Here is a 72,089-nt window from a genome sequence, read left to right as displayed (position 1 = left end):
CACATGAACTCATGGGTTTAAAAGATGAATTCATCAATATTTTTAGTACAAAACTGAGGACCCAATTCAGAACTAATAGAGCTCTAACTGGGCAAAACTTCCTGATCCCCTTTATTAAACGTGACACCAATTATTGAACTATTAAAAATGCAAAGAAAACAGGTTTGTGAAAAGCCAAATTAAGGCAACATGAGCTCTAATAGGAGGAGAAAATACTGCGGATGCTGGAAAGCTGAAAGATAAGCTACAATGAGCTCTAATAGAACTTGATTTTTTAGCCAAAATCAAATAAATGCTGTAAATAAATCAGAATCATATTAATATTACATGAGATGTGGTCACCCCTTTGCTCAATACACCGAGCATTAAAAAACTATCAATTTACTGGTGTAAACTTAGAAGCCTGGAAATTGCAGTTGTAATGACAGCGAAACTGTCAGTGCTCGCCGTCATTACAACTGTGAAACTGATGGCAACTTCTGGCATCCGCACGTGCGCAGTTAAATGTGGAAATCCAGGAGTTGCCGTCAGTCATTCCCAGCTCCGCCACTGCCGGCAATCAGTTGAAATTACTGAACTGATGAAAACTTCAACTTTTACGCTCTAATATCGCTGTTAAAAACCCCTGAAAATGTTAAGCCTTGCTCAATGAGGTGTAACTGGGTTTTTAATGGTGTACTGAGTCATAACTACTTCTGGAGAACCATTCTGGCCCTGAAAAACTAATTTTATATTTTTGGAATGTCAAATTTTGCCATTATGATAAAAATTCCATTGTTTTTAATATAATTGTTTTTAAAGTTTGTTTATGATATTTCAGCTTTTACCTTAATCCCATGTGTATGTCCCAATCTTTATTTTGCTCTCTGTAAAATTTATTAAAAGTGAAGAATAATCAATGCATTGTACTTCCTGGTTTGCTGTCTCTGAGAATTCTTCAATGTGATTGGCTGCTTAGCCAGCTTGATGACATCACTGTTGCTGGACACTGGAGATCCCCTAGACTTGGTGCCAGATTCAAATTAATGTCAGGAGAGGTGAAATCTACACCACAGAGATTACTAGATATTTGTGGGCAGCTTTCTTCGAGGTCAGCGGTGAGCACCATCACTTCGCCGCTGACCGCAAAATCTGGGCCATAGGCTAGCAAGTGAAGTGATATCAGATTTAGATGTAGGAATCCTTCCTCCATCCTCCATATCTGTAATTCATTCAAAACTTGGCTGTATGCTGTCCCGCTCATCCATTATCTCCATCCTTGCTGACCTAGACTGGCTCTCTGCCACCCCCTGTGTATTGAATTTAACATCCTTGATTTTACTTTCAAATCCCTCCATGGCCTTGGCCTACCCTGTGTCTGCAACCTCCTCCAGCCTTATATCCCCTCCCACACTCTTTGGTCCTTTGTCTCTGGCCTTTTGTGTATGCTCCATATCCCTTTGGTGCACTATTCGTGACAGAGGCTTCACTCCCCAAACCATGCGTCTACTATTAAAAACCTTCTCAAAACCCATCAAGTCAACCAAGCTTTTGGTCAGCTCTTCAAACTATCCCACCATGACTTAGTGTGTCTTTCTTTATTCTTTTTGTCTATTTCCCCCCTTCCCACTCTGCAAAGTACCTCCAGATATTTTTGACATTAAAAGCGCAAGTTGTTATTGTTGACCTGTCAACTGGAAAAGAAGATGGGTTTTGAGAAAGTTTTTAATAGTAGAGGAATGGTTTGAGGAGTGAAGCCTCTGCCATGAATACTGCAGCAAAGGGACAGGGTGAGTACACAAAAGGCCAGAGTGAAAGGACTGACGTGTGGGAGCAGATATATGCGGGCGAGACTGGAACTAGGGGCCATCAATATAAGATAGTTACTAATAAATCCAATCGGGAATTCAAGAGAAACTTTTTACCCGGAGCGTGGTTAGAATGTGGAATTCACTACCACAAGGAATAGTTGAGGCGACTAGCATAGATGCATTTAAGGGGAAGCTTGATAAACACAAGGGCTAAAAGAATAGAAGGATATGTTGATGGGGTTAGATGAAGAAAGGTGGGGGGAGGCTTGCAGAAATCTTTCCCGCAACTCCGTGTTTGAATCCCTCCAATCAGGTTTCCGTCCTTGCCACAGTACCGAAACAGCTCTCGTCAAAGTCACAAACAACATCCTTTGTGACTGTGACAAAGGTAAACTATCCCTCCTTGTCCTTCTTGACTTGTCTGCAGCCTTTGACACGGTTGACCACTCCATCCTCCTCCAACGCCTCTCCACTGTCGTCCAGCTGGGTGGGACTGCATTCACCTGGTTCCATTCTTATCTATCTAATCAAAGCCAGAGAATAACCTGCAATGGCTTCTCTTCCTGCTCTTGCATCGTTACCTCTGGGGTCCCCCAAGGATCTATCCTTGGTCCCCTTCTATTTCTTATCTACATGTTGCCCCTTGGCAACATCATCCGAAAACACAGTGTCAGTTTCCACATGTACGCTGACAACACCCAGCTCTACCTCACCACCACTTCTCTCGACCTCTCCACGGTCTCTAAATTGTCAGACATCCGGTTCTGGATGAGCAAAAATTTTCTCCAATTAAATATTGGGAAGACCGAAGCCATTGTTTTCGGTCCCCGCCACAAACTCCGTTCCCTAGTCACTGACTCCATCCCTCTCCCTAACATCTGTCTGAGACTAAACCACACTGTTCACAACCTTGGTGTCATATTTGACCCTGAAATGAGCTTCCGACCACATATCCGCAGCATAACTAAGACCGCCTATTTCCACCTCCATAACATCGCCCGTCTCCGCCCTTGCCTCAGCTCATCCGCTGCTGAAACCCTCATCCATGCCTTTGTTACCTCGAGACTTGACTATTCCAACGCACTCCTGGCTGGCCTCCCACATTCAACCCTACATAAACTTGAGGTCAGCCAAAGCTCAGCTGCTTGTGTCCTAACTTACACCAAGTCCCGTTCGCCCATCTCCCCCATGACCTACATTGGCTCCCGGTTAAGCAATGCCTCGATTTCAAAATTCTCATCCTTGTTTTCAAATCCATCCATGGCCTTGCCCCTTCCTATCTCTGTAATCTCCTTCAGCCCCACAATCCTCCGAGATATCTGCGCTCCTCTAATTCTGTCCTCTTGAGCATCTCTGATTATAATCGCTCAACCTTTGGTGGCCGTACCTTCTGTTGCCTAGGCCCCAAGCTCTGGAGTTCCCTACCTAAACCTCCCTGCCTCGCTACCTCTCTTTCCTCCTTTAAGACGCTCCTTAAAACCCATCTCTTTGACCAAGCTTTTGGTTAGCTGCCCTAATTTATCCTTATGTAGCTCAGTGTCTTTTTTTGTCTTAAAATACTCCTGTGCAGCACCTTGGGATGTTTTACTACGTTAAAGGCGCTATATAAATACAAGTTGTTGTTGTGTGGAGCATAAACACCGGCATGAATCTGTTGAGTCAAAGGGCTTGTTTCTGTGCTGTAAATACTTTGTAATACTTTGTGATATTTTCCTGTTGGGCAGTGGGAAGGAGTTTTCGGTGAAGAATTTTTTTCTAACCGCTTACCCCACTCTCTCGGGAGAGTGACAGAAAGAACTGCTTCCTAGTAAAGAAGGCAGACACTGAAATGGGACTGCGTAGTAAAAGTCACCCCGAATTCTGTGAGGTTTTCAGTCACAAAGTCAAAATATGAGTCCCTTAGGCGACAATACAATGACAGAATTCATGCAGATGTAATCAGACAGTGATATTTTTTCATATTTCACGTGTGATAATTTAGAATGTTAGTTCATGAGTGTGGTAATCAAGTGACTCAAGGTGCAAGCCCAGTCTCAACATTATTGATGTAAGTGATACTCTTTCAGAGATCGCTTAACACCTGTTGCAGCCAATGCAAGGCATCCCTCTTATTTTCTTTAAACCTGCAAATTGTGCTATGGGACACTAGCATACAAATGTTTAACACTTTCGTCTCAAGGCCTCTGCTATTTTAGTGGAAGCGTTGACCAGTTTAAAATAAATGTATTAACAGCATATTAGAGTAGCAGGCAAAAGAATTTTGGACAAAGGCTTTAAGCTGACGTCTCATGGCATAATGGGGAATAAATTTGTCTTGTGCCGATTTGCTATCACCTTTGCATTACCGCCCATTTATACACCAATTCCTTTTTAAGAAAGAAACAACCTGCATTTATATAGCGCCTTTCGCAACCTCAGGATGTCCCAAAGCACTTTACAGCCTATAAAGTGCTTTTGAAGTGTAATCGCTATTGTAATGTAGGAAACGCGGGAGCCAACTTGCACACAGCAAGCTCCCACAAACAACAAAGAACAAAAGGCTAGATCAACTGTGTTAGGTGTTGTTTGAGAACTAAATGTTGGCCAGGACTCCAGGAGACCTCCCCTGCTATTCTTCTGGGAACTTTTACATCCACCCGAGAGGGCTGACTAGGTTTAACGTCTCATCTGAAAGACGGCACCTTTAGCAGTGCAGCACTTGCTGAGTACTACACTGAGATGTCTGCCCAGGTTACGTGCTCAAGCCTTTGGAGTCAGATTTGAACCCACAGCCTTCTGACTCCGAGGTGAGTGTGCTACCACTGAGCCATGACTGACATTTTAAAACAATCATAACCAATTCAGGAAGGGCATGTGCAGAGGTCTAGAAGCCAATTGTCTTATCACCATCTTACTGGTGACTGTTAAGTGGCCTGGGTGGGGGGCAATAAAAAATAAAATGAGAAATCGCATAGGTCACTTTTAACCATTGTTGCAGTGGCTGCAGTCACAGATGGCAGGCATTTAGTAGAAACATTGGCCCAGAAATTCAGGTCGGAGGCTTCCCGTGGGTGCAAGCCTCTGACCTGCACTTACCTTGCGCACCGGCCATTGAGCTGTGAGCCCCTGTGGAATTGTGATCCTGGGCCTCCTCCAACTGTCGGCGCGCAGTGCTTGCGTATCCCAGGGGCGCAGTTAGTTCGATGCGTCCCCTGGGATCACGTGGGCCATGAAGAGCCAATGGTAGCAGGGAATACTTCATTCATAAGTTTGACAGGAAGGGCTGTCAAACCTATAAATACTATAAGCCCCAAAATATCACTAAAATCTCTCATAAATTTTTTTTTAAATCACATTTTTAAAACAAACTATAAATTACATGAAATAACTATTTTAAACAATAAATTAAATTTTTGAAAAAATTTATTACATTTTCTAACAGGGCTAAAAATAAACTTACCTTTCTTTAAAGTATTTAAAAATAATAAACCTGTGGAAAAAATGTTTTAATTTTAATTAATTCACCACTTACCTTGTTAAAAGCAGGCCTTGTGACTGCTTTTTACATGTCTAACTTCTGGAGACTTACCTTCCCAGAGAAACCTGGAGAAAAAAAACGTAAGTTCGATGCGCACGCGCTGCCTCTCCCACGCACGCGTTCCACCTCTTAACCCCTTCTTTCAGGGGAACGGAAGTGCCGGTTTCCTGTGCATGCGCAGTGCATGCACAAAACCGGCACTTCCATCGGGCTTGCGGGTGAGTACCCCATGCGTACTCACTCGTGGAGACCCGAATTTCTGGGCCATTGTAACTCAGGCTTCCAGCCTTTCTAAAAGTGGGAACAGCTGTGAGAATTGCACTTCTAACTAGGAGGATAGGACAGTCATAGATCCATCCATTAAAAAAATCTAATAACTATTTCTCTTGCAGTTGTAACCCCTTAATGAATTGGTTTGCGCAGTAGGGAAAGGACAGAAATCTAACTTTCTCTCCACTAGAGTTTTTGTTGTATCCTTCTCTCCTGAATAGTGACTTGTTTTGGTGAGGGCAGTTCTCTGTAGGTCTTGCCCAAGCATCCAGGGATGAGGGACTTCAGGTATGGGGAGAGGTTGGAAAAGCTAGGACGGTTCTCCTTGGAGCAGAGAAGGTTAAGAGGTGACCTAATAGAGGTTTTCAAGATGATGAGGAGGTTTTGATAGAGTAGATAGAGAAAAACTATTCCCTCAGGCAAGTGGCTCAATAACCAGAGGTCTTACATTTAAAATCATTGGCAAAAGATCTAGAGGGGAGATGAGGAGCATTTTTTTCACTCAGACGGTTGTCGGGGTCTGGAACACTCTACCTGAAAAGGTGGTGGAAGCTGACTCCATAAATAATTTTAAAAGGGAGTTGGACAGGTTCTTGAGGATGAGGAACTTAGAGTTATGGACAAAAAGCGAGGATGTAGGACTAAGCACAACTTCTCTTTCAAAGAGCCGGCACAGGCCCGACGGGCCGAATGGCCTCCTTCTGTGCTGTAAATTTCTATGATTCTATGATTCCTCACCTTAGTGAGCACTGGCAAGCTATACAACCATAAGGAATCATGACATCTCTATAAATGCTACAAAAATTATACCAGCAATGTAGGATTAAAAGGGAAACGGTTTTCCAAGCCTTTTCTTTTTCTGGGTCAAGAGATGTGAAGAAACAGTGAGCTGGTTACTGTATGGGCCACTACACACTTGGAAACTCAGAACAACTTGAGGTTTATTTGAAAAACAGACATGGACAGAAGAATTACCAAGTTTGTGTATTTATATTGGCAATTAAAATAATACATCAATCATAATAGTAGAATAATGGTCAAAACCACACATCTAAACCTTCTAGAATCTGGTGAGATAAGAATCCCAGGAAGAGTGTTTGAAAAAATGAGCAAGACACAAGATTTACTGAACATCACCAGCTCAAGTACTCAACTGCGAGTTTAAAAGAGCTTGAAAAATAAAGTTTAAATTATAAATGGGCTGATGAGCTAACAGCAATAGTAAGATCAAGTGCTTTGTTATTGCTCAGAAGCCAGCCGCTTATTGCTCCCCGCATCCTAAACTGTTTTGTCCACCTCGGAAGGATGAGAAGCTGTGTGAACCGTGCCAGGATTGAAACCCAGGGTCCTTACCCACCCCCGCAGTCCAATTGATAACCAAATGATCTACCCGGCACTCATACAACGCTACAGCAATATAAAAAGTAGCAATTTAAAATCAGAATTGTAAAAAACATTGTTATTATTTAGATTTTATTCCGGTTTTACATAGTACTTAAAGCACGAGCGATTTATTCGTTAATTACTGATATTCCATAAAATACCACTGAAGGGCTAATGAAAGCTCTGTGGCACTGCAAGTTTTGTTCTAAATACCTAATGTAATGAGCTGCTCAAATAATTGACTTCAGTTTTGTAAATGTAAAATGCAATCATGTTTAATTTACGAATTGACTGATCATGTCTATCAAAGTGAAAAAGACCAAATATTAATATACTAGCTGAAGTGCCCGGCGGTGCCGAGGGATTTTTGAGGGCATGTTGTTGGAAGAGAGAGAGAGAGAGAGCGACTGGGGGGAAGAGACAGAGCGATGGGGGGAAGAGGGGGGAAGGGGGGGAGAGGGGGAAAGGGGGGAGAGGGGGAGGGGGGGGAGGAGGGGGTGGGGGGAGGAGGGGAGGAGGAGGGACATAGGGGGGGAGGGGGTGGGGGAGGAGGAGGGTGGGGGAGGAGGAGGGAGGGGGAGGAGGGGGGAGGAGGAGGGACATGGGGGGAGGGGGGGAGGAGGAAGGGGGGAGGGAGGGGGGAGGAAGGGGAGGAGGGGGGGAGGAGGGGAGGGGGAGAGAAGGGGGATGTGGGGGAAGGAGGGGGGGAGAAAGGGAGGGGGGAGCCAGCAGACCCTCTCCCCTCTGCCGGCAATGGGGGGGAAGGGGGAAGGAGGGGGGGAAGGAGGGGGAGAGGGGGGAAGGAGGGGGAGAGTGGTGGAGTCCCCGAGCCCCGCCCCCTGATCTCCCGATGTCCCGAGCCCCACCCCCCGCCCTCCCGAGGCCCGATCTCATGAGGCCCGATCTCCCGAGCCCCGCCCCCCCGATCTCCCGAGCGCCGATCTCCCGAGGCCCGATCTCCCGAGGCCCGATCTCATGAGCCCCGCCCCTGCCCGCCCCCCTCCCGAGCCCCGATCTGCCGAACCCCGATCTCCGGAGCCCCGCCCCCCACCCGAGCCGGCTTCAAGAGCAGAGAGAGAGACGCCGCCGTGCAACCTACCGCGTGAGGCCCGGCCGGACTCAAGTCGTGCGTGCTGACTCCTGCCCCACCTGCCTTTACTAAGATGGCGGCGGTGGCGATGCTTGGCTCAGGCCCGCCCCCTCCAGCCTTCACAAAGATGGCGGCGATCGCGAGCCGCTTGTTGAGCGCGACGGGTGGTGCCTAGCTCGGGCGTGGCTGGGCAACAGAGGCCCAGGCTTACAGACCTGGAAAAACGGTGAAAGGTAGGAAAATTCTAGATGTTAGAGAAAAGATTTACAAATTAATTAACTTTTTTTAAAAACAATTTGTGTTTTAAAAGCAACCTTTTTTTTGCTGGAAATGTAGATTTGAAAAGAAACACGCAGAAAGTGGGAAGAAGAAATTAAAAGTTTGGAATCAAGATGGCGGCGACTCACCTCGGTTCAGAATGATAAGGCCCGCCCACACACGCACCGATTGGTCAACCATCAGGTCACTGAACTGTAGGATTGGTCAATCATCACGTCACTCAACTGTAGGATGGCCCGCCCGCACACACAATGAACCCGCCCCCACTCGATGCAAATGAGCGGATAATGAGAGGAATTTTGAACGTTTTTTGGATACCGTCGGCACAATTTTTGTCCGAGCAAAAAGTAAATACACCTACAAGAGTCCCCTAATGATGAGCTTTCTTTTGATATAACATATGTGTAGGGACGCTCTATAACTTTTGATTGTATAGCCGGCCAGAGAGACAGACAGAGAGACAGACAGAGAGACAGACAGACAGACATATCCTTTTATATATATAGATAAGCTCCTAGATAAAGACCCTGAAAATCCATGGGCCACTAGTGCCCCCGCTAGTGCTTCCCAGTGTTTACCCCACTGAAGACTGGGAAGACATCTTATTTGTAAGGTGCCAGCAGTGCTTGCATCAACAGAGGCACAACCTGTGTACGGTGAAGGGTACTAACAATCATTTGAAATGTATCCATTTCAGGGGCAAAGGCTGTTTCGCTGGTCTGGAGCCCCCCCACCTTGCCCCGGGACCCATGTCTTATGCTGGGTCCCTTATGGGCCAGGGAAATGGGAACGCCCAGCATAAGGAGTCCCAGCCCCCCAGTCCCTCCCTGCAGACATCATTGACCTTGTATTGACCTTACATTAGACTAAATTGACAGAGCAAGAAGGAAAGAAAGAACTTGTATTTATATAGCGCCTTTCACCACCTCAGGACGTCCCAAAGCGCTTCACAGCCAATGAAGTATTTTTGAAGGGTGATCACTGTTGAAATGTAGGAAATGCAGCAGTCAATTTGCACACAGCAAGGTGCCACGAACAGCAATGTGATAATGAGCAGATAATCTGTTTTAGTGATGTTGGTTGAGGGATAATTGTTGGCCAGGACACCGGGGAGAACTCCCCTGCTCTTCTATTGACACCACTGGAAGCGGGGCGGGAATTGTGGCAGGATTCACGGCAAACAATCTATTTTACATCAAACAAAGTCTATTTACTCAGCAGAGTCAATTTAAACAGCGCACTACAGCTAACAGTCTACAGAGTCTATTTAAAAGGAGACTTTACAAACTACAGTAAACAGAACTCATGACTGAAGCATAGTGATGACGTCTCCCAATAAAAGCACGGTGATTTCTCCAGCAAAATGCAGTGAGTGGAGGATAGTTACATAACACAAATCCTGTGTGTAAAATCAATCCTAGTCACTTACAGCAGTGCAGTCTCCAGGTGTGATTGACTGGGGAATTACCCAATCATCTCCATTCTAGCCGGTCACTATATGCAGAGCCAAGCACATGCAGATCCTAGTCCTTTTCCAAGCAGTTCTGCCAGACTTCCAGCAGATCTGCCAACGTAATTTGCAAACAGCTCGAGCTTTGCCTTCTTCAAACAGTTCTACTTAACACAGCAGTTCTACTTTTTAAAAGTATGCAATTTTCTGTGTCCTGTATTCTCAAAATAAGAATTCGGGCCTATGTCATAAAGAAGTGCACAGTACAGCTTCAAACATTGCTGAGGTCTGGAATGACTGACTGCTGAAGTGACAATGGTGGACTTCTCCTCTGCATTCTTACAAATAACTGTTAAACAGGTGATCAGAAGTGACAGCCAAGCTTTCCTATTGCAATGAGAGCTCAGCCCTTGCACTAAATAGAAACAATGGGGTCAATTTTAACTCCAAGCGAGGGAGAGGGGGTGGGGGGAAGTTAAAATGGAACTGGGGACTTACCCTTTCCTTTGCCACCCCGATCTGGCCCACTGCGATTTTAAATTGTAGGTGGCAAGGACACCCGCCCAATGCCAGAGGGGGTCCTCTTTAAATATGCAGATCGGGCACCGATGATGTCATCAAGGCCCGATCTGCTATTTTAACCTGAGGCCTGAGTGGGGGTGCAGTGATGGCTTCCCTTCCAGACCAAACACGCTGGGAACAGGAGCCAGGGCTAGAAGCAGCCCAATAAGGTAAGTTTTTAAACAAAATATTTACTTTTCTTGTGAGCCAGGAGGAGCAAGTGTGCTCCTCTGAGCCCCACAAGGAACCTTGGGCCTCCCCAACCTGGGCTTCCCCACTCCACTACTGGGATTTCCCTTCTGGAAGTTGACAAGTGGCATTTTAATAAGACCCCACAGATAAAATTGGCGAAGCCTACTTGCAGCCATTCCTGGATGGGCACGCCAACTGCTTTGCCACATTCCAGCCTGAGAGTTAAGTTTGAGCCTAAATGTGGCCCTCAGGCCGAGCCCCCGTGGAGAATATGTCATAGGCATGTACAGCATGCAATACTGATCACACTAGCCTGAGGCACTAAGGCACATAACTATGTACAACATTTTTCTGGCATTTATATCACTCATGGTACAATAGCACTGGGTTCTTCCATATATGGTTCATAGTTTTCCTTTTTTTTATTTGTTCATGGGTTGTAGGCGTCATTGGCAAGGCCAGCATTTATTGCCCATCCCTAGTTGCCCTTGAGAAGGTGGTGGTGAGCCGGCTTCTTGAATCGCTGCAGTCCGTGTGGTGAAAGTACTCCCACAGTGCTGTTAGGGAGGGAGTTCCAGGATTTTGACCCAGCGACGATGAAGGAACAGCGATATATTTCCAAGATAGGATGGTGTGTGACTTGGAGGGAAACTTGCAGGTGATGGTGTTCCCATGCGCCTGCTGCCCTTGTCCTTCTAAGTGGAAGAGGTCGCAGGTTTGGGAGGTGGTGCCGAAGAAGCCTTGGCAAGTTGCTGCAGTGCATCTTGTAGATGGTACACACTGCAGCCACGGTACGCCGGTGGTGGAGGGAGTGAATGTTTAAGGTGCTGGATGCGGTGCCAATCAAGCTTTGTCTTGGATGGTGTCGAGCCTCTTGAGTGTTTTTGGAGCTGTACTCATCCAGGCAACTGGAGAATATTTCATCACATTCCTTACTTGTGCCTTGTAGATGGTGGAAAGGCTTTGGGGAGTCAGGAGGTGAGACACTCGCTGCAGAATACCCAACCTCTGACCTGCTCGTGTTGCCACAGTTTTTATGTGGCTGGTCCAGTTAAGTTTCTGGTCAATGGTGATCCCCAGGTTATTATTGGTAGGGGATTCGGCGATGGTAATGCCGCTGAATGTCAAGGGGCGGTGGTTAGACGCTCGCTTGTTGGAGATAGTCATTGCCTGGCACTTCTGTGATGTGAATGTTACCTGCCACTTATCAACCCAAGCCAGAATGTCGTCCAGATCTTGCTGCATGTGGGCATGGACTGCTTCATTATCCGAGGAGTTGTGAATGGCACTGAACACTGTGCAGTCATCAGCGAACATTCCCATTTCTGACCTTATGATGGAGGGAAGGTCATTGATGAAGCAGCTGAAGATGGTTGGGCCTAGGACACTGCCCTGAGGAACTCCTGCAGCGATGTCCTGGGGCTGTGATGATTGACCTCCAACCACCACAACCATCTTCCTTTGTGCTAGGTATGACTTCAGCCAGTGGAGAGTTTTCCCCCTGATTCCCATTGACTTCTGTTTTACTAGGGCTCCTTCATGCCACACTTGGTCAAATGCTGCCTTGATGTCAAGGGTAGTCACTCTCACCTCCCCTCTGGAATTCAGCTCCTTTGTTCATGTTTGGACCAAGGCTGCAATGAGGTCAGGAGCCGAGTGGTCCTGGCGGAAGCCAAACTGGGCATCAGTGAGCAGGTTATTGGTAAGTAAGTGCCGCTTGATAGCACTGTCGATGACACCTTCCATCACTTTGCTGATGATTGAGAGTAGACTGATGGGGCGGTAATTGGCCGGATTGGATTTGTCCTGCTTTTTGTGGACAGGGCATACCTAGGCAGTTTTCCACATTGTCGAATACATGCCAATGTTCTAGCTGTACTGGAACAGCTTGGCTAGAGGTGCGACTAGTTCTGGAGCACAAGTCTTCAGCACGACCGCCGGGATGTTGTTGGGGCCCATAGCCTTTGCTGTATCCAGTGCACTCAGCCGTTTCTTGATATCATGTGGAGTGAATTGAATTTGTTGGTTTGCAAAAATGGGCCTGTGAATCAAAGCCTGAATCCTCTAGTCTTTAAATATATTAATCAAAGCTGTAGGGAGGGCTGTAGTACTAGAAACCATATTCAAAGGATGTTTAGCTTCACGTATTAGGAAATATATATAAACTGAACATGTAGCATTTAGGTAGCTGCGAAGCATGATGGGATACTTGACCATCATATTAACCCTCTTAACCAAGTACTGTAGAAATAACATATTTACTAGACTCTTAGGGGTCGATTTTCCTGGAGCCGTCAGGCGGGGTTTCAGGCGTGTGGGGGGGGGGGGGGAAATCCCGAATTCGGGGGTCCCAACACCATCCCGCCCAAAACCCCGCTCCACGCAAGTTTCAGAGTAACAGGTAGTTAACGGGCAGTTTTTAGCCTAATCCCTATTTTGAGGGGTGGCATGTGGGATTCCCGACGGCTCCAAACCACGCCAGGTTAGTGCAGGCGGGCCGTCGGGTTGAAGGAGTTGGAGGGATCGCGATGTCGGTGTTCAGGTGAGTGATGGGTGCATGAGTGCAAAGGTAAGTGTGTTTGGTGTGTCTAAAGTGTGTAAAGAACTTTTACTTACCTGTACTTACCTTAACAGTCTTTCTTCCTATAGGCGTCGAGAGCGCGTCACTAAGCCGGCACTTAAAGCTGAATGGCTGCAATCTGTGAAAAGTGACAGCCTTCAGCTTTGAGTGCTGCTGAGAGTTCTAACTGAGTCTGTGCAGAAGGACTCATGTTAGAACTCAGACTGTCAGTGTTTGGCAGCTTCAAACAGCTGTGAAACACTGATATTTCATCTGTCAAGAACTCTTGACAGATGAAATTGCAGTCTGTGATGTCACCTGTTGCCGGGTGGCCCTTAATTGGCCTGCTGAGCCCGCTGGGCGGGCTCAACAAGGTCAATCAAGGGAAAATCACACAGATTGGCCAGACATCGATGTAGGCGGGTCTAAAACCCGAAAGTTGTAGTCCCGCCTTCTTCCCGACAGCTTCGGGAAAATCGACCCCTTAGTCTCTGTCTTTGTTGTTATCAGTGTTACAGAAGCAGCGTTTAATGCAGCTGGCCTTCTGAGAGATAAGGGGAACTGAACTTCATAGGGAGTCAGCCATTTCTATCTCTGCCTCAAACACCTTATCTTCCTTTGTAATGTCTGTTCGCAACCAAAAGCGGACATTGTTTATCATCTCAAGAATTAAGTGACCTTGCTCACAGAAGCTAGAAATTAGGGCCTAGAAATTCGGTGGAGGGCACCGGAAGTACCGCCCCGGAAGGAGTCACGAGCGCCCGCCGGAAATTCAGTTTGAGCGCCCCAAACAGAAGCGCAGCGCTACTCGAGGCGCCCCACATCCGTCTTGGGGCGCTGCAACTGAAGTTTGCAGCGCAACGTGCTGCAGCACCACACGCTGCGGCACGGCGCGCTGCGGTACTGCAGACCTTCCTCCCCTTCTTAAAGGGGAGGGGCCTGCTGCAGCGCGATCTGAGATCGCGAGTGCTGGCAAAAGAGCCCGGCACCGAGGAGAAGTGCCGGGCTCTTGGGAGACAGCCAGCACAATGCGGTGCGGGAGGGGGCTCAGGAGGCCGGCGACGGATGTGCGAAGAGGTGCTGGCAGGCGGCCAGCAAAAAAAATGGCCGCCCCGCACCTCAGCGCCTCTACCGCCGCAGGTAGGCCCCCTGAACTGGTTGCAAATTACGACCGGCGTTACAGCGGGGGGTGCTACCAAATTTGGCGATTGGGGTGGTAGCGGGGCGCTGCGCACACCGATGACGTCATCAGTGGCGGTGCAGCACTACCAGCTAACGCCGCCATTAGCGCCCGCTAAATTTCGTGGGAGGCGTGGCCAGTGGCGCAAAACCCACTAAGTGCCCTCTTTGGGTGCTAACTGGTGGCGCAGCCCACCGAATTTCTAGGCCTAGATGTTATGCTGTATGTCAGAACACTTCAGGGCAGCTCCCGACATTGAGTGACTAATCACGCCAACCAATAAGGGAGTGACGGTAGTGACGCTGTTTGTATGTGTACGCCTACTTTTGCAACTTAATGGGCATTACCTATCGAAAGGTATATCAAGGCTTGTAGATTGTATTTCGTTGAGAGGAAAGGTTTAACAATCAGGAAGGACAGGCAGGAAGGGAGGGGAGGTGGGGTGGCTATGTTAATAAAGGAAGGAATCACTATAATACAGAGAAATGATATTGGGTCAAAGGAGCAGGATAGTGAAACAGTTTGGGTAGAGATAAGGAATAATCTGCACTGTGGGGATTCTGTGATTCTGTGAATAAGGGGAAAAAAATACTAGTGGGCGTAGTCTATAGGCCTCCGAACAGTTGCAACTCTGTTGGACGGAGTATTAATCAGGAAATAGTTGAGGCTTGTAATAAGGGAACAGCTATAATTATGGGGGATTTTAACTATCATATTAACTGGACAAATCAAATTGGGCAGAGCAGCCTTGAGGATCAGTTCATTGAGTGTATTAGGGATGGGTTTCTTGAGCAGTATGTAACTGAACCGACCAGGGGGCAAGCAACCTTAGATTTGGTCCTGTGTAATGAGACAGGATTAATTAAAAATGTCCCAGTAAAGGATCCCCTTGGAATGAGTGACCGTAACATGGTTGAATTCCATATTCAATTAGAGGGTGAGAAGATTGGATCACAAACAAGCATGCTGAGCTTGAATAAAGGAGACTATGAAGGTATGAGAGCGGAATTGATTAGAGTGGACTGGGAAAATAGATTAAAGGGTAAGACGGTACATGATCAGTGGTGTACATTTAAGGAGTTATTTTACAACTTCCAAAAAATATATATTCCACTGAGGAAAAAGGTGAAAAAGAAAAGACAGCCATCCATGGCTAAGTAAAGTAATTAAGGATAGTATCCGACTAAAAACAAGGGCATATAAGGTAGCCAAATCTAGTGGGAGGATAGAAGATTGGGAAGTCTTTAAAAGACAGCAAAAAATAACTAAAAGATTGATTAAGAAAGGGAAGATAGATTATGAAAGTAAATTAGCAAAATATATAAAAACAGATAGCAAAAGTTTCTATAGTTATATAAAAAGAAAAAGGGTGGCTAAAGTAAATGTTGGTCCCTTAGAGGATGAGACCGGGAAATTAATGGTGGGAAACATGGAGATGGCAAAAACGCTGAACAAATATTTTGTATCAGTCTTTACGGTAGAGGACACTAAGAATATCCCAACACTGGACAAACAGGGGGCTCTAGGGGGAAAGGAGCTAAATACGATTAAAATCACTAAGGAAGTGGTACTTGGTAAAATAATGGGACTTAAGCCAGATAAATCCCCTGGACCTGATGGCTTACATCCTAGGGTCTTGAGGGAAGTGGCGGTAGGGATTGTGGATGCATTGGTAATAATTTTCCAAAACTCCCTGACACAGCAAAGGTCCCGGCAGATTGGAAAACTGCTAATGTAACACCCTTATTTAAAAAGGGCATTCGACAGAAGGCTGGAAATTATAGACCTGTTAGCCTAACATCTGTGGTAGGTAAAATGTTAGAATCCATTATTAAGGAGACAGTAACGGGACATTTGGATAAACATAATTTAATAGGACAAACTCAGCATGGTTTCATGAAGGGGAAGTCATGTTTGACAAATTTGCTTGAGTTCTTTGAGGAAGTAACTTACAGGGTGGATAAAGGAGAACCAGTGGACGTAGTGTATTTAGACTTCCAAAAGGCATTTGACAAGGTGCCACACAAAAGATTATTGCTCAAGATAAAAAATCACGGGATTGGGGGTAATATTCTGGTGTGGGTGGAGGATTGGCTCTCTAACAGAAAGCAGAGAGTTGGGATAAATGGTTCATTCTCAGACTGGCAATCAGTAACTAGTGGTGTTCCGCAGGGGTCAGTGCTGGGTCCCCAACTCTTTACAATCTATATTAATGATTTGGAGGAGGGGACCGAGTGTAACATATCAAAGTTTGCAGACGATACAAAGATGGGAGGGAAAGTAGTGAGTGAGGAGGACATAAAAAACCTGCAAAGTGACATAGACAGGCTAAGTAAGTGGGCAGAGATTTGGCAGATGTAATACAATACTGGAAAGTGTGAGGTTATGCACTTTGGCAGGAAAAATCATAGAGCAAGTTATTATCTTAATGGCAAGAAACTGGAAAGTACTGTAGTACAAAGGGATCTGGGGGTCCTGGTGCACGAAACTCAAAAAGTTAATATGCAGGTGCAGCAAGTGATTAAGAAGGCCAATGGAATGTTGGCTTTTATTGCTAGGGGGATAGAATATAAAAACAGGGAGGTATTGCTGCAGTTATACAAGGTATTGGTGAGACCGCACCTGGAATACTGCATACAGTTTTGGTGTCCATACTTAAGAAAATACATACTTGCTCTCGAGTCAGTACAAAGAAGGTTCACTCGGTTAATCCCGGGGATGAGGGGGTGGTCATATGAGGAGAGGTTGAGTAGATTGGGACTCTACTCATTGGAGTTCAGAAGAATGAGAGGCGATCTTATTGAAACATATAAGATTGTGAAGGGGCTTGATCGGGTGGATGCGGTGAGGATGTTTCCAATGATGGGTGAAACTAGAACTAGGGGGCATAATCTTAAAATAAGGGGCTGCTCTTTCAAAACTGAGATGAGGAGAAACTTCTTCACTCAAGAGGGTGGTAGGTTTGTGGAATTTGCTGCCCCAGAAAGCTGTGGAAGCTACATCATTAAATAAATTTAAAACAGAATTAGATAGTTTCCTAGAAGTAAAGGGAATTAAGGGTTACGGGGAGCGGGCAGGAAATTGGACATGAGTCTAGGTTCGGAATGGTCATGGCCCTGTGGGTAGCGGAGCGGGCCCAGGGGCCGTGTAGCCTGGTTCTGCTCCTACTTCTTGTGTTCTAATTCTGTGTTAGATTTCAGGAGATGGTTTTATTCCTGTTCCTGGCTGGGGTGGAGATCGCCTTTACAGAAGGTAAGTACTGTAGAAAATATAGGGACAGAGCGATCTCCTGGAAGAGTTTCGATCGCCTAGATGGGTCGGAGAGGAATTTCCCAGATTTTTTCTCCCAAATTGGCCATTGGGATTTTTATCTGGTTTTTCGCCTATCCCGGGAGATCACATGGGTTCGGGTGGGATGGAGAGTGATAGAAGATTTGAGGTTAGGATCAGATCAGCCATGATCTTATTGAATGGTGGAGCAGGCTCGAGGGGCCGATTGGCCTACTCCTGCTCCTATTTCTTATGTTCTTATGTTCTTATTTTCGATTCTGGGGAAGTCAGCCTCTCTCCCTTGTGCACAAGCTTTCTAGCTATTTACTAATAAAACCTTTACTCTGTCAGCAGTTCCGTCTCCGTGTGGTTTTGCTCCAAAAATTCGAATCTAACAAATTGGATGAAGAATGGCTTCTGTGGTGGTGGGGACCTCAGGAGGAAGCCAATATGGATCATCCACTCAGCACTTCTGGCTGATGGTTGCAAACGCTTCAGCCTTGTCTTTTGCACTTACATGCTGGGCTGCACCATCATTGAGGATGGGAATATTCATGCAGCCTCCTCCTCCCGTTAGTTGTTTAATGGCCCACCACCATTCATGACTGGATGTGGCAGAGCTTTGATCTGATCTGTTGATTGTGGGGTCGCTTAGCCCTGTCTATAGCATACTGCTTCTGCTTTTTAGCATGCGTGTATTCCTTTGTTGCAGCTTCCCCAGGTTGGCACCGCATTTTTAGGTACGCCTGGTGCTGCTGCTGGCATGCTCTTCTACACTCCACATTGAACCAGGGTTGGTCCCCTGGCTTGATGGTAATGGTAGAGTGAGGGATATGCCGCGCCATGAGGTTACAGATTGTGGTGGAATACAATTCTGCTGCTGCTGATGGCCCACAGCGCCTCATGATATAAAGGCCTCAGATATAATGCAGGAAAAAGATTTGGAATTGGCGCTTAATGTTATTTAGCATCTGATGCAAATCTGATCTTGAATTTGTGTTACTTCTGCATAAAGTCAACTCAGAGAAATAGTTATTGAAATTACACCGTAGCATTAATATGAGTTATCAGTGAATACTAAACTAATTGTGCAGAAATCACGGGCTTGATACGATACACCATCTATTATTAAACAAAACTACTTAAGATCAGATACAGAATACTGTAAAAATATCATGAGCAAAACACCAGCTAGGACAGCGAAGTTTGCTCAAGCAGTGCCCCTGCCACTGGACTCAATATACATCCCCTCCACCACTGGCACTCTGTGGCTGCAGTATGCATAGCCTACAGGATACAATACACTAAAACACCAGGACACCTCCCTGCAACCTCTACCATCAAGGACAAGAGTGGAAATCTCATGGGAACACTATTACCTCCAAGTTCCTTTCCAAATGACACACCATCCTGACTTGGATATATATCACCGTTTCCTCATTACTGGAATTTCCTACCTAACACCATTGTGGGAGTACAATCAGCACAAGGACTGTAGCAGTTCAAGAAGGTCCACCACTTCTCAGGGCAATTAAGGATGGTAAATAAATGTGCATCATCCATATCAGAAAACAATTTTTTTTTTTTTAAACTACAAATTCAGCTTCCAGAATTAATGTGATGGTGGCATAAACTAACTGCTTTAATCAAAGTAATACTGTTGCAAGTTATGCAACTTATTAAAAAGAACTGCACGAGTTAAAATGTCATTATAACAAAAGAATGTGACCTCTTCACATAATGACAAAGCAATGATAATGGAAGTTGTCTGACACTGGCCTTGTTGCGCTGGTGAAAAATCCACGTATCCTGTAGTTTCATTCACTGATTGAAATGTTGTTTAAGTCAGGCAAAGAATGTCTATCTGCTCCAATGCAGGATGAACCTCCGAGTGCCCTTTATTCTTCCTTTCTAAAGCATCTCATTTCATTTTCTTCCCTGAGGTGGTATGAAGCGAGGTGACCAGAATGTAAAACAGGTCCTTCTTTTGTATCAACGTACAATAAACCTGACTAACTATAATTACAGCAAGTGATTTGGCTCAGTACAATATCCTGCCATAAATCCCACAAATTTTTATACTTACCATGTTTAGTGTGATGGTGCTCAAGTACTGCAATTTTTACATAAAATGTCTTCAGACACTTCTACAATGAAAACAGGGATCAGCACGGCCTCATCCAACATCTGATAGTGATAAGATAAACCTCATTCTCTCTAGCTTTGAACGTTTCAATATTGCCCCCAATTTAGAAAAGCTTTATAAAATATATTAAAGGCATTCCCCAATTAATTCTTTATGACATTGAAGTTCAGTCATTAACTGAAATAGTTTGTGTTAAGTCCGTGAATGATTGAGACACGGACTAGCAGGAGAGAAACAAACAGAACTTTACTGGTGAAAGGCATAAACAAATCTAACAAAACAGAGGCTCTCTAGCGCCTTTTATACAGGGGTGGTCACTGCCGGTACTGCAGTCTGAGACCAGTTATTCTCTTAAAGGTACATACACAACAATTCCTCCCCTTTTAGATAAACAGTACATAACATTCATTTAACAACTAATGATAACGAATTACAATCACAATTACTGTTGCTAGATACATTGGTTAAGTTTAAGCAATTATAAGTTCAGTCTTTGAGGAGACTTCCTGATTCTGTCTGGATAACGCCTCTTTGGGGTATCAGGTTCTTCTGGCAATGTTGAGTCGGAATCAATGTCATTGTTTGGTTCATCTGCTTCCAATATTACCGGGTCTGCGGTAGCTGCAATTGGAACGTCGATTTCATTACCAGGTGTATCAGATCGTGGTGTGGAGTTGACGTTTTCCAGTGACTCTAGAATCTGGTCAGCATGTCGTCTTACAATGCTCTCCCCAACGTCCACGGTATACATGAGAGGTCCTTGTCGTGTACAAATCGTTCCTGGCTGCCATTTCTCAGTGCGGTAGTCCCGGGCCAAAACTGGTTGACCTATCTTAAAACTCCTGGTCGGCCTTTCATTCATATTCTGAAACTGCCTGTTGTCCACATCTCTTCGGACGTTTAGCTTAACCAAATCCAAGCGGCATCGTAGTCTTCGATTGAAGAACATCATGGCTGGAGTTTGGTTGGTAACCGCATGTGTCGCATTCCGGTAGGCAAACAAGAAGTTGTCCACCTTGTGTTGTAGGGGTATATCTTCATTACACATTGCCTTGATAGCCTTCTTGAATGTTTGGACAAACCTCTCGGCCAATCCATTAGTGGCTGGATGATATGGGGCAGATGTGTAATGCTTAACACCATTGTTCTTTAAGAACCTCCGGAACTCTTCAGACACAAACTGTGGTCCATTGTCAGAGCAAATCTGTTCAGGCAGCCCATTCCTGGCGAATATGGTTCGTAAAACTGATAGTTTTTTCCGTGGTGGTTGAGGACATTTTTATTACCTCTGGCCACTTTGAATGTGCATCCACTGCAATTAAAAACATCGAGTCCATGAAGGGACCAGCAAAATCAATGTGCACCCTTTGCCATGGAGATGAGGGCCACTCCCATGGATGCAGAGGAGCTTGTGGTGGGGCGTTTTGGACCTTCTGGCATCCTGCACAGCTCTTGGTCATCTCTTCGATTTCTCTATCGATTCCCGGCCACCACACAAACGCTCTGGCTAAGTTCTTCATTTTTACCCCTCCCAGATGACCCTCATGAAGCTCATTGAGCACTCTATCCGTCAACTTAGGTGGAATTACTACTCTGGATCCACACATCAAGGTTCCTCTGCACACTGACAGCTGTTCTCTTCTCGGCGAGAATGCTGGCAGCAGTGGTTCGCCATGTGGCCATCCCTTCACCGTTAAATCATAGACCCGTGATAGTGTCGGGTCATTCCGTGTTTCCTTTTCTATGTTTGCATTCGTCACAGGGAGACATTCGACTATGGTCGAGTGGAATAACTCCATTGGATCCACTGCAAGGTCTTCTTCTTCCACCGTCGGCAACGGTAGACGTGACAATCCATCAGCATTTCCATGCTGTTTAGTTCCTTTGTACTCGATGTCATATTGGTGTGGCCCTAGGAAAAGGGACCATCTCTGCAGCCGTTGTGCTGTCATTATCGGTACGCTCTTCTGAGGGTTGAAAATGGAGACAAGAGGTTGATGATCGGTTAGTAGAGTAAATTTTTGACCGTGCAGATACTGATTGAACTTCTTCACCCCCCACACTAGGCTGAGGGCCTCTCTGTCAATCTGGGCGTAGTTACGCTCGGCAGGAGTTAACGAGCGTGACGCAGAAGCTATCGGCCTCTCCGAACCATCAAGGAATTTATGTGACAGTGCCGCCCCAATGCCATAGGGAGACGCATCACACGCCAGCCTGATTGGCAGCGCTGGGTTTAAGTGAGCCAATACTTCCTTTGAAGTGATTAAGTCCTTACTCTTCTGAAAAGCACGCTTACAATCATCGCTCCATTTCCATGCTACCCCCGTTCGTAGCAGGGCGTTCAGTGGGTGCAGAATTGTCGACAAATTCGGCAAAAACTTATGATAGTAATTCACCAACCCGAGGAATGACCTCAGCTGCGACACATTTTCAGGCGCTGGGGCCTTAACAACCGCTTCAATTTTGTCAGGGGACTTATGTAACCCCTCTTCATCAATCACGTGGCCACAATACGATATCTGTTTCTTTAAAAATTCGCACTTGGGGCGGTTGGCTCGCAGCCCATGTTCCCGTAGTCTAGTGAGCACCTGTTCTAGGTTGTTAAGGTGTTCACTGTCATCTTCACCTGTTACAAGGATGTCGTCCAAGTAACACTGAGTCCCCGGAATCCCTTGCAGGACTTGTTCCATCGCTCTTTGCCATATCGCCGGAGCCGATGCTACTCCGAATACCAATCGATGATACTGGTAAAGACCTTTGTGAGTGTTTATCGTGAGATACTTCCTAGAGGACTCTTCAACCTCCATCTGCAAATATGCTTGTGCTAGGTCAATTTTTGTAAAACGCTTCCCTCCAGACAGCGAGGCGAAGATGTCTTCTATCCTTGGAAGAGGATATTGTACTGTGCGAAGGACAGGGTTCACCGTCACCTTGAAATCCCCACAGATGCGAATCTTCCTTGGCTCTCCGGACTTATTGGTTAACGTTTTCTTCATGACAGGAACGATGGGTGTCGCCCACTCGCTCCAGTCGACCTTAGACAACACGCCCGCCTTCTCCAGATTCTCCAGCTCTGCCTCGATGGCTGGGCGAATTGCATATGGTACCGGTCTCGCTTTGAAAAACTTGGGAACTGCATTCTCTTCTATTTTTATCGAGGCGGTTACGCCTTTAAGCGTGCCCAGTTCTTGTTGAAATACCTCTTTGGCGTTAGCTAAGATTGTTGACAATCGTCCAGGAGTGACGTCTTCATCTTTTTTACCGTCCACCGTCATTGCATGAATGGAATGCCAATCTAAGTTTATCTTCCTGATCCATTCCCGTCCCAATAACGGTGGTCCACCATTTGGCATTATGTAGAGATACAATTTCCGTATTTTCTTGCCATTGTATTCGACAGGCACCCTTATTTTTCCTCTGGGGTATACTTTTTGCCCCGTATACGTCGTCAAGATGATGGATGTCTCTCTCAAGGGTATGTGTGAAAATAGCCGCTCGTAGTCTCGTCGATTCATGACGGTTAGCGCTGATCCTGTATCCAACTCCATTTTAACTTGGGACCCTGCTATCGTGAGAGTGACCCAAATGGTTCGGTGATCCTCTTTTGCGATTACATTGTGAAGTTTGAGACTGTGGTAAACCACTGTTATTGTATCCTACTGTTATCGTTATTGCATATTGTTACCTCTGGTTGGCGCTGTGTACCAATGCATGCCTCAGCTGGCTCCGCCCACATGACCAGGTATAAAGGTGGGTGTTTCGGCAACCCACTTCCTTCTTGGAACCAGTTGGCCACGAGAGGCATGCTCTGTTCTTTAGTTAATAAAAACCTCTTCATTACTTTCCTAATTCATCGCCTTTTATGGAGTAATTGATAAGCGTATCAATTTTATTAACTAAAAGTAAAATGTCGACACCTGAACAGCAACAACAGCAGGCGTTGCTGCGAGCCCTCAGACCAGCATGCCTGGACCTCGACCCTCAAGCAGCGGGTTCATCGACCAATTTCGAACACTGGCTGAGCTGCTTTGCATCCTTCCCAGAAGCCTCCGCCGTGACATCGGAGGAGAACAAACTAAAAGTTTTGACCGCCCAGGTGAGCCCTCAAGTATATACACTCATCCGGGACGCTACTACGTACACGGCGGCCCTCGAACTACTAAAAGGGCAATACACGCGCCCAGTGAACACGATTTACGCCAGACACCTCTTGGGATCCCGCAGGAGCAACCGGGGGAATCGGTAGAGGCATTTTTACGGGCGTTACAGACACTCTGCAGGGACTGCGACTGTAAGGAGGTAACGGCTGCGGGGCACGCAGAGGGACTTACCTGTGATGCCTTCGTTAGGGGCCTCCAGTCCGACTACTCCCGGCAGAGGCTGCTCGAAAGCAAGGAGCTCGACCTGAAGACAGCCGTAGCCCTTGCGCTCTCGTTAGATGCGGCCCACCGAAACCTCGAAGCATACTCACGTAACGGCGCCGCGCCATGGCCATCGCGACCTTGGGACATGGGACCGCCGCCCCCGGTACCAACTGCTGCAGCGATGTCCCGAAATCAACCGGGACCGCCGCCCCCGGTACCAACTGCAGCGATGCCCCGTAACCAGGCCCAAAAATGCTATCTCTGTGGCCAGTTAAAACACCCTAGAGCGCGCTGCCCGGCTAAGACCGCTACCTGCTCGGGCTGCGGGAAGAAAGGCCATTACGCCAATGCCTGCAGGGGGAAACCCGCGAACGCCAGCAGCACCGCGTGCGAACCGTGGGGGCAGCCATCTTATCCACCATTTTGTGCACCTCCGGCCGCGTGGGGACCTGAATCATGGCTGCCGCCATTTTGTCCGCCACACTCAACTGCCATTTTGTCTCCGGACTCGACCACCGTCTCGTCGGACGACCATATCGACTCACTAAGCCATACACTGGCCTCCGTTACGCTGGATCAAGCCCTGCCTCATCATCTGTCCAGGTCCATGATGGACATCACGGTAAACGGCCGCGCCACCACTTGCCTATTTGACAGCGGGAGCACAGAGAATTTTATTCACCCCGACACGGTACGTAGCCACTCCCTCACGGTCCTGCCAACGCGCCATCGGATTTCTATGGCGTCTAAGTCCCATTCAATGGACGTCGGCGGCTACTGTGTGGTGACCCTTTCGGTTAGGGGCACAGAATATAAAAATTTTAAACTTCTTGTCCTGCCCCGTCTTTGCGCTGCCGTGCTGCTAGGGTTGGATTTTCAGTGCCACCTTAAAAGTGTCACATTAGCATACGGTGGACCCCTCCCCCCCACTCACAGTCTGCAACCAACACCTTTTAAATCGCCCGCCGCACACCACTTGCAGCCTTTCCACACTCAAAGTCCCCCCCCCCCTTGTTCGCTAACCTCACCCGCGACTGTAAACCCATCGCTACCAAGAGCAGGCGGTACAGCGCCGGGGACAGAGCTTTTATTAGCTCTGAGGTGGAGCGGCTCCTGAAGGAGGGCATTATCGAAGGGAGTACCAGCCCCTGGCGAGCCCAGGTTGTAGTCGTTAAAACCACCGATAAACGCCGCCTGGTCATTGACTACAGCCAAACCATAAACCGGTACACTCAGCTGGACGCATACCCCCTTCCTCGCATATCTGATATGGTCAATCAGATTGCGCAATACAGAGTATTCTCCACCATTGACCTTAAGTCAGCATACCACCAACTCCCCATCCGCCATGAGGACCGCCAGTATACTGCCTTCGAGGCGAACGGCCGCCTCTACCACTTCCTTAGGGTTCCCTTCGGCGTCACCAACGGGGTTTCGGTCTTCCAAAGGGAGATGGACCGGATGGTTGACCAGAACGCGCTGCAGGCCACTTTTCCCTACCTGGATAACGTCACCATCTGCGGCCACGACCAGCAGGACCATGACGCTAATCTAGAAAAATTCCTCCGTACGGCCCAGCGGCTGAACCTAACGTACAATAAGGAGAAATGTATGTTTCGCACCAAACGCCTTGCCATTCTCGGCTGCGTAGTGGAGAACGGAGTCATCGGGCCCGACCCCGACAGAATGCGCCCCCTTATGGAGCTCCCCCTCCCCCACTGCCAAAAAGCACTGAAGAGATGCCTGGGGTTTTTCTCTTACTATGCTCAGTGGGTGCCCCACTATGCGGACAAAGCCAGACCCCTCATCAAATCCACCTCCTTCCCCCTGACACCAGAGGCGTCTGCAGCCTTCACTCTTATCAAGAGCGATATTGCGAAGGCCACAATGCACGCAGTGGATGAGTCCATCCCCTTCCAAGTGGAGAGCGATGCATCCGACTTCGCCCTAGCTGCGACCCTTAACCAGGCGGGGAGACCCATGGCCTTTTTCTCAAGGACCCTCCAGGGCCCCGAGATTCGACACTCCTCTGTCGAAAAGGAGGCCCAGGCTATTGTGGAAGCGGTGCGTCACTGGAGGCATTACCTGGCCGGAAAACGGTTTACCCTTCTCACTGACCAGCGTTCAGTTGCTTTTATGTTCAATAATAAGCAGAGGGGCAAAATCAAGAACGACAAGATCTTAAGGTGGAGAATTGAACTCTCCACCTACAATTACGATATCTTGTACCGGCCCGGGAAACTCAATGAGCTCCCAGATGCCCTATCACGTGGTACATGCGCCAACGCGCAGGTTAATAGACTGCAGTCCCTCCACAATGACCTCTGCCACCCGGGGGTCACCAGGTTCTTCCATTTCATCAAATCCCGTAACCTGCCCTACTCCATCGAGGAGGTCAGGACCATGACCAGGAACTGCCAAATCTGTGCCGAGTGCAAACCGCATTTTTATAGGCCAGCCAGAGCAAGCCTGATCAAGGCCACTCGCCCCTTCGAGCGCCTGAGCGTCGATTTTAAAGGGCCCCTCCCCTCCTCTGACCGCAACGTGTACTTCCTCAACATAATTGATGAGTACTCCCGTTTCCCGTTCGCCATCCCTTGCCCAGACATGACCAGTACCACGGTCATCAAATGTCTGAATGACCTCTTCGCCCTGTTCGGGTTTCCTAGCTATATACATAGCGACAGGGGCTCATCTTTCATGAGCGGCGAACTTCGTCAGTACCTGCTCGTGAGAGGTATTGCTACGAGCAGGACCACCAGCTACAACCCCCGGGGGAACGGCCAGGTGGAAAGAGAGAACGCGACGGTTTGGAAGGCCGTCCTCTTAGCCTTAAAATCTAAGAGCCTTCCGACCTCTCGCTGGCAGGAGGTCCTCCCTGCGGCGCTCCACTCCATCTGGTCACTGCTTTGTACTGCCACTAATGCCACCCCTCATGAGCAAATGTTCGTTTTCCCCAGGAAGTCCACATTGGGAACCTCGCTACCGACATGGCTGACTTCTCCTGGGCCCGTCCTACTGCGGAGGCACGTGAGGACCCATAAAATGGACCCCCTGGTCGAGAGGGTGAACCTCCTACACGCCAACCCCCAGTATGCCTACGTGGCGTACCCAGACGGGTGGGAGGACACGGTCTCCATACGAGACCTCGCACCCTCGGGTGCCCCTGAATTACCACCGTTATCCCCCACCACTTCTCCCAACCCAACCCCTGTAGACGGCATGCCGGAGCCCCAGGACCCTTCGTTGACCACCCAGACACCAGATTCGACGTTGGATACTGCACCACCGCCGCCGCCACCACGACGATCAGGACGTCATACAAGGCCTCCTGATAGACTTACCTACACGAACTTGTAGTACACTTCACCCCGCCGGACTAAATTTTAAACAAGGGGTGAATGTAGTAAACCACTGTTATTGTATCCTACTGTTATCGTTATTGCATATTGTTACCTCTGGTTGGCGCTGTGTACCAATGCATGCCTCAGCTGGCTCCGCCCACATGACCAGGTATAAAGGTGGGTGTTTCGGCAACCCACTTCCTTCTTGGAACCAGTTGGCCACGAGAGGCATGCTCTGTTCTTTAGTTAATAAAAACCTCTTCATTACTTTCCTAATTCATCGCCTTTTATGGAGTAATTGATAAGCGTATCAGAGACAGCTTAGTCTTCTGTTTCCGGATTCACTATCGCTCATCTGGTCTTCGGAACTACTGTCCGTCATCTTTTGTACTTTCTTGTACGGTTCCTTAGTAGCCTTTTTGTTGTTGCTGGTCTTCTTCCCAGACCTACAAACTCGTGCAATGTGTCCAATCTTTCCGCATTGTCTGCATATTTTGTCTTTGGACCAGCAGTCCTTCTGGTCATGGTTAGTTCTGCCGCAGCGATAACATTTTGCAAATCCCCGTGTCATTTCGTGGGTGCCGTATTCCTGTGGTTTTTGTTGAATTTCTGCAGCTCCCCTGGCTGCTGCTTCATACGATATTGCCACGCTGAAAGCCTTATCTAGGGTCAGCTCTTTTTCTGCGAGTAACTTCTTCTGTGTTCCTTCACTCAGGAGTCCACAGACAAATTTGTCCCGTAGGGTATCTGCCAGTCCTGCTCCGAACTGGCAGTGCTTTGATAGCTTGCGTAGTTCCGTAAGATACTCAGCATTGCTCTCATCTTTGTGCTGAGTTCTCCTGTGGAATTTAAATCTTTCTGCTATCAACAGCGGTGCAGGGTTTAAGTGCTTCTGTAGAACAGCAACAATTTCGTTAAAACTCTTCGCCTTCGGTTTGGCTGGAGTAATCAGGTCCCGCAATAGGCCGTACGTTCTAGCGCCCATTAAGTTTAACAATACCGATGCCTTTTTTCCCTCCGCTATATCGTTTGCCTCGAAATATACCTCTACTCTTTCCACATACGTGGTCCAGTCCTCTAATGTATTATCAAAAGCAGTGATACAGCCAGTCTTCGGCATCTTGCAAATCTAAAATGGCGCCTCCCGCGCTTTGCCTTCTTCTCCGATTTAACAAAATGGCGCCTCCCGCGCTTTTCCTTCTTCCCCGCTGTTGTTAGCGCTGCTTTCCACGGTTTCCTGCGCGTTAAATATTAATTCGTTTTCTTTTATTATCTTCCCATCGTGGAGCGGACCCTCTGGGACACTTCCCTCCCTCTTCTGAGGTCCGAACGCTGCCCAGCTTCGAAACACCAGCCGCGCCCTGTATGCTCCACCCTCTCTCTCTCTCGCCTTGCTTCCCGACTCGCTGCCCGGCCCCGTTGCAGCCCAGGAAGGATCAGAGCACTACCTGCCACCAGCCCAATTAGCTGGGAAACCACGGACCGAGGAACCCAGCCTGGCTCTGGACAGTCTCTCCTGCAAGTTTTGAAATCGATGATTGACGGTCGACGCCCGTTTCTCGAGTTTCAATGGCCTATTTTTTTTTTCTTTCTTCTGGCTCCGACCTTCAACACGTCGTCGGAGCTGCTGCTGAGTTGCAGGTAAGTTCGTTTCTAACTCGTCGCCAGTGTTAAGTCCGTGAATGATTGAGACACGGACTAGCAGGAGAGAAACAAACAGAACTTTACTGGTGAAAGGCATAAACGAATCTAACAAAACAGAGGCTCTCTAGCGCCTTTTATACAGGGGTGGTCACTGCCGGTACTGCAGTCTGAGACCAGTTATTCTCTTAAAGGTACATACATAGATACATAGATACATAGATACATAGAAGATAGGAGCAGGAGTAGGCCATTCGGCCCTTCGTGCCTGCTCCGCCATTTAATGAGATCATGGCTGATCCTTTAATTCAGTATCCCGTCCCCGCCTTCTCTCCGTAACCCTTAACCCCTTTTGCCCGTAGAAATATATCTAATTCCCTCTTAAATATATTTAATGAGCTGGCGTACACTGCCCTCTGTGGCAATGAGTTCCACAGGTTCACCACTCTCTGAGTGAAGAAATTCCCCCTCATCTCTGTCCTAAATGGTTTAGCCCTTATCCTTAAATTATGTCCTCTAGTTCTGTTTTCACCCGCCAAGGGAAACATTCCTTCTGCATCCAGTCTGTCTAGACCTGTCAGAATTTTATACACTTCTATGAGGTCCCCTCTCAATCTTCTAAACTCCAGTGTGTACATCCCTAAACTACATAGTCTCTCCTCATAGGTCATTCCCGCCATTCCTGGTATCAGCCTGGTGAATCGCCGCTGCACCCCCTCCATGGCAAGAACATCCTTCCTCAGATGAGGCGACCAAAACTGTACACAGTACTCGAGGTGTGGTCTCACCAGTGCCCTGTACAGCTGCAGCAAGGTATCCCTGTTCCTGTATTCTAACCCTTTTGCTATGAAGGCCAGCATACCGTTTGCCTTCTTGACCGCCTGTTGCACCTGCATGCTCGCCTTCAGTGACTGGTGTACAAGAACACCCAGGTCTCTCTGTACTTCCCCCTCTCCCAATCTATTGCCATTTAAATAATAATTTGCCCTCCCGTTCCTGCACCCAAGGTGGATAACTTCGCACTTGTCCACATTATAGTGCATCTGCCATTTATCCGCCCAATCGCCCAGTCTGTCCAAATCGCTCTGGAGCTTCCTGGTCTCTTCCTCTGAGCCCACCCCACCTCCTAGTTTAGTGTCGTCTGCAAATTTGGAAATGCTGCATCCGACTCCCTGATCCAGGTCATTAATGTAAATTGTGAACAGCTGGGGGCCCAGGACAGATCCCTGTGGTACCCCACTTGTTACTGCCTGCCATTCAGAAAATGAGCCGTTTATTCCAACTCTCTGTTTTCTATCTGACAGCCAGTTCCCTATCCACGCCAAAACTTTCCCCTTTATCCCATGAGCCTCAATTTTCCATGCTAATCTTTTATGTGGGACCTTATCGAAGGCCTTTTGGAAGTCCAGGTACACCACATCTACTGGCTCTCCCCCATCTATTCTACCAGTTACTCCCTCAAAAAATTCCAATAGATTAGTCAAGCACGATTTACCCTTTGTAAATCCATGTTGACTCTGTCCTATCCTGTCCCCATTTGCTAAGTGCTCCGCTATTTCATCCTTAATGATGGACTCCAGCATTTTGCCCACAACTGATGTAAGGCTTACAGGTCTGTAATTACCTGCTTTTTCCCTACCCCCCTTTTTGAATAGTGGGGTAACGTTAGCTACCCTCCAATCCATCGGCACTGTTCCCGAGTCTAATGAATTCTGAAAAATCATCCTTAGTGCATCCGCTATCTCTAGGGCCACCTCCTTCAGTACCCTAGGATGCATGTTATCAGGCCCTGGGGATTTGTCCACCTTCAATCCCTTTAGCTTCCTTAACACCATATCCTTAGAGATATTGATTTGCGTCAGTTCCTCCTTTGCCAATGTCCCTATTTTTCCCGATATCCCAGGGAGGTTTTTTGTGTCTTCCTTCGTAAAGACTGACCCAAAGTATGCATTTAGTTGATCTGCCATTTCCTTATTTCCCATTATATATTCCCCCGTATCTGACTGCAATGGACCAACTTTGGTTTTCACCAGTCTTTTCCTTTTGATATATTTATAAAAGCTTTTGGAGTTAGTTTTTATATTTTCCGCCAGCTTGTTTTCGTAAGCTATTTTGCCCCTCTTGATCATGCCCTTTGCCCTCCTTTGCTCTATCTTAAACTGTTCCCAATCTTCCGCTCTGGCGCTTTTTTTGGCTATTTTATACGCCCTATCTTTGGATTTTATGCTGTCTCTAATTTCCCCTGTTATCCACGGTTGAGTCACCTTTTTAGATTTCCTTTTATGCCAGATTGGTATAAACAATTTTTGCAATTTTGTCATTCTATCTTTAAATGTTTGCCATTGTTTATCTACCTCCAGTCCTCTCAGGAACGTTGTCCAATCAGACCTACTCAGTTCCCGTCTCATGGCATCATAATTCCCCTTGTTTAAATTCAGGACCTTAGTCTCTGAGTCAATTTCTTCGCTCTCCATTTCGAGTGAGAAATCGATCATGTTATGATCGCTCTGACCCAAGGGTCCCCGTACAACAAGATTACTGATTAGTCCCTTCTCATTGCACAGTACCCAGTCCAATATAGCCTGTTCCCGAGTTGGTTCCTCGACATATTGATCCAGATAACCATCCCTTAAACACTCAAGGAATTCCTCCTCCTCATTATTTTTACTGATTAGGCTAGTCCAATCTATATGTAAGTTAAAGTCACCTATGATGACAGCTGTGCTCTTATTGCACGATTCTCTAATTTCCCTCGTGATGCCCTCCCTAACCTCTATTTTACTATTTGGAGGCCTATATACCACTCCTATTAATGTTTTTCGCCCCTCGCTATTTCTTAGCTCCACCCATATAGATTCTGTATTAACTGAGTTAATATCCTTCCTTTCAATTGCATTTATCCCCTCTTTTACTAGCAATGCTACCCCTCCTCCCTTTCTTTTTTGTCGATCCTTCCTAAATACTGAATACCCCTGTATGTTAAGCTCCCAGCCCTGCTCACCCTGCAACCATGTTTCCGTAATCCCAATTAGATCATAATTATTAACCTCTATTTCCACAGCTAATTCATCTACCTTGTTCCTGATGCTTCTCGCATTAAGGTATAAAACCCTCAGGCTTTTTTTATGCTCACATTTTTTATGAATTAGTTTGGCCCTTTGTTTTTTGTTCCTCACCCTTTTACCATTTATTTCTGTCTGCCTTTCACTTTCCTCTATTTCACTACATAGGTTTCTATACACAACAGTTTGCCTTGTTAAAATTGCCGTGGATGTACAATGCTGAGCACCAACACGTAAACAGAAACTAAAAATGGGTGTTACAATAGCTCAAGTGAAATATTAAATAGACAAAGTATTATACTTCTAAATAATGTAGAATTACAACAGGGTTGTAACATTTATCACATTATTATAAACTAAACATCAATACTGTACTTCTATTCTCTTCCTCTTAAAATCCTGAATTGGTGAAAATTCAAAAATCCTGTCTGGATATTTTTATTGTGAACCCGACATGAAGGGCCAAGGTTCAGGACACCATCCAGGCTGAAAAAACTAAAGAGTTCATTAGGTTGATTTTTTAATACCACGAGATTGTTAGAGGAAGGGAAAACTGAGGAAGATAAGGAGGTAGATAATGCTTAGGCCCCAGGGAAGAAGGAGGCAGAGCAATGAATGATTTCAACACAGTGAGGATACAGTGAGGAGAAAGAGCACATAGGATGACATCATTATGGTTTAGGATGAACAAGCAAGGAAACTACAAAGGAGCACTTTTTAAAAAATTCATTCTTGGGATGTGGACGTCTCTGGCAAGGCCAGCATTTATTGCCCGTTCCTAGTTGCCTTGTGAAGGTGGTGATGGGCTTCCTTCTAGAACCATTGCAGTCCGTGTGGTGAAGGTGCTCCCACAATGCTATTAGGTAGAGAGTTTCAGGACTTTAATCCAGTGATGATGAAGGAATGGTGATGCAGGTCCAAGTCAGGATGGTGTGTGACTTGGAGCAGAACCTGGAGTTGGTGGTGTTCTCATACACCCGCCATCCTTGTTGTTCTAGGTGGTGGAGGTCAAGGGTTTAGGAAGTGCTGCCAAAGAAGCCTTGGCGAGTTGCTGCAATGCATCCTGTAGATGGTACACACTGCGGTCATGGTATTTTGGTGGTGGAAGGGATAGGCATTTAGACTACTGGATGAGGTGCCAACTGCTTTGTCCTGGATAATACCAAGCTTCTTGAGTGTTGTTGCAGCTGTACACACCCAAGCAAGTGGAGAGTATTCCCTCACACTCCTGACTTGTGTCTTGTAGATGGTGGAAAGGCTTTGGGGAGCCAGAAGGTAAGTCATTTGCTGCCGAACTCTCAGCCTTTTATCTGCTATAGTAGCCATTGGCATTTATGTGGTTGATCTAGTTGAGTTTCTGGTCAACAGTGACCCCCAGGATATTGATGGTGGGGCATTGGTAATGCAATTGAAGATCAGGGGAAGGTGGTTAGGCTCTTTCTTGCTGGAGATGGTTATTGCATGACACTTGTGTGGTGCAAATATTACTTGCCACTTATCAGCCCAAACCTAGATCTTGTCCAGGTCTTGCTGCATTCGGGCATGGACTGCTTCATTATCTGATGAATTATGAATAGAACTGAATACTGTGCAATCATCAGCAAACAGCCCCACCTCTGACCTCATGATGGAGGGAATGTCATTGATGAAGGAACTGAATATAGTTGGGCCTAGGACGCTGCCCTGAGGAACTCCTGCAGCGATGTCCTTGGGCTGAGATAATTGGCCTCCAACAACCACAACCATCTTCCTTTCTGCCATGTATAACACTAGCCACTGGAGAGTTTTGTCTCTGACCCCCATTGACTTCAGTTTTACTAGGGCTCTTTGGTGCCACACTTGTTTGAATGCTGCCTTGATGTCAAGGGCCTGTCTCTCTCATTTCACCTCTGGAATTTGTCTCTTGTGTCTATGTTTGAACCAAGGGTGTAACGAGGTCTGGAGCTGAGAGGTCCTGGTGGAACCCAAACTGAGCATTGGTGAGCAGGTTATTGAAGAGTAAGTGCCACGTGATAGCACTGTTGATGGCTCCTTCCCTTTGCTTATGATTGGCATTAGGCTGATAGGGTAATAATTGGCCTGGTTGGAATTGTCCTGTTTTTAATGACAGGAGATACCTGGGCATTGTCGGTTGGATGCCAGTATTGCAGCTGTACTGGAACTGCTTAGGTAAAGGTGTGGTTAGTTCTGGAGCACAGGTCTTCAGCACGACAGCCGGGATGTTATTGATGCCTATTGCCTTTGATCATAGAACTGTTGATACCATAGAGAGAAGAAAGATTGAGACAACAAGAGGTTGGAGGCTAGAGGCACCACATATCAGATGACAAACTTGTTCTTCAATCCTGATCATGAGTTCAAGAGAGGTGTTATAGAGCAGTACTCAAGTCTTAGACTGACTTGGACTTTGTAGTCAAGAGCTGATGTCATCACAGGTATAATTGAAACACTCACATTTTAAATTGACAGATTCCAGAGAGTCATTTTCTAATAGTTATCTTCAAACATTACCCCCAAAAAATTTACGCAAAGTTGCAGAATGGGAAAATAGTAAAAAAAAAATCAGATCACAGGTTAACAGGAGTACAGTGTCCATCCTGCATAACTGTCCATAAATGTGACAAAGTGTATTGTGAGCTATGGGGGGAGGGAGGGAGGGAGGGAGGGAGGGACGGACGGACGGACGGACGGATGAAAGCTACCACAGAGAGGGTTGATGAACCTGCGTGGAATACTGTTTTTGGAGGAAGATCCAGGGGTAAAGTAACCGTGGCTTGTTGTTTTGTTTGAAGGTCATATGTTTGTTGGATTTTGCCAGACGTGAACCTTTTTCCCTGTTTTCTAAGAATAAAACACTGCTAACTGCTGTTTTATATAGACCAATCTTATGACTGTGCTTGTGTCCTCCTGTTCCTGCATCAACACACCCTTCGGTCTAGGGGGTGGTTGATCGCAGTATATAAATACTAGTGGTGTGTGTTGAACATACACCAAAAAATATGGTATTAAAGTGAGTTCACCAGAGAACCTATGAAATGAACCCTGATTATCATCAGTCCTTTTCTGTAACATTATTGCACAACAGTCAACAATAAGGAACCAGCAGGAGTGCGTTAACGGGTATACCAAAATCCAACTGAAAGCTAATTGGACGTGGATTTGATTGTTACGTTTCATACTGAATTACTCCACGTGTAATACTTTCCAAGTAAAATTTTTGATAGGCTGTAATAATGACGAGCAGTAAATTTATGGCTGTTGTTTCAATTCTCTTGAGAAAACTTTGAATGAATTTTCTAGTCAGCACTACAGAAGGTGGGAGATATTATTGATTAACCTTGAAGTTTTAATCTGTGGTTTACAAGTGACTGGGCTGCCTTCCAGACCTTCAGTATTCATTGTCTGACTGACAAATCTTTAATTGTGCAATTTTATTTCAGAAGCAGTGAGACAATCCCATAGCAAGCTGAACAAGCTGTTCTTATGGTTATAATAGGACATCTTTAGACTACAGGTTGCTATTCAAATTGATACCTGCTTAAAGTGATGCAGAGCTGGCAGAGTAATTGATCGTCTATCTTTCTAGCTAGGAGAAGCTTGCATGTGCTGGGTGCTTCTCCCCCTGGAGCTATTACTGAACTGTTGAGTAGGCAGTTAGCTATTTTACTGTACTGGGTTTTATGACTGCAGTTAGTTGCAGGGAAGGACCTAAGCTTATTTTTTTAAGAAAATGCATCAGTGGATTGATTGTCAACCAATCTTGCTGGATTGTTTGTGCTAGTCAGTTTGCTCATTTACTGACCTTTTTAAATCCTCTGACTTGCAGCCGGAGCATGCTAATTGGTGTGTTATTCAGCTAGCTTCTGTTACATTACTTAATTACAAAAATATTGTACTTCATCCCTTATTTCTTTCCTGTCCAAAATAAAATGAAAGAAATAACTTCAATTTATGTGACCTTATCTTCCCAGCACATGTAAAAAGCACTTCAGAATTCACAAATTGCTTTCAGTGTAGTCACTGTTACCATAAAATCTCACATCACAGAAGGAGACCATTAACCCTCCATGTCGTGTTATGTAGATGAATAAGGCAGCAAATTGGAAAACCGCAAGATCCCATGAACAGCAAAAGATGTGTTTATCTGTTTTGGGTGGTGCTGGTTGAGAGAAAAATGTTGGCTTGGACACTACCTGCTATTCTTCAAATAGTGTTGCAGAACTTTTTATATCCACTTGGACAGGCAGAGAGCACCTTTGACACTAGCACCCCTGCTGTGTCTTCATGAATGTTCGCTGTCCCTTGTGTTTTGCACTGTTTAAGCACCATTGAGGAAATGTATTTAATTCTTAATTTGTTGGGGGAGCCATGTGATGCTGGGATTGTGTGCTCCTTATTTGTCAACATTGTTGCATTATTCTATCGGCCTTCTGTTGTAAGTTTTGCATTTGGCAACACTTCAATCACAGCCAAGATCCTATGCTCATCTAATGTAAGAATTCGCAATAATTTACAGTTCTGAAGATCAATTTTTTTGATTAAAGAATCCCTGGGCATTGTGCTTTTAAATTTCCAGGGATAAAAATGGTTGTCACCACATGGCCGAAGACAAGGACAATGCTTTGTTTACAAAGCAATTGAATGCTATTAGCATTTGTTTGTATATCGAGTGGATACATCTAAACTGCAGAAGAGACTTTTGTACCTTGAATGGGAAACGTTTAACAATTGAATGGGTCTAAATCACCTAGCATTCTGGACAACAGAGCAGTTGTATTTCCCTTTTGTTTCAGCCCAGGGAGCTCCGGAAGACACATTAATCCGGTCCAACCACTCAGTTAGCCAATCACAGCTTTCTCTTGTGTATTGGACCCTTTGGGTGGGGAATTTTGCACACAGCCCTTGCAAGGCAGAACGGCAGGGGCCTCACCAGGTATAAAGATAGATGCTGAGAAGCTATCTCTCTCTCTTACTTCGCTGGAACACAGGTGAGCAGGGTGTTCTGACTCCTCAACAAGGCAACCTAGCAGGAGTTTGGGGTGGTGATTTAAGGGAATTGCTAAGATTGTTTAAATAACATTGTAGCCATTGTATCCCTCGTTTTTGCTGTCTGCAACCCCGTTATATAGTTTTACTGTAATGACTGTGTTCGTGTGGTATAGTTTATTCTTTTGATTGTAGTTTATTTAGGTAATAAAACTTGATTTTTTTCTCTCATCCAAACCACGTGTCTGTTTTAATATCAATAATTATAAGCCCTGCAGTCAGAACTGGAAGGTGGGGTAGCGATTCGAAACCGCTGTTTTAAAATTGGTTTTATTGGAATTGGTCTGGGTGCAGGCAAAGGCTGCAAGACCAGGAAAATTACTTTAAACCAGTTTAAAGAAGCCTCAGCCCTACACTAACACCTCCATGTGTGTATTTCTAACCGGGGTCGCTGAATAGTCATCAGAAATGGGAACACTGGCTGAATTTCACTTCTCCATCCTGAAGTACTGAGGCAAATAACGCCACAACCTACTGAAATCAGTTAGTGCCGACATAGGGTTGCTTTCTAACCTGTGTGGTTTAGCCACTCGCCTTGCTGAGTCGTCAGGGACATCTGCTTATGTTGCTTTTAATTCAGATCAATTAAATTTACATTAGAAGAGAGAGGCTGACCTTTCCAGCCAACTAACAATGTTTCAACAAAGATCAAGGAGGTGGTGGCAATATCTAAACATTTGGCACTTACCTTAAATAGGAAATTCAATAGCAAGAACTACAATATTCTGCCATGAAGTGAATCTTCCATACATATAAATAAATTTAAAAGCATTTTCATCAGGATTCTGCTAAGATAATTTTGTATATGCGTAGATTTTCCGTTTACTATCCATGACGTTTAAATAAAAAAATAAACATTCCATTAAAAAGCTTTTTCTGAATTTTAGTGAATGTGTTCATCAGGATGAGGATTTCAATTGTGGCACAGTTTAGATGCAGACCAACGCTATTATTCACCTGGGCAGTGTGAGCAATTCACATAACAGGCTCCAATTAAAAAGGTGAAGCAGCATTTAAAGTGCTGAGCAAAGAAACCGGAGTAGGCCATTCAACCCCTTGAGCTAGTTCTGCCATCCAATTAGATCATGGCTGATCTGTACCTTAACTCCATCTACCTGCCTTCGTTCCGTAACCCTTAATACCCTTGCCAAACAAAAATCTAACAATCTCAGTTCTGAAATTTTCAATTGACCCCCAGCCTCAACAGTGTTTTAGGGGCGAGAGTTCCAGATTTGCACTACCCTTTGTGTGATGGACTGCTTCCTGACATCATCCCTGAACGGCCTAGCTCTAATTTTAAGGTTATGCCCCCGTGTTCTGGACTCCTCCACCAGAGGAGAAAATTTCTCTCTCTACCCTATCAACTCCTTTGATCATCTTAAACACCTCAATTATATCACCCCTTAATCTTCTATGTTCAAGCGAATATAAGCCTAGTTCCCATGTAGGTTTTGATCATGAAGATGATGAATTGTGATTTTCATTCAAAGTTAATTCAAAAAGAGATGAGCAGAAGTAGCTATGTCTTCGCCAAACCCCATCCAGAAAGTATGTTCATTCTGAACTGGCTGTCACATATCATTTGTCCTTGGGTTTTCCTGAAAATCATTAAACAAACATGATAAATGTCCTCCTTGTTTTGATTCCAATTTGCTCAGCTTGACTAAGTGTGTCTCCCCCACTTTAATTGTCTCCAGATGGATAGAGAGACAATGTTTCCACTTGTGGGGAAGAGCATTACTAGAGGCCATCAATATAAGATAGTCAGCAAGCAATCCAATAGGGAATTCAGAAGAAACTTCTTTCTCACCACTCTTTGGGTAATGTGGCACTCGCTACCACGGAGTGGTTGAAGCGAATAATATAGATGCATTTAAGGGGCGGTTAGTTAAGCATAAGAGGGAGAAGGGAATAGAGGGTTATGCTGATAGAATTAGATGAGGAAAGATGGGAGGAGGTTCGAGTGGAGCATAAACGCCATCATGGACTGATTGGGATGAATAGCCTGTGTCTGTGCCGCATATCCTATGTAGTTCCTCTCCTGAAGGCATTGACCATTGCTGGTGTAAGATTTAATTGATGCCACATGCTGGCTGTTGGTTGGTCATTCAGCCAAGTGACTGTTCTTCACGTGTGCTTGGATTGTGTCACAAGGCTGTTCAACCAACAACACTAGAAACATTTCTCTCAAACGTTTAGGGAATGTTTTCTTTTGACTGCACTGAGAGGAGCGATCTTGCAGCACCCTTCACACCCACAGGCAATGAAAGTGCAATTCACAGTCAATGAATTGTGTTTGTGGAGCGGTCACTGTACCTTCACACACATGGACTGCAGGGGTTCAAGAGGAAGGCTCACCAGCACACTCCAAGGGCAACTAGGGATGGGGAATAAATGCCAGCCTTGCTAGTGACGCTTATATCTCGAATAAATTTTTTAAATATGGACATACCAGAGAGAATTTTCCCACAGCATGGTCTCGCAAACACTAAGGAAAAAATGTGGTTGCTTTGCGCCTCCCGTTAGCACCCTAAGAGGGCGTTAATGGGGCACAAAGCAGCTAGCGCCTGGGCGCGGCGATGTTTGCGCCGCTCGTGAAATTGACCAGACATTTTGCGGCGGCGCTAAACACTACCGCCACGATCTCCTGCGCCCGCAGATCGTGATGTCAGTTGAGCGTGCAATGCCCCAGTAGCGCCCCCCTGCTTTTCCACCTGCCGCTAGCAACGGCAGGTAGAGGGGAACGTTTGCAGTCGGGAAGGGACTGGGGGAGCGCTATTTAAAGGGACCACTTCCTGCCTTTTTTTGTCTGACATTTTTGCACCACGCATAGAGAGCGAGAGAGAGAGAGAGACACTTCTGGAGAGATTCAACACTGTGAAGGAGTTTTGGGTACTAAGCAGCACTTTGCAGGTTCATTTTGATTTGACCTTCCTTCCACCAATTTAGAAGAGACTGTGGAGGCTGCACTCTGAGCTCTTTCCCTGGACCTCTCCATTGTTCTTTCTAGCAGATTTGATGTACAGGTCTCTCCAGGCCGAGATTCAAGGCTGCAATGAGCAGGGTGTGGATGGAGAGCAAGATCGACCCTTTCCTTTAAGAACTGGCCGGCGCCAGTGTGTCTGTGTTCCATTGCTGACTGACATCACATGAGCTTCACCAGCGCTCCGAGGTAGCGCCTTGCTCCTCGGCGTTAGCGCCTTGAGAGGTGTGTAGCGCCTGAGTTAGCGCTCCAATCACCTCCAGGGGTGATAGAAGCCAAGTTTGCAGTCGGAGGTGATAATTAGCGCCAGGCGCTAAACTTTGCGCCTAGCCGACAATTGCGCCCCAAACGGGGCGATACCGAATTTCTCTCCCTAAATGTGATTAAATGACCAGTTAATCTGCTTCTGGTTGCTTGAGGGTTAAAAGTTACATGTGACAAACAATTTCTAAACTGAAATGAGCAGTGCAGAATCGATCTTATCGGATAACTTCAAGGAAAACCATCTCTGACTGGTTTCATTTCATAGAATGTCAACCCGAACCAGGAACAGATGAATTGCTCCTGCATAGAGTTGGCATCATGTCAAATTAAGCCATTGTGGGTGTGAGATCTTTCCTCTTAGTCCAATCCAACACTATTCCTGTAGGCATAGATTCCAAGAGCGCAATCTGTTTCTGGTACTGTTGATTGAGGGCGGAGTATTGGCCCCGACACCACTGCTCTTCTTCCAGTGGCAGTAAATGCTTTAAGACCCACCTAAACTGTGCGAACAGGCCAATGGGATCTTGCTTCAACATACTGCAATGCAGGATTACCACACACTGTCTGCTAAAGTCTTGAAGTGGGACTTGATCCCACAACCTTCTGGGTCAGAGGGGGACAGTGTCAACAGCCGAACCAAGCTGACAGTGGTGCAGGTTTTCAACCTAGGTAAATAGCAGCCTGCCTCAGAGGGGAGCACTCTCCCCACTCTCTTGTAAGGCTGTTAAAACCCCACCCCAGGACTTAACCACATCATGTAGGTTGACTCTCCATGCAATGCTGAGGAGTTGATGAATTTGGGAGGTGCCATCGTTCAGGTGAGATAGTAAACCGAGGTCCCAACTGCCTTGTTAGGAAGTCATAAAATATCCCATTGGAACTATTTGAAAAAGAACAGGCACTTTCTCCCCAGTGTCCTGCCCACTATTTGGTCATCAGCCAATAGCGCCAAAAAAAATGAGTTGGCCAATCGTGTTAATTGTGGACTGTACAGTGTGAGAATTGGTTGTTGTGTTTACTTGTCATTAAAACAGAGGATTTGATTGGTTGGGAATGACCTTCTAATGTTGAATAAACATGCTGTGGGTACACAAGTGTAGTGGTTATGTTACTGGACTAATAATCTAGAGGCTTGAACTAATAACCTGAAGATGTAAGTTCAAATCCCAACATGACATTTTTACAAATTTGAATTCAGTTTAGAAAACACAATTAAACAGACTAGTTGGGCCAAATGGCCTGTTTCTGTGCTGTATATTCTATGTAAGTCTCTGGAGTGGGGCTCGAACCCACCACTTTCTGACTCCGAGGCAAGAGTGCTACCACTGAGCCAAGGCTGACACTTGTCTGTAGGTGATTTTGTCAAATTTGCTTTTTATATGATTTCCAAATCGCAAACTAATTGTAACAAATTTTGTGGCCCATTTGAAAATGAACTGCACAGCGATCTTTGAAGTGGTCGCCACATAAATATTCATAAGTTTGGTTTCCCATTTAGAATTCATCTTTCTAACTGGGACACTTCAGTGATAATTCCCGCTATGCTGAGTAGCTTGGTTTTCCCCTCAAGGCTGCGATGAATTATATTATTGAGACCCACTCCAGCAGCATTGTTATACTTCAAAGATTTTTGATATTTTTAAACACCACTGCTTTAAAATTCTGCTGTGTGACTTTAGTTGCAAAGGCAGTAATATGTTCATATGAAATTTCTATTATTTTGATGAATTGGGCAGAGCAGGCAATTAGCTGAAGGTCTTATCTATGAGAACCAGGTGTATGACTCTTATGTTCCAGCACAGGTATCTTCAAGGCCAATAGCAGCATCCTGCTCTGCCATTGGATGCAGCTGGGTTTCCTTCTCTTGTACCTGCACTGTGGTAAGGCCTCTGTGGATAGTAGCGTGCACCAGACACTGATAACCTTTAAGACAATTATGGGTCTGGACTGTAATACATCTCCTCATCTGTCCAGGCATCTGAAGAGCTGCTTCAAGCAGTGTTGTAGAGCATTTTAAACCAACACTTGACACAAAGTTTTAGATCGATAGTCAAGTCGTCTTTATTGCACCGGTGGGGAAACAGTCTGCTCTGTCTTAGCCAGACCGTTCCAAATTGTTACAGAAAACACTACATTTTTATACATTACAATAAGCATAGCCACCTCATGTTAAATTTAGTCCTGCCACCTGATTGGATCTTGGCCCACATGCACCTTCACGGATTGGTTACGAATCTTAATATAAACATGTATAAGCTGCCTCCTCAATCAATCACTCAAACTGCTGAATGCTAAGTAAAAGATACCTTGGAATGTAACCTAGGTAATAAAGTTCTTACGGGCAGTTGAAATGCTGGACATCCATGTGGTGATAGTTACCCTCCACCCTGGTAGGGGGCGACGGAGGGTAAACAGAGAAAGGAAATAAATAAAGAAGCCTCGTCTTGATGGCTGAAGGAATACATCCAGTGTCCGTGTGTTGAGTACATTACATGGTGACAGAAGTGGCAAGTACCCGAAATACCCTTGTTAACGACTGTCCGTGTCAATGGAACTAACTTTCCCAGTGAAACCAGGCAGCTCCCGGTGCGTGAAAGTTTACGATTTGGGTGTAGTATAGTAGCTAGTTACGCCAGGATGGAGATAAACAAGAGAGACTGAGAAAAAAAGTGTACTTACCTCACGTTGCTTACTATCATGGCCACTCAAAGTCCTGCATTCTTTCAGATTTCTCCCCCTTCCGAATTTGATTTTACACAGCCGGAAGAGTGGCCGTTGTGGCTCAACAGATTTGAACGCTTCAGACAGGCTTCAGGCCTTGATAAACAGTCACAGGAAAAACAGGTCAACACGCTATTATATTCCATGGGAGCGGAGGCTGAAGCGATCGTCTGGTGCAGGAATATTACGGCTGATTAACTGAAAAGCTATGACACAGTTAAAACGGAGTTGTCTAATCATTTCATCCCGCGGAGGAATTTGATATTCAAACGCGCAAGATTCCATAGGCACGTGCAGGAGAGAGGGGAATCGGGTGATAGCTTCATCAAAACGTTATATGAGCTCATAGAACACTGTGAATATGGAGCTATGCGGGACAAACTAATTCGTGACAGATTGGTTGTTGGACTAAGGGATCTTAAACTCTCTGAAAAATTACAGATGGATCCAGACCTCACAGTTGAAAAAGCAAAAACACAGGTTTTCCAAAGTGAAGCAATAAAGAAACAGCAATCAATGCTTCAGAAAGATAGTAATGAGGAGGAAGAGTCCATTGAAACCATAAGTGTCCCCCGACAATCAGCCCCCCAAAAACATTTTTCTACCAAATCAAGACAAACTGACTCACATGAATATGTACAGAGGCCTCACACTGGAACTCAAACTGGAACACATTTCCAACCACAAAAGCGGAGTTGCAGATGGTGTGGCCGGAGTACACACAATAGACAAATCTGTCCAGCCAAAGATGTTAGCTGCAGGAATTGCCAGAAAAAGGGACATTTTGCTGCAGTTTGCCGATCCACACCTGCGGTTGCTGAAATATCAGAGGACGACGACAATGAGATAGCGTTCCTGGGGTCAATTGGAGATGGGCAGGACCAGCCGTGGACCATCACCCTAAGCCTGTGTGGTCACATGACTGAATTCAAACTCGATACAGGGGCTGATGTCACTGTCATCCCGGAGTGCCTCTACAACGACCTAGGTCAAGAGGCTCTTCAGAGCACCACTAAGATTCTTCAGGGGCCTGGTCAAGTCCCGTTGAATGTCAGAGGAAAATTTTCAGCTACCCTGACCCGTGGTCCACGGTCTACAATACAGGACGTGTATGTGGTACGCGGTCTACGAACGGCGCTCCGCGGTCACCCCGCCCTCATTTCCCTGCGTCTGGTGTCCAGGTTGGACCCACAAGTAGCATAGACAGTATCTACGGACCTCGAACGGGAGGTCAGACAGCGGTTCCCCAGACTGTTTCAAGGCATTGGGCGACTGCAAGAGGAGTATCACATTCACCTCAAGCCGGATGCTAAACCTTTTGCTCTCTCTACACCCCAACGTGTCTCGCTCCCCCTTATGTCCAAAGTTAAGGAGGAACTCACCCACATGGAGCAACTGGCCATCATGGGACAAACTGCATGATGGCCATCAAGGGATCACAAAATGCAGAGCACGAGCCAGGTGTTCTGTCTGGTGGCCTGGATTAAGCGGTCAACTACAATGTAAAGTACAACAATGCCCAGGCTGGCCCGACCTCCAGAATTTTACAGACAAGGACAAACCATCTAAACTAAGACAACAGGCCAACTTTAACAGTCGCCACAGAGCTAAGCCCTTGTGTCCACTCCTTCCAGGTGACTATGTGTGGATACGTGACTCCCGCAAAAGAGGCATTGTGCAAGGACAGGCCAACACCCCAAGATCGTATCTGGTTGATATCCAGGGCCAGATTGTTCGCAGGAACCGCAGACACCTCGCACTTACCCAGCAGCCTCCAGACGCTGCTGATGAGCCTTCCATTCCCGATGACTACAACGGGGATGCGGGTCCTGGAACTCCTCCACCCACAGGGGATACCCCACCTCCATCGGGTTCCAGACGATACCCTGAAAGGGTCCGCAATCGTCCTTCATACCTCCAGGACTTTGCAACATGAATAGCTTAAGAACCAAGACACCTCATTGGGTCAGAATAATACCCGAGGTACTTGGTGGAGGGTTCAGGAAGTCACCTTGTCCCTCCAAGCTTACTCTGCTTGCATTATTCATGTTTCTCTCTTTAAAAAAAAAGAAGAGATACATTGTGCATTAGAGATGTTATGTTTGTTAGAGTTTGTTATTTCTTAAGCACAGTAAAAAAGTAATGATTTGAAAGAAGGTCATTTGAAATGTTAATAGTAAAGGAATAGTATTCAAAGTCTGTTTAGAAAGGGAGATGTGGTGATAGTTACCCTCCACCCCGGTAGGGGGCGACGGAGGATAAACAGAGAAAGGAAATAAATAAAGAAGCCTCATGTTGATGGCTGAAGGAATACGTCCGTGTGTCCGTGTGTTGAGTACATTACAATCCAGTCTCCATTTAATTGTTTTATATCTCTCCAAAGGTCAGCTGTCTTTGACCGCATCTTTATGGATGTGGTCTTTCATGGTAGTCCCTGTCTTTCTTACACTATTCAGTGAAACTGCCAGCGATGTCAGTTTAACTCTTTCCCCACTGCAAGCAGCCTATTATAAGCTCCATAATGATCCTGCTGGCTGCATGGGCTTTTTTATATCGGCATTCATCTGGTATTTGTGGCTGTCAAACAGGGTCATGAGCCAGGGCTGAGAAGGGTAGCCTTGGCTTCCCAGCAGCCAAATTTCCAGTTGCCTTCTCCTGCAAAAAGCCCAGGTACTGTGGATTGTTTCAAAATCAATGAATCATGACTCCTCCTGGGAAATGGACACTGACTTTTACTAATGGTCACAGATCACCTGCACTTTAGTAAATCACAGAGGGTTCCATTTGATAATGTATTCAATAATGCCCTACACTTTGGGGATTCCTGCCACACAGAGCAAATACATTGCGTTCCCACTCTGTTGCCAGCATTCCATGGGGAAACGGATGGAACGCATCTACCCTGGTAAATAATGCATCAATGGCTTGCTTGCTACACTGGTATATTGAAGAGTTATTGAGTTTGGAGATGTCCTCGGGTCAATTGAAATGATCTGGAGGCGTAACATTTCAGTGCTGTGGTAGTCTTTACTGCCACTAAGAGGCAGGAAAGCAGAAGTGGTTAATTCATCTTCAGGTTTCCTTTCCTTCTGGGCAGGTTTTCTGGTTGTCATGACCATTGGTGCTGGACTGGACCAGGTGGTCAATGCAAGGGCACGAAATTGGGATCTCACTGGGCCTCTGCCCATTGAACCACACATGATCTTCTAGCTGATCTTTGATCCCATCCTAAAGTACTCTCGTAGAAAATTTGTAAGAGCTTGTACGAGGCCCCTTGGGGCGGAGCGATCATAATATGATCGAATTCTTCATTAAGATGGAGAATGAAGTAGTTGACTCAGAAACTAGGGTCCTCAATTTAAATAAAGGAAACTACGATGGTCTGAGGAGCGAGTTGGGTAGGATTGATTGGGGAATGTCACTCAAAGGGTTGACGGTGGATAGGCAATGGCAAACATTCAAAGACCGAATGGATGAACTACAGAAGTTGTTCATCCCAGTTTGGCATAAAAATAAAACAAAAAAAGGTGACTCAACCGTGGCTAACGAGGGAAATTAGGGATAACATAAGATCCAAGGAGAGGACATACAAATTGGCCAGAAAAAGCAATAATCCTCAGGATTAGGAGCAGTTTAGGATTCAACAAAGGAGGACAAAGGGATTAATTAAGAAAGGGAAAATAGAATATGAGAGTAAGCTATCAGGGAACATAAAAACTGACTGTAAAAGCTTTTATAGATATGTAAAGAGAAAAAGATTGGTGAAGTCAAGCGTAGGTCCCTTGCAGTCAGAATCGGGGGAATTTATAATGGGGAGCAAAGAAATGGCAACCAACTAAATACATATTTTGGTTCTGTCTTCACAAAGGAGGACATAAATAACCTCCCATAAATACCGCGGAACATAGGGTCTGATGAAAGGGTGGAACTGAAAGAAATCAGTATTTGTAGGGAAATGGTGTTAGGAAAATTAATGGGACTGAAGGATAAATCCCCAGGGCCTGATAATCTACATCCCAGGGTACTTAAGGAAGTGGCCCTAGAAATAGTAGATGCATTGCTGGTCATCTTCCAGAACTCGATAGACTCTGGAACAGTACCCATGGATTGGAGGGTCGCTAATGTTACCCCACTATTCAAAAAAGGTGGCAGAGAAAAAGTGGGGAATTATAGACCGGTAAGCCTGACGTCGGTAGTGGGGAAAACGCTAGAGTCCATTATAAAAGATGTAATAGCAGAGCACTTGGAAAGCAGTGACATGATCGGACAAAGTCAACATGGATTTACAAAAGGTAAATCATGCTTGACTAATCTACTGGAATTTTTTGAGGATGTAACTGGTAAAATAGATAAGGGAGAACCAGTGGATGTGGTGTATTTGGACTTTCAGAAGGCTTTCGATAAGGTCCCGCATAAGAGGTTAGCGTGCAAAATTAAGGCACATGGGATTGGGGGCAAGGTATTGACTTGGATAGAGAACTGGTTGGCGGACAGAAAGCAAAGAGTTGGAATAAATGGGTCGTTTTCCGAGTGGCAGGCAGTGACTAGTGGGGTACCGCAAGGATCGGTCCTAGGACCCCAGCTGTTCACAATATATATTAATGATCTGGACGAGGGAATTGGATGTAATATCTCCAAATTTGCAGACGACACAAAGCTGGGTGGGAGGGTATGCTGTGAGGAGGATGTCATGAAACTCCAGTACGATTTGGACAGGTTGGGTGATTGGGCAGAAACATGGCAAATGCACTATAATGTGGATAAATGTGAGGTTATCCACTTTGGTGGCAAAAACAGGAAGGCAGATTATTATTTGAATGGCAATAGATTGGGAGAAGGGGAAGTGCAAAGGGACCTGGGTGTTCTTGTGCACCAGTCGCTGAAGGTAAGCATGCAGGTGCAGCAGGCAGTTAAGAAGGCAAATGGTATGTTGGCCTTCATAGCAAGAGGGTTCGAATACAGGAACAAGGATGTCTTGCTGCAGTTGTACAGGGCCTTGGTGAGACCGCACCTTGAGTATTGTGTGCAGTTTTGGTCACCTTACCTGAGGAAGGACGTTCTTGCCATGGAGGGAGTGCAGCGAAGATTCACCAGGCTGATACCTGGGATGGCAGGAATGACGTACGAGGAGAGATTGTGTCAATTGGGCTTATACTCACTGGAGTTTAGAAGATTGAGAGGGGATCTCATCGAAACCTATAAAATTCTGTCAGGTCTGGACAGACTAGATGCAGAAAGGATGTTTCTGATGGCCGGGGAGTCCAGAACCAGGGGCCATAGTCTAAGGATAAGGGGTAAGCCATTTAGGACTGAAATGAGGAGAAATTTCTTCACCCAGAGAGTGGTGAACCTGTGGAATTCTCTGCCACAGAGGGCGGTGGAGGCCAGTTCATTAAATATATTCAAGAAAGAGTTGGATATATTTCTTAAGGCTAAAGGGATCAAGGGATATGGGGAGAAGGCAGGGACAGGGTACTGAATTTGGATGATCAGCCATGATCTCATTGAATGGCGGAGCAGGCTCGAAGGGCCGAATGGCCTACTCCTGCTCCTATCTTCTATGTTTCTATGTTTCATCATTTTAATATGGAAGTCAATGGTAGTGAGAAGGAAACTGGTGCAGGTGTGATTCCCCTATTTTCTCATGGGACAAATGACATTGTCATTTTATATGATGATCAGGATCAGGCATATACTGGGCTGATAAGCCCGTGTTTAAAGTGGAGAGCAGCTTATTAGGAGTATGTATGAAAATGGACATTAACTTTGGATTTGTGACAGCTGAATTGCTCAGTGTGTTTTTTTTGGCTGTTTGTTTATTTTTGGAGGTTGGTGCTCCACAAACCTTTGGTCACACTCAAAATCCTGGCTCTGAGAGAAAGGGAAACAAAAGGAGGAACATGGGGCAGATTTGACTGCACCAAAGGCCACACCAACCTTTCCCTACACAAGCATGTCTATAGACCCAGAAACAAAAGGAGGAACATGGGGCAGATTTGACTGCACCAAAGGCCACACCAACCCTTCCCTACACAGGCATGTCTATAGACCCAGATACACCTATCTTGGAATGTCCAAAGAAAACTGCCTTTGTGGGCTTGACTTCAGCAAGGAGGCAGTGAGTAGTGTCATCTGTTCAAAACAGAGCTGCAGACAAATTCCACAATAAGGATGGCACTGCCACTGGCAGAAACAATCAACCTGACTCATTCTAAGCTATCGCAGAAGACATCAGCTACACTAAACAGTCTGCAATGTACAGACGCATCAAGCAGGTCACTGATGCATTGTTTTCCCAGAAAAAAAAAGTTCAGCATTTCCCCCCCCGAAATGTGGCAGCAGGATTCTCCAATGCTCAGTGTTACTGATTGCATCAATGTGACTATCGAGGCCCCGACAAGCATCATGCATGATCAGCAAGGAGCTACTCTCCTTTAATGTACATGTGGTCAGCGACCAGTCATACATAATTATGAAAGTAAATGACCACTTCCCAGGCAACACCTTCATCATCCAGTGAAGGAGTGTGTAGGGTCAGTACAGGAGCGTGTGGGATCAGTGCAGGAGCGTGTGGGATCAGTGCAGGAGCGTGTGGGATCAGTGCAGGAGCGTGTAGGATCAGTACCTTTCCTTGGATCGCCACTTTGTCGTGGTGGAGAGGCTTGCGTGAACCTATGAACCTGTGAGCGATGCCGTCGGGAGCACAGCTCTTGGCAGGGTCACCCAAGGCGGTAAGGTCAAGGGGGAGGTTCCAGACAAAGTGCGATCCATACCAAGTCCTCAACGGTGGAACAGGCAGGTGACGGTGGTAACTCTGAGTCACTTTGCTTCAGGGGCTGCGAGAAGCACCACAACGGCTGTGAAGGCGGAAGAAGGCTGCAGCAGAGAGGGGTCTCCAGTCGTCTCGGTTTTTCCTTGCCACTGGACCCTGGCCCCTTTTCTGTCAAGGATCGTGTGGTGGCTGGCTGTGCACCACCACCCCACGCTAAAAGATACCACGCACAGGCGTCCTTCAGAGGGATCTACATTTACCTCTACAACACGCCAGCGTAAAGTCCTGTGGCGATCAGTAAGTGGTGATGGGGGCAGGATTGTGAGGTCTGGAAGCTCCTAATCACAAGCTGGCACACTAGGCGGTGGGTGTCTGATTCAGTCGTCGGGCTCCTGGATCGAGGCAGGGGAGCCCCCCCGGCAGCTACATCCATGACTGAGCAGCCCTATTTAGGATCCGCTCTGCTCACCCTTAACAGGGAGGGGGCTAGAAAAGGTGCCCCAAAAATAGCCTGCCACAATAACACCCTGTCTGGAATACCGCATCCAGAGGGGTCACCAAAATGCGGTCCTAAAGACACAAAATTGAACTTCGGAGCATGGAATGTGCGGACACTAGTAGACAGTGCAACAAGTGATCGACCGGAGAGAAGGACGGCCATCGTATGCAGAGAGCTGAAACGATGCAACATTGATATAGCGGCTCTATCTGCAACTCGACTAGCAGGAGAAGGTCAATTGAAGGGGGGTTACACATTCGACTGGAAAGGGAAGCCAACGGAAAACCCCCGGATCCATGGAGTTGGATTTGCCATCAAAAATGAACTTGTTAGCCAACTCTCCGAATTTCCTGTGGGAATCAACGAACGCCTCATGAAAATGCGTCTAACCCTATCCAACAATCAGATGGCAACAGTTGTGAGTGCTTATGCTCCCACCCTGGATTCACTAGATGAAGTAAAGGAGATCTTCTATGCTGACCTGGATAAAACCTTGTCTGGTATCCCAAAAGACGATAAAGTCATTCTTCTTGGGGACTTCAAAGCCAGGGTCGGTCGGGATTACCAACTATGGAAAGGCATCATAGGAAAAAAGAGCATCGGAAAGTCCAACTCAAACAGACTACTTCTTCTCACTAAATGTGCTGAGCACAACCTCATAATCACAAACACTTTCTTCCGACAAAAAAACAAGTACAAAACCTCCTGGAGGCACCCCCGCTCAAAATTGTGGCATCTCATTGACCATGTCATTGTACGGGCAAGGGATCGTCGTGATGTTCTGGTCACTCGGGCCATGTTCAGCACTGATGACTGCTGGACAGATCATCGCCTTATCCGAGCAACTATGTCCCTCAAACTAAAGCCCAAGATACGTGCTCAGAAGAAGCAGTTCCGGCCAAAATTAAACATTGAATGTCTTGAGGACACTACCATATAGCAGTGCTTTCAGGATTCCATCAGGCAAAGTCTTCCAAAGGAATACCCACATGACACTGGAGAACATTGGGAACTGCTGAAAGCCACTATCCTCAACACCTCCCAGAACATACTCGGTTTCAAGTCCAGAAAACATCAGGACTGGTTTGATGAGAACGACTCAGAAATTGAGCAGCTCATAGAAAGGAAAAGGAAAGCTTTCTGCGCCTGGCAAAACAACATCAGCAGCAAGGCCAAAAGAGAGGCTCATGCTAGAGTTAAGGCAGATGTCCAGCAGAGAATAAGGGCGATGAAGAACAACTGGTGGTCTCAAAAGTCCCTAGAAATACAACGTATGGCTGACACTGGGGACTCCAGAGGCTTCTTCAGTGCCACCAAGGCAGTTTTCGGACCAAGCTACCGTGGCTTAAACCCCTTATGCTCTAAGGACGGTTTAACTCTGCTCAAGGACAAGGAGGCAATTGACACAAGATGGAGGGAGCATTTTCAAGAACTGCTCAACTGACACAGTAGCGCAGATCTGGAGTCCATCAATCAATTACCGCAGAGACCAGAAAGGGAGGAAATGGGGGCACTCCCAAGCATTGTAGAAGTGCAGAATGCCATCAGGTCCATGAAAAAACAACAAAGCTGCTGGCTCAGATGGGATTCCAGCAGAAATCCTTAAAGGTGGCCCTGAGCTCCTGACACACATACATGCCTTCCTCCTAAAAATATGGCAGCAGGAAGAAATTCCACAAGATCTCAGACGCTTTGATTGTTACTATCTTTAAAAAGGGGGAAAAGTCGGTGTGTGGTAACTACCGAGGTATCTCCCTCCTTTCTTCCACAGGAAAAGTGCTTGCCCGTGTCCTTGCTGTAATGATCAGTAACCTGTCATTCTGGAATGGTACACTAGATGGTGCTGTATGTATATAAGAGTGGGCTACCCAGGATGCACTAGGCTACCCACAAGGCAGCAGTCAAGATGGAGGCCTCTACAGATACTGTACCTAGTCCACGTGCTCAATAAAGTGTCTAGCAAAAGCTAGCTGTTCTTAATAAAAATGACTAGTTATTAATGAACATAACATGGTGCCAGGATTGGTAAGATCTGCTGAATATTGTGCAAAGCGACATGGAGAATTTGAAGCCACCAGAGCATTTGAAACTCACAGGAAATGTCGACTACAATTGGCAGACTTTTAAACAACAATTCGAACTCTACATTGTTGCCATCGGGTACGGTACGAAGCCAGACGCAAGGAAAATAGCATTGCTGCTCACGGTTGCAGGCCCACAGGTGATAGAGGTATTTAATACATTTGTATTTAATCCAGAGGAGAACAGAGAAAAATTAGACGATGTGCTAAAGAAGTTTGATACACATTGTTCTCCCAAAAAGAATGAAACCTATGAGAGGTACATCTTCTGTTCTCGGACACAGCAGCAAAATGAGTCTTTTGATAGCTTTTTGACTGATCTGAAACTGAAAGCACAGACATGTAATTTCTCTGAGCTGAAAGCATCCATGATTCGTGACCAGATTGTGTTTGGTACTCATGATAAAGTCAGGGAACGTCTGTTGAGAGAAACCAAACTAACATTGGAAATTGCTGTGAAAATATGCCAAGCTAGTGAGCTAGCTCAAAAGCATGCCAAGACTTTCAGTGAAATCAATGATGATGCGATTGCAGTAAGTGCTGCTGTCGGTGCTGTGTCCTACAAGGGGAAGAAACATGGGCAGAACAGAAGTGAAAAGCAATCGGAGGAAGGAATTTTTAATTGTAAACGCTGTGGTTACAAACACCAGTTAAAACAATGTCCAGCATTTGGAAAAATGTGCACAAAATGTCATGGAAAGAATCACTTTGCCAAACAATGCTTTTCAAAAGTAAAAACTAAAAGGGCAACGAGTTAATGTAATTGAGGACACTGATTTAAGTGAGACATGTTTTGTAGGAATGGTGTCATGTGACAATATCAAAAAGGATACAGAAAATGTGCAGCCCTCAGGAATTAACAATGCTGAACATAAAGTTAATGCAGTAAAAGAGGACAAATGGATGATCCCACTGCAGGTAAATGGAGCATTAGTTACATTGAAACTAGACACTGGGGCAAAAGCAAACTTAATCAGTATGAGTGACATTAACAATATGAAAGAAAAGCCCAAAATACAGAAAGTCAGTACTACTGAAGGACTAGCTTAGGTGTATGCAGACTTAAAGTGACAGTCAAAGACAAAGTGCATCATCTCATGTTTTCTGTTGTGGCTGAAAGGCTTGATTCACTACTGGGTGACAAAGCTTGTGAGGACTTAGAACTGGTCAAGAGAGTCTACCATATAAACTGTGCTATAAGCAGACCAGACGACTCGGTGGATTCTGTAGTGAATAATTTCCAGGATGTGTTCAAAGGATTTGGAGTTCTACCATTCACTTACAAGATCCAGCTAAAGGAGGATGCTCAGCCAGTGGTACATGCTCCACGAAGAGTTACAGCACCCCTGCATGACCGGCTCAAGAATGAACTGGAAAGAATGACCACACTAGGAGTCATCAGGAAAGTCGAAGAGCCAACAGACTGGGTTAAATCCATGGTATGTGTAAAGAAAAAGAACAATGATCTAAGAATATGCATGGATCCAAAGGACTTAAATGCAAACATAAAACGTGAACACTACCAGATTCCCAAGCGAGAAGAAATCACCAGTGAAATGTCAGGTGCCAGATACTTTACAAAGCTCGATGCCTCAAGGATTTTGGCAACTAAAACTGGATGAAGAGAGCACCAAATACTGTACCTTCAACACACCATTTGGCAGGTATTGTTTCCTCAGAATGCCTTTCGGGATAATATCTGCATCTGAAATCTTTCATAGAGCGACGAAACACATAATTGAAGGTCTGGAAGGAGTTCGGGTCTATGTTGATGACATCATCATCTGGGGCTCCACACTGAAAGAACACAATGAGAGGCTGACTAAAGTGCTACAGAGCATACGCCAGAATGGACTGAAGCTCAACAAAGCCAAGTGTCAGTTTGGTGTCCAGGAAGTCACTTTCCTAGGAGATAATCTATCTGGTAAAGGAATAGAGCCAGGTATGGAAAAAGTAAACGCCATACTCAAAATGCCCCGACCCACTGACAAAAAGGAGTGCTACGCATCATGGGGATGATAAACTTCATTGGAAAGTTCATCCCTAACTTGTTAGCCAAGACAGCCTGTCTGCGAGACCTGCTACGTAAAACAAATAAGTTCGCATGGACAGAAAGACATGAACAAGAGTGGATAAACATCAAAACATTGCTGACAACCACACCTGTACTCACCTTCTTTGACCCAACAAAAAGAATCAAAGTGTCAACGGATGCATCAAAAGATGGCCTAGGTGCGGTCTTGCTACAAGCAGAGGGTGAAGATTGGAAGCCTGTTGCCTATGCCTCCAGGTCTATGACTGATACTGAGTGTCGATACGCCCAGATTGAAAAGGAATGTCTAGGCTTGGTAGTTGGACTAGAAAAGTTTCATGGCTACATATATGGACTTCCCACCTTCACAGTTGAGACAGACCACAGCCCTCTGGTTGCCATCATAAAAAAGAACCTGAATGAGATGTCTCCAAGGATTCAACGACTCATGATGAAGCTGCAAAGATATGACTTTGAACTGATCTACACACCAGGCAAATACATAGTGTTAGCAGATGCACTATCCCGAGCACCCACAATGAGTCATGTGAGCTCTACTGAAGAAGACGTGGATGTTCATGTGAGTATGGTCACTGCTGTGCTGCTCGTGTCAGACACAAAATCAAAGCAAATAGCAGAAGAAACAGTAAAAGATACAGTATTACAAACAGTAATAGAGAACATTCATCATGGTTGGCCAAAAGGTTCCTGTCAAAATATTTTCACAAGGTCAGAATTGAGTGTCGCAAGTGGACTATTACTAAAACAGAACAGAATAGTCATTCCACAGGCTCTGCGTCAAGACATGCTCAAAAGGATTCATGAAGGACACCTCGGAATTGAAAAATGCAAAAGGAGAGCAAGAGACGCTGTTTATTGGCCTGGCATAAATAAGGACATTGAGAACATGATAGGCAAATGTGAGACATGTCAGAAACACCAAAACAAACAAGCAAAGGAACCAATGATAGTAGCTAACATACCAACAGCACCATGGCAAAAGGTTAGTATGGACCTTTTTCATTTAAATGGTAAAGACTATCTAATAGTGATTGACTACTATTCTAACTATCCTGAGATGGTGCTGCTCTCAAGCACCACAGCAAGCAGTGTCATAATGCATGTGAAATCCATCTTCGCCAGACATGGAATTCCCAGGATTGCCGTTAGCGACAATGGTCCGTACTTCAACTGTAAGGAGTGGCAACAGTTTGCAGCACATTATGACTTTCAACACATCACATCCAGTCCTTTGTATGCTCAGTCGAATGGTAAGGCAGAGAAAGGTGTTCAAGTTCTCAAGCAGCTACTGAAGAAAGTGACAGAAGGCAAGTCTGATCCTTATCTCACCCTGCTGAGCTACCAAGCCGCACCTTTAGACTCTGGTTCTTCACCTGCTGAACTCCTAATGGGTCGCAAGTTGCGTACCACGCTACCCTGCTGTGCAAAAGAAAAGCAGAGTAAGGAGCTGAGACAGAGACTTCAACTGTTAAAGCTGAAACAGAAATCATACCATGACAAGTCATCCAAAACTCTGAAACTATTGACAAGGGATGATGTTGTCAGGATTGAGGATCCAGATGCATGGAACAGGAAAGCTACAGTTCTTGAAGTAGGACCAAGGTCATACACTGTTAGAACTGAGGAAGGACAGATTCTCAGGAGGAACCGCCATTCCCTCCTAAAAACACAAGACACTATCGAAGAGCAAATCGATGGCAATGCCGCAACTAAATCTTGTCACTCACCACCAGAACAATCTAACACAAATACACATACAGGCTCTCATGAAAACACATCAGACTTAGCTGTGCTGAGAAGATCCACACGTGAAGTAAAAAAGCCTGATAGACTTAATCTTTGAGTACAAAGAAAACTACATTGAAAATGTATTGACTGTTGAAGATGTTTATGTTGTTATTGATTGATACTGATTTTGTTTAACCTCAAAGAAAGGGGGATGTAATGATCAGTAATCTGTCATTCTGGAATGGTGGTGCTGTATGCATATAAGAGTGGGCTACCCAGGATGCACTAGGCTACCCACAAGGCAGCAGTCAAGATGGAGGCCTCTACAGATACTGTACCTAGTCCACATGTGCTCAATAAAGTGTCTAGCAAAAGCTAGCTGTTCTTAATAAAAACGACTAGTTATTAATGAACATAACACTTGCTAACAGACTTTTGCCGTTATCTGAGGAGGTGCTTCCGGAGTCGCAGTGTGGTTTCCGACCATCCAGAGGAACAGCTGATATGATCTTCACAGCACGTCAATTACAGGAGAAATGCCGTGAACAAAAGCAACCACTCTTCATAGCTTTCATAGACTTAACTAAAGCTTTTGACACCGTCCACCGCCAGACTTTATGGCATATCTTGTCTAAGCTTGGTCGCCCCGATAAATTCATCTTAGTTCTGAGGCTGCTACATGACAACATGTCCGCAGCAGTTCTCGGCAGCAGCGGTTCTATTTCAGAGCCCTTTACAGTTGAGACAGGAGTAAAACAGGGCTGCATCATTGCTCCAACCCTTTCTGTAGTGTTCATCTCAGTTATCCTCCATCTCATCGGCAATGATCTGCCCACCGGAACTCAAATCCTTTACCGTACTGATGGCCGACTTTTCAATCTCAACAGGCTTAAGGCCAAGAGCAAAGTCTCCATCACTACCATTATGGAGTTACAGTATGCAGATGATAACGCCATCACAGCTCTTTCCGAGCATGATCTACAAAACACCTTGAATGCTTTTTCCAGAGCCTACAAACTTCTGGGCCTCATCATGAATATAAAGAAAACCCAGGTGCTCCACCAGCCATCACCTAATCAGCTTGCAACTCCTCCCTCTATAAAGATTGATAATAACACCCTTGAAAATGTCAACACCTTTCCATATCTTGGTAGCCATTTATCCTCCAAAGCTGACATTGATTCTGAAATCCATCACTGCCTGAGTTGTGCAAGTGCAGCCTTTTCTAAACTGAAGAGGAGAGTCTTTGAAAATCATGACCTCCAAGTCCAAACTAAAATTCTTGTATACAAACCCATCATCCTTCCCACCCTTTTATATGGAGCTGAAACCTGGACTACGTACAGTAGACATCTCAAAGCCTTAGAGCAACACCACCAATGCTCTCTACGCAAAATCTTGAGGGTCAGCTGGGAGGACAAGCGTACCAACTGGAGTATACTTGAAGAGGCCAATATCTACAGCATCACTACGCTCATCATGCAGCATCAACTCCGATGGATTGGACATGTCATTCGCATGTCAGACTCTCGTCTCCCAAAACAGGTTCTGTACTCCCAGTTGAAGGAAGGGCAGAGGTCTCCTGGTGGTCAAAAGAAGCGTTACAAAGATAACATCAAAGTAATCCTTAAAAAGTTCCATATCGATATTAATAACTGGGAGGAAATCGCACTGGACAGAGACAATTGGAGAAAATGCATCCACAACGGTGCCGCACTACATGAAAAGAATCTCCAGCGTTCCGCTGAGGATAAACGCCATCGCCGTAAGGAGAGACAACAACTTAAGAAGACCCATACTCCAGTCACTACCAATAGTCTTACATGCCCACACTGTAGTAGAGTCTGTGGATCTCGGATTGGCCTCCACAGCCACCCGAAGACCCACAAGTAGATGACTGATGAAGGACATACCATACTCGAATTTGAGTGGTCGCTGATGAGGATCAGTACAGGAGCGTGCAGGATCAGTGTAGGCTGAAGAGCTGAATTCCAGAGGTGAGGTGAGAGTGACTGCCCTTGACATCAAGGCAGCATTTGATCGAGTGTGGCATCAAGGAGCCCTAGCAAAACTGAAGTCAATGGGAATCAAGGGGAAAACTCTCCATTGGTTGGAATCATACCTAGCACAAAGGAAGTTGGCTGTGGTTGTTGGAGGTCATTCATCTCAATCACATGACATCACTGCAGGAGTTCCTCAGGGCAATGTCCTAGGCCCAACCATCTTCAGCTGTTTCATCAATGACCTTCCCTCCATCATAAGGTCAGAAGTGGGGATGTTCGCTGATGATTGCACACTGTTCACCATTCGCGACTTGTCAGATACTGACGCAGTCCGTGTCCATATGCAGCAAGACCTGGACAACATTCAGACTTGGGCTGACAAGAGCCCCGAGATCGGAGAGGCGGCGGACCTGCGAGGGAGCACCAGAGGCGGCGGAGGTATTTAAAGAGCAGCCCGAGGCAGCGAGGCCCAGAGCCCCGAGAGCGGAGAGGCGGCAGACCTGTGAGGGAGCACCAGAGGCGGCTTACCAATCCAGGTTCCAGGAGAGGGAAGCAAAAAGTAATCGAAGTGTGACATCACCAAGAAGCAGGTAAGTGATTGGTTGGTGAGTATTTTCTTTCTAAATTTTTCTAAACTTAAATTTTGTGGGTTCTAAGATCTCTGTTGTGTAGCGGGGACTACGATTAAGCAAGGGCCTTTGAGTATATCATTTAATTGAAGTGAAATTGGTGGGATTCATTTAATTTTAATTAATTAATTAAAGGGTAAGTCATGGCAGGACAGCCCAGCCCCGTAGTGTGCTCCTCCTGCTCTATGTGGGAAATCAGGGACGCTTCCTGCGTCCCTGACGACCATGTGTGCGGGAAGTGTGTCCAGCTGCAGCTACTGACAGACCGCATTGCGGCACTGGAGCTGCGGATGGATTCATTTTGGAGCATTCGCGATGCTGAGGACGTCGTGAATATCACATTTAGCGAGCTGGTCACACCGCAGGTAAAGGGCGTACAGGCAGGAAGGGAATGGGTGACCAGCAGGCAGAGTAAGAGGCGCAGGCAGGTAGTGCAGGAATCCCCTGTGGCCATCCCCCTCTCAAACAGATATACCACTTTGAATGCTGTTGGGGGGATGACTCATCAGGGGAGGGCAGCAGCAGCCAACTTCCTGGCACCATGGGTGGCTCTGCTGCATAGGCTGGGAGGAAAAAGAGTGGAAGATCTATAGTGATAGGGGACTCAATTGTAAGGGGAATAGATAGGCGTTTTTGCGGCCGCAATCGAGACTCCAGGATGGTGTGTTGCCTCCCTGGTGCAAGGGTCAAGGACATCTCGGAGCGGCTGCAGAACATTTTGGAGGGGGAGGGCGAACAGCCAGTTGTCATGGTGCACATAGGCACCAACGATATAGGCAAAAAATGGGATGAGGTCCTAAAAGCAGAATATAGGGAGTTAGGAGGTAAATTTAAAAAATAGGACCTCAAAGGTAGTAATCTCAAGATTGCTACCAGTGCCACGTGCTAGTCAGAGTAGAAATAAGAGGATATTTCAAATGAATAAGTGGCTAGAGGAATGGTGCAAGGGGGAGGGATTCAAATTCCTTGGACATTAGAACCAGTTCTGGGAGAGGTGGGACCAGTTCAAACGGGACGGTTTGCACCTGGGCAGGGCCAGGACCGATGTCCTAGGGGGAGTGTCTGCTAGTGCTGTTGGGGAGGGTTTAAACTAAAGTGGCAGGGGGTTGGGAACCTGAGCAGGGAGACACAGGAAAGGGAAACAAGGTAAAAAGCAAAAGACAGGAAGGAGAAAAACAAAATTAGAAGGCAAAGAACTCAATGGTTTAAATCAAACATGGTCACAGTAAATAATAATTCATATAGGTCTGAGAGCGTTAAAAAAACAAGCCTGAAGGCTTTGTGTCTTAATGCAAGGAGCATTCGGAACAAGGTGGATGAATTAGCTGCGCAAATAGAGGTAAACGAATATGATTTGATTGGGATTACAGAAACATGACTCCAGGGTGGCCAAGGCTGGGAACTCAACATCCAGGGGTATTCAATATTTAGGAAGGATAGGCAAAAAAGAAAGGGAGGTGGGGTAGCATTGCTGGTTAAAGAGGGGATTAACACAATTGAAAGGAAGGATATTAACTCTGATGATACGGAATCTGTATGGGTAGAACTGAGAAATATCAAGGGGCAGAAAACGTTAGTGGGAGTGGTATATAGACCTCCAAACAGTGATACGGAGGTTGGGAATGGCATTAAAAGGGAAATTAGAGAAGCATGCAGTAAGGGCACAGCAGTCATCATGGGTGACTTTAATTTACATATAGATTGGGCTAACCAAATTAGTAAAAATACTGTGGAGGAGGAATTCCTAGAATGTTTACGGGATGGTTTTCTGGAACAATATGTCGAGGAACCAACCAGAGATCAGGCCATCTTAGACTGGGTATTATGTAATGAGAGAGGATTAATTAGCAATCTTGTTGTATGAGACCCCTTGGGTCAGAGCGATCATAATATGATAGAATTCTTCATTAGGATGGAGAGTGAAGTAGTTGACTCGGAGACTAGGGTCCTGAATTTAAATAAAGGAAACTACGATGGTATGAGGCGTGAATTGGGTAGGATTGATTGGGGAATGTCACTCAAAGGGTTGACGGTGGATAGGCAATGGCAAACATTCAAAGACAGCATGGATGAACTACAGAAGTTGTTCATCCCAGTTTGGGATAAGAAAACAAAAAGGGTGACTCAACCGTGGCTAACAAGGGAAATTAGGGATAGCATAAGATCCAAGGAGAGGGCATATAAATTGGCCAGAAAAAGCAATAATCCTGAGGATTGGGAGCAGTTTAGGAATCAACAAAGGAGGACAAAGGGATTAATTAAGAAGGGGAAAATAGAATATGAAAGTAAGCTTGCAGGGAACATAAAAACTGACTGAGAGCTTTTATAGATATGTGAAGAGAAAAAGATAAGTGAAATTAAGTGTAGGTCCCTTGCAGTCAGAAGCAGGGGAAATTATAATGGGGAACAAAGAAATGGCAGACCAATTAAATGCATATTTTGGTTCTGTCTTCACAAAGGAGGACACAAATAACCTTCCAGAGATGTTGGAGAACATAGGGTCTGATGAGAGGGAGGAACTGAAAGAAATCAGTATTTGTAGGGAAATGGTGTTAGGGAAATTGACGGGATTGAAGGCCAATAAATCCCCAGGGCCTGATAATCTACATCCTAGGGTACTTGAGGAGGTGGCCCTAGAAATAGTAGATGCATTGCTGATCATCTTCCAAAATTCGCTGGAATCTAGAACTGTACCCATGGATTGGAGGGTAGCTAATGTTACCCCACTATTCAAAAAGGGTGGTAGAGAGAAAGCGGGGAATTACAGACCGGTAAGCCTGACATCGGTAGTGGGGAAAATGCTAGAGTCCATTATAAAGGATGTAATAGCTGAGCACTTGGAAAACAGTGACAGGATCAGACAAAGTCAACATGGATTTACAAAAGGTAAATCGTGCTTGACTAATCTACTGGAATTTTTTGAGGATGTAACTGGGAAAATAGATAAGGGAGAACCAGTAGACGTAGTGTATTTGGACTTTCAAAAGGCTTTCGATAAGGTCCCGCATAAAAGATTAGCGTGTAAAGTTAAGGCACATGGGATTGGGGGCAAGGTATTGACTTGGATAGAGAACTGGTTGGCGGACAGAAAGCAGAGAGTAGGAATTAACGGGTCGTCTTCCGAGTGGCAGGCAGTGACTAGTGGGGTACCGCAGGGATCGGTCCTTGGACCCCAGCTATTCACAATATACATTAATGATCTAGACAAGGGATCTAGATGTAATATCTCCAAGTTTGCAGACGACACAAAGCTGGGTGGGCGTGTGTGCTGTGAGGAGGATACCGAGAAACTCCAGGATGATTTGGACAGGTTGGGTGATTGGGCAGAAGCGTGGCAGATGCAATATAATGTGGATAAATGCGAGGTTATCTACTTTGGTGTCAAAAACAGAAAGGCAGACTATTATTTGAATGGCAATAGATTGGGAGAAGGGGAAGTGCAACGAGACCTGGGTGTCCTTGTGCACCAGTCTCTGAAGGTAAGCATGCAGGTGCAGCAGGCGGTGAAGAAGGCAAATGGTATGTTGGCCTTCATTGCGAAAGGGTTTGAGTACAGGAGAAAGGATGTCCTGCTGCAGTTGTACAGGGCCTTGGTGAGACCACACCTTGAGTACTGTGTGCAGTTTTGGTCACCTTATCTGAGGAAGGATGTTCTTGCCATGGAAGGAGTTCAGCGAAGATTCACAAGGCTGGTCCCTGGGATGGCAGGAATGACGTATGAGGAGAGATTGGGTCGATTGGGCTTATACTCGCTGGAGTTTAGAAGAATGAGAGGGGATCTCATCGAAACTTACAAAATTCTGACAGGTCTGGACAAACTAGATGCAGGTAGAATGTTCCCGATGGTCGGAGAGTCCAGAACCAGGGGTCATAGTCTAAGGATAAGGGGTAAGCCATTTAGGACAGACATGAGGAAGAATTTCTTCACCTAGAGAGTGGTGAACCTGTGGAATTCTCTACCACAGAAGGCGGTTGAGGCCATGTCTTTAAATATATTCAAGAAGCAGTTAGATATATTTCTTAGAGCTAAAGGTATCAAGGGATATGGGGAGAAGGCAGGTACGGGGTACTGAGTTTGGATGATCAGCCATGATCTCATCGAATGGCGGAGCAGGCTCGAGGGGCCGAATGGCCTACTCCTGCTCCTAGCTTCTATGTTTCTATGTTAAGTCGCAAGTAACATTTGCACCACACAAGTGCCAGGCAATGACCATCTCCAACAAGCGAGACTCTAACCATCTCCCCTTGACATTCAATGGCATTACCATCACTGAATCCCCCACTATCAACATCCTGGGGGTTACCATTGATCAGAAACTGAACTGGACCAGCCATATAAATACTGTGGCTACAAGAGCAGGCCAGAGGCTGGGAATTCTGCTGCGAGTGTCTCACCTCCTGACTCCCCAAAGCCTTTCCACCATCTACAAGGCACAAGTCAGGAGTGTGATGGAATACTCTCCACTTGCCTGGATGAGTGCAGCTCCAACAACACTCAAGAAGCTCGACACCATTCAGGATAAAGCAGCCTGCTTGATTGGCACTCCATCCACCACCTTCAACATTCACTCCCTCCAACACCGGCGCACTGTGGCTGCAGTGTATACCATCTACAAGATGCACTGCAGCAACTCGCCAAATCTCCTTCAACAGCACCTTCCAAACCCGCGACCTCTACCACTTAGAAGGACAAGGGCAGCAGACGCATGGGAACATCACCACCTACAAGTTCCCCTCCAAGCCACACACCATCCTGACTTGGACCTGTATCGCCGTTCCTTCACTGTTGCTGGGCCAAAATCCTGGACATCCCTTCCTAACAGCATTGTGGGTGTACCTACACCATATGGATTGCAGCGGTTCAAGAAGGCGGCTCACCACCATCTTCTCAAGGGCAATTAGGGATGGGCACTAAATGCAGGCCTAGCCAGCGACACCCACATCCCATCAATGAATTTTTGAAAAAGTACAGGAGTGTGTAGGATCAGTGCAGGAGTGTGTAGGATCAGTGCAGGAGCGTGTAGGATCAGTGCAGGAACGTGTAGGATCAGTGCAGGAGCGTGTAGGATCAGTGCAGGAGCGTGTAGGATCAGTGCAGGAGCGTGTAGGATCAGTGCAGGAGCGTGTAGGATCAGCTTATTAGCTGCAATGATTTCCCAACTGACATAATAATTAATTAAGAAACTAATTGGCAACATTTGAGGCTAAGAGGATTTTTTCTTAGAATCAATAACAGCGCACTCAGTATGTTCAAGAAATAGAATTCTTTATTAATAGAAAGACCAGTTTTCCCCAAACCCATCGTATAGGCTAGAGGAAGAAAGAAGCAGTGGTGCTTGTTAGGGGTGGGACCAGAAAAAAATGATGGCGATTGGTTAATTGCATAACAGACCAATCTAAATAATCAAGCCCTGGATAGTCATTAATTTGCAATCATGCTTATATAAAATTGTGTGTGGGTGTTCAGCATGTTGCAAACATTTCCTTTATGTCATATAAAATTTAAAGATCACTGAGCGTATCTAAATAAAATGTAATAAATTGTAGCAATTCATTTCAGTCTTCACTATTTATGTCTCAGCACTGTTCTTTGTTCACTCTACTGCTGTATTCAGGCTCAAGGCATTAATGTAACCCCTTGGGGTTCATACACAGGCTATTATGTGATTCCTTCATCAAAATATGCACTTATATCCTAATAAATGCTGGACTAAACTGCACATAAGTGGGCTTGAAAAATATAACATCGCCTGGATGAATCAGATGCTCTGATGCTAAAATGTATTTATCTTTCCTCGTATTTGCTCAGTCAGTTACGCATCTGCAATCTGCATGTTAGCAACCAGATTGGATAAATAGATCATGGCAACCAATGCTGTGTCATAACCGACACAAGTGGTGCACTTATCATGGGGTCATGTTGAATTGATTGGGTTTCAGTCTCTCTGTACAGTACAGTTCTCACCCCCAACACACAAAGATAATAAATCTCCTATAATTACCTGGTGAGAATTGATACAACTTAACAGACATTAATTAATGTACTTGGGTCAGCTTCCACTGTGACATAATTATAACATTAAATATCTAACTCTGTATATGACTAATTAGCAGCCTTCCCAAGAGAGCATTCTTCATTTGTTCTTTCAATTTTAAGACTAATAACTTCAAACCCATTATAATGAAGGGGAATCCAATCATAAGTATGGCAGAATCATACTACAGGTCCCTCTTCTTATAGGCGCCGTCCTCATCCATCTAAGCCCCTTTCTCCCACCGTCTTCCTCTTTTCTACTGTTTTGAGGTGTTACTGCCTCTTTATAAGCTTATTTTATTTTATCCTTAAGGTTTCTGGCTAAAAATGAACTCCCCTGGCAGCCCTTGTGACACCCACCACTTCAACTTCAACTCCATCCTGGGCTAATCGCAATGCTCCACTTTGAGTAAAACTCTGTGTTGTGTCGGTACCTTTCTACCTAGACACAATTTAGGACTCAGAACTCAGATTCAAACATGAAGTGCTTTATTGGAAGGAAAGGAAGTTCTGGAAAGTTCCGAACAAAGAGAGCTAAAACTTAACAGAGAACACCCAACCATTTATCTCCTGTGACAGCGCCACCACAGGTGGGAGGAGAACACACAATAGAACACACAATACATAACATTTCCTCCCCTCTTAAATGGAAGGTCCACATTATTCCTCAACAGGTAAGTTACCTTCAATGCACTCAACTAACCAAGGGTAGAGGTAGACTGCCTCAAACCCTGACTTTACCCTGGGGTTTACTCTGCCCCAGTCTTGTGGGTAAGTCACTAAGCCTACAGATCCAAGCGTCTTGGAGGCCGCCGCTCTCTGACAGGATACCGGCGGTCATCACTGGCTTCCACAGCAGTAGGCATTGACACAGGCCTGGATGGAGAAGGTGCCTGTGTCAGTTGAAAGTCAGGAGTTTGCACAGGTGGAACAGTCTCTTTGACTTCCTGTGTTGGAGAAGAGCACTGTGGCAAAGGATGCTGGTTTGCGGTATCATCCGGAAACAGTTCAGGCCAACCAGCCGTTGGAGCCTCTGTGGCTGTCTCTGCTCCTAGCAACAGTTGATCTGTGTGTCTTCTCCAGACGACATCCTCAGCAGTCTCAACCATGTAAGACACAGGGCCCGTCTGCGTGATCACCGTAGCAGGAACCCATTTCGGTCCAGTGTTGTAGTTTCGAGCTAGGACGTGCTCTCCCGGATGAAACGGTCTCTCCTTGGCTCTTTTCTCTCTCTTTTCAACTTGAGCTTGTTGTTGACAATGGACAACCTGTTCTGCCCTTGGAGGTTTGAGTAAGTCAAAACTTGTCCGCAACTGCCTCTTCATCATGAGCGAAGCGGGGGAAGTTTTGGTTGTGGCATGCAGCACGTTCCTGTAGGACAACAGGAAGCTGTTCAGACGTTGGTGGATTGAGCCCTGACCTTGCGATGCCTTCAAGGCGTGCTTCAAAGTTTGCACAAACCTTTCTGCCTGGCCGTTAGTAGAGGGATGATAGGGCGCAGACCTGATGTGTTGGACACCATTCACATGCAGGAAGGTTGCAAACTCCTGTAATACAAATTGTGGACCGTTGTCACTTACGAGTTGTTCTGGTGAGCCATAACGGCTGAACATCTCACCAAGTTTCTCAATTGTTTTCTCTGTCATGGTAGACCTCATCACAGCGACCTCCGGCCACTTGCTGCGAGCGTCCACAACCACCATAAACATCTTCCCTTCGAAAGGACCGGCGAAGTCCACATGTACTCGCTGTCACAATTCTGCAGGCCAATCCCAGGGGTGTAGGGTTGCCAGCTGTGGAACCTTTGACATGGGGAACATGTTTTGGCTTTCTCCTCAATATTCCCATCGAGACCTGGCCACCAGAAGTAGCTTCTTGCCATTTCCTTCATCCGAACCATCCCACTGTGGCCTGTATGAAGCTGTTGCAGTATAGGTTCCCTCAGAGGTGGCGGAATGATGACACGGCATCCCCAAAGAAGACAACCTACCTGGACGGAGAGCTCATTTCTTTTTGAAACGTAAGGTTTCAAACTAGGAGAATCTCCTATCGCTCTCCCTCGAATGACATCGTCCATTACCTCAGACAGGACTGGATCGTTGCGGGTGTACCTTCGCACCTGAACTGCAGTGACAGGTGCTCCCTCCACTTGTCTAAAGTAGAAGATGTCTATCTGACGAGGCTCTGGGGGAGTAACAGGCAAGGGTAGCCTCGAGAGACCGTCCGCGTTGCCGTGCAAGTCTGATTTGCGATATTTGATGTCGTATGTGTGTCCTGACAACAGTAAAGCCCATCTTTGCATCCTGCTTGCAGCGAGAGACGGAATTCCGGTGTGGGGCCCGAAGATTGAAGTCAATGGACGGTGGTCCGTCAGGAGTGTGAACCTTCTCCCAAACAGGTACTGATGAAATTTTCGAATTCCAAAAACGATTCCCAAGGCCTTGCGCTCGATCTGCGCATAGTTACTCTCGGCCTTGTTCAAGGTGCGTGATGCGAAGGCGATAGGTTTCTCTTCACCCGAAGGCATGATGTGGGATATGACTGCTCCCACACCATATGGTGATGTATCACATGCTAGCTGCACGGGTAGCTTTGGGTCGAAGTGTGTCAGGACCTCCGAATTCAGCAATGCTTTCTTTGCTTGGGCGAAAGCTTCGTTGCACAGTTCAGTCCATTTCCATGTTTTACCTTGACATAGCAACTGATGTAACGGCTTCAGCAATGTTGCTAAGTCTGGAATAAACTTCCCATAGTAGTTAAGTAGCCCCAGAAATGAACGTAACTGGCTCACATTCTGGGGTGCTGGGGCCTCCACGATCGCCTTGACCTTTGACGGCGCCTTATGCAGGCCAGTAGCGTCAATCACATGCCCCAGGTACTCAACTGAAGACTGAAAGAATTCACATTTGTCTTTACGAACTCTGAGTCCGTACTCTTTCAGTCGTTGTAGTGTCGCATCCAAGTTCAGAAGATGATCCTCCTCATTTGTCCCAGTGACAAGGATGTCGTCCAGGTAGCACTGGACTCCTGGCAGTCCACTCAAAATCTGATCCATTGCCCTTTGGAATAGAGCAGGGGCCGACGTAATTCCAAACGGAAGGCGGCAGTACCTGTATAGCCCCTTGTGTGTCACAATTGTCAGCAGCTCCTTTGATTTGTCATCGACATGCATTTGTAGATAAGCCTGGCATAAGTCTATTTTGCTGAACTTTTGCCCTCCGGCCAGGCCCGTAAAAAGATCATCAATGAGGGGAAGAGGGTACTGTTCCACAGACAGCACCGGGTTAATAGTTACTTTAAAATCCCCGCAGATTCGAACAGATCCATCCTTTTTCAGGACAGGAACAATGGGTGTGGCCCATTTGCTCACACTCACAGGCTCCAGGACTCCATTCTCGACTAAGGCCTCCAAGTTAGCCTCAACTTTTGGCCTAATTGCATAGGGTACAGGTCGGGCTTTGTGAAACTTAGGCTTGCTGTCAGGTTTAATGTCCAGTCTCACGCTGATCTTTTTCATGCTCCCAAATTCCCCATTGAAGAGTTCTGCATGTTTGTTTAACACTGCAGTCAGACCTGACTCCCCTTTTGACATCATGCGGACTGCAGGCCAGTCCAGCATGATTTTCTCTAGCCACGCACGTCCCAGTAGCGATGGGTAATTTCCCTTTACCACATATAGTGGCAGTTTTGCAGTCTGTCCGTTCAATTTAACTGTCACCTCAGTGACGCCTCTCATGGCCACAGGTTCGCCGGTATACGTCTTTAGCACAATGTTTGTTGGCTGAAGGGTAAGATGCTTTAGCATTTTGTTGTAGACAGTGTCTGAAACAAGGGACACAGCCACGCCTGTGTCCACCTCCATCCACACTGATTGTCCCTCCACCAGTGGTGACACCCAGTAGCCATTTGAACCACCTGCAACTGTCAGTATGTGCACCTCTTCCTCCTCAGAGGTGTCGCTCCCCTCTGTTTTGCTTGTTCCATCATACTGCACTGAATGAACACTCTTTTTCCTCTCTTGTCCAAATACAGACATTTTGCTTCCATGCTTCCCAGCTCTGTCTGTTCTTTTTTTACCTCTACAGGCACGTTCAATGTGACCCTTTTTGCCACAATTTCGGCATTCCAGCTCCGTACACCAGCAGTCATTAGCGTGATGGCCCGTTTTCCCACAACGGTAACATGTGCCGTTCCGCGCACCTTTAGGCTCAGATGACACCTTGTGAACTCTCCCTGTTCAACTCAACTGGTGAGCCTCCTTTTCCGCCATCTCCATGGAGACACTAACTTCAATGGCCTTTTCAAGAGTAAGGTTGTCCTCAGTAAGAAGGCACTTCTGTGTGGCTGCATTTTGCAGACCACACACAAGTCTGTCTCTAATGGTGTCATTCAGCACCTCCTTGAACTGGCAGTGTTCCGACAACCTTTTTAAAGCAGCAATAAACATCGTCACTGATTCCCCCTCCTCTTGATTCCGTTTGGTTATTGCTGAGAGATTTAGATTTCACAGAGGTTTTGGTGAAAAATGTGCTCCAAGAATTTCCACTAGTTGCTTATATGTTTTAGTTCCTGGCTTATCTGGCTGCGAAGTAAATTGAAAGTCTTCGGCCCGATTACACTCAAAGGTAGGCACGACCTTTTCATTTGCCACCGCATTCGCCAATACAAAATAGTCAAAACGTTCCGTATATGTGCTCCATTGCTCCACATTTTCATCAAAATCACCGATGTTTCCTAATATAGTAGCCATCTCACGTTTCAAATTAAATTTTCTGTTTACTCACTGCACCCGTAATGTACGCAGATTCATCCGCTCCTCGTTGCCACTTGTTGTGTCGGTACCTTTCTACCTAGACACAATTTAGGACTCAGAACTCAGATTCAAACATGAAGTGCTTTGTTGGAAGGAAAGGAAGTTCTGGAAAGTTCCGAACAAAGAGAGCTAAAACTTAACAGAGAACACCCAACCATTTATCTCCTGTGACAGCGCCACCACAGGTGGGAGGAGAACACACAATAGAACACACAATACATAACACTCTGTTGCTTGTTCACCTGGAGTTATCTACATTTGTTAACTTGGATCTGCTCGGCCACTGCCCATCTCCAGGTGATTCCTCCACTGCTCTCCAGCCAGCACTTGGACCCTGACTCCAGCGGGGCACTGATTTTTGACCAAGTCAGCCAAGCCACAACCTCCAGCCAGCTGAGCCCCTTTCCCAGATCCATGCCAGGCACACAGGCCTCAATCTTAAGTTAGAAAGGTCCCTGTACCTGAAGTGGCAGGTCCCACTGCCTGACCTGCAGCAGGCCCCCAACCCCAGATCTCCTCCAGCCAACCAGGCCCTGAACTACAGCCAGGCTCCCAATCCAGACCCTGGTGGATTAACTCTCTTCTGGTACTGGTGGATTAACTCGCTTCTGGTACTGGTGGATTAACTCGCTTCTGGTACTGGTGGATTAACTCGCTTCTGGAGCTGGTGGATTAACTCACTTCTGGTACTGGTGGATTAACTCGCTTCTGGTACTGGTGGATTAGCTCGCTTCTGGTACTGGTGGATTAACTCACTTCTGGTACTGGTGGATTAACTCACTGGTGGATTAACTCGCTTCTGGTACTGGTGGATTAACTCGCTTCTGGTACTGGTGGATTAACTCGCTTCTGGAGCTGGTGGATTAACTCACTTCTGGTACTGGTGGATTAACTCGCTTCTGGTACTGGTGGATTAACTCGCTTCTGGTACTGGTGGATTAACTCGCTTCTGGTACTGGTGGATTAACTCACTCCTGGTGCTGGTGGATTAACTCGCTTCTGGTACTGGTGGATTAACTCGCTTCTGGTACTGGTGGATTAACTCGCTTCTGGTACTGGTGGATTAACTCGCTTCTGGTACTGGTGGATTAGCTCGCTTCTGGTACTGGTGGATTAGCTAGCTTCTGGTACTGGTGGATTAGCTCGCTTCTGGTACTGGTGGCTTGCTGATTGCTGGTAGCTGGCTTATAGACATTGGCTGGCTGCTGGGAGTTGCTTATTGCTGCTGCTGGTGAAGACTGCATTCTAATGGCTCACTATTAGTATCTGGTCGCTATTATTGGTAGCTTGTTGCTGACTGTGGCTGGCTGGCCACTAGTAAGAAGCTAAGGATTGGCAGGTTGGCTGGCCTTCCTGGTCTGTGTGGCTCCGTTACTCAAGGGGTAAACTCCGGGAGCCTGTCTTGTGTGTTTGACGTATCGGGACGTACTAAACAAAATCAGCAAGTATTTGCACCTACATCAAAAATCTATTCCAAAATTTGGATAATGCACCAAATACAGGATCAAAAATCTATTTTATTTTTGCAGTGGGTATGTCCTCATTAATGAGGTATCGCATATCCACTTCTAAAATTGGCATTACTCCACCAAAAATATTATGTTTTAATTATTCTTGCTTTTCAGGTGCCTCCTAACACCAGTGCATATACCACACGTCAGAAGCTAATGCAAAAAGGTGACACAAAGAGGTAAGGATTTTGAGGGATAACCCTTCCGGTGTATTTATTTGTTGCCATAACTAAAGGGATTGTTTTTAATTATTATTTATAGGACAAGCTGTCTACAGCTCTAGGAGAACTGTTCTATCAATCTCCCATTCCTCACTGCAGCCAAGGAATTAAAAAGCACTAAGAGGAGATCACTGAGCCAAGCTATAATGCGTGGCTTGCATAAAATAAAACAACAAAAGAAGCAGGTGTAGTGAATGCACCGAGAAATTGGAGGTGACACGCTGAATTATCCCAGAGGGATTATTGATCATTAGGCTGGAGAAGAGTAATGTCGAAGTCTCGACTCCCGAGTAAGACTCTTAAACACAAAGTATCGTTAAAGACAGGCTTTATTTGCTTGCAAGGGAAGGGTTGTGTAGTCAAAGGCTACATCAGACCTCTTCAAAGTAATACAGAATTTGTAACATATTTATACAGTACAGAAACAAAACAGGCTTTCTATGCCACATGACATAGTATTGAATCATACCTGATTACAAAGGCACAGACCTTGCAAATTACTGAAACAACGTATTCCGGGCTGCGTTAGAATAACAAACAGAAATACCTTGGGATAAGATTAACTAATCCTTTATTATGGGATCCCTCTGTACCTTCTGTTCTCTCACTGTATCAACTGGGCCTGTGGGCTG

Source organism: Somniosus microcephalus, chromosome 6, assembly GCF_052327205.1.
Source record: "Somniosus microcephalus isolate GS21.2 chromosome 6, FLI_Smic_1.0, whole genome shotgun sequence".
Lineage (NCBI taxonomy): Eukaryota > Metazoa > Chordata > Chondrichthyes > Squaliformes > Somniosidae > Somniosus > Somniosus microcephalus.
Note: the sequence above shows the minus strand (reverse complement) of the source record.